This window comes from Nerophis lumbriciformis, linkage group LG09 (genome assembly GCF_033978685.3).
Source record: "Nerophis lumbriciformis linkage group LG09, RoL_Nlum_v2.1, whole genome shotgun sequence".
NCBI lineage: Eukaryota > Metazoa > Chordata > Actinopteri > Syngnathiformes > Syngnathidae > Nerophis > Nerophis lumbriciformis.
Window position 1 is genome coordinate 3,366,269 of NC_084556.2, and position 72,089 is coordinate 3,438,357.

Below are 72,089 nucleotides of genomic sequence, written 5' to 3' on the forward strand. Positions count from 1 at the left end.
CAATGAGGTGCTTTCGTCTTAATTCACTGAAAGTTTTAAAGCAACAAAATATTTCTGCACTGTCATTTTTTTATATACTGAATTTCAATACAAAACATACCTTTTGCTCACACATTTTTATTCAACGAACTTGTCAGCAAAGTTTGATGTAAAACAATTCGAACACATCAAATTCAGTTAAATAAATTAGCTTCAGTCTTAATTGATCAAAAGTGAGTCTTGAGTTCTGAAGCATTGATTATGCACTCGATTTTTATACACTGAATTTTCTGCACTTCATTTTTATAAAATTATTTTTTTTACACAAAATTTCAAACACTGTATTTTAAACACACACATTTTTTATTAAAAAAAAAAAAATTAATTCCAATTTGAAATTATCAGCATACTTTAATGTAAAATATTTAATTACATAAACTCAGTGTAAAAAAAAAAACGCTTTTGTAATAAAGACACATATTAACCTCCATACATTGGCTGCTTCTTTCTTCTTTCTTTTCTTTCTTTAGTTTATTTGGAACATGAACACACTTACATCATAATACATCACACAATTTCATATCATTTCATTTTACATCATGCCCGAAAAGGAGTAGGAAGAAGCAAAGCTTATTTAATCCTACCCCTTTCCCACTTCAAGCGTTTACAAATATACAGAATCATTTACTGACCTTTTTATATAATAAAATAACATCTATGAATTAGTATACAACAGTTTTGTAATATGTAATTAATTAATTAATTCAGTCATTATTAACATACTGAGATGAAGAATATCTTATTTTCAATAAGGTTGAAAGTATTTCTCATAATTCTTCTTTTTTGTACTCTGTAAGCACTATTATTTTGAACAACCTCTTAAACTGGATCATATCAGTACAATTCTTAACTTCTTTACTTAATCCATTCCATAATTTAATTCCACATACTGATATGCTAAAAGTTTTAAGTGTTGTACGTGCATATCAATCAATCTTTAATCAATCAATCTTTATTTATATAGCCCTAAATCACAAGTGTCTCAAAGGGCTGCACAAGCCACAACGACATCCTCGGTACAAAGCCCACATACGGGCAAGGAAAAACTCACCCCAGTGGGACGTCGATGTGAATGACTATGAGAAACCTTGGAGAGGACCGCATATGTGGGTAACCCCCCCCCCCCTCTAGGGGAGACCGAAAGCAATGGATGTCGAGTGGGTCTGACATAATATTGTGAGAGTCCAGTCCATAGTGGATCCAACATAATAGTAAGAGTCCAGTCCATAGTGGGGCCAGCAGGACACCATCCCGAGCGGAGACGGGTCAGCAGCGCAGAGATGTTCCCAGCCGATGCACAGGCGAGCGGTCCACCCCGGGTCCCGACTCTGGACAGCCAGCACTTCATCCATGGCCACCGGACCTGTGCCCCCCCCCTCAAGGAAAAGGGGAGCAGAGGAGAAAAGAAAAGAAACGGCAGATCAACTGGTCTAACAGGGGGGCTATTTAAAGGCTAGAGTATACAAATGAGTTTTAAGATGGGACTTAAATGCTTCTACTGAGGTAGCATCTCTAATTGTTACCGGGAGGGCATTCCATAGTACTGGAGCCCCAATAGAAAACGCTCTATAGCCCGCAGACTTTTTTTGGGCTCTGGGAATCACTAATAATATAAATGTTTTAAATTATTTTTTCCTCTAAGGTTATATTTCTCCTCTTTAGTTGAGAAGAATTGTTGTACATTCTTTGGTAGCAGGTTATAGTTTGCTTTGTACATCATTTTAGCTGTTTGCAATTTTACCAAATCACCAAACTTTAATATTTCTGACTTAATAAATAAAGGGTTTGTGTGTTCTCTATATCCAACATGATGTATTATTCTAACTGATCTTTTTTGTAACACGGTTATAGCGAATGTAGCTTCAATCTTGAGTACCGAAAAGTAAATTATGCACTGCTTTTTGACTGAATTTTAAAATAAATTACATAAGCTTAGTGTCCAAAACATATTCTGTATCCTCAATACTAACGAACTACTAAAAATATGAGCACTATTTTCAAAGTTAAGTTTGAAATCCGTTTGTCGTTTTTCCGACGGTCGCCGCGGGTCTTGAACGCACCTCTTCCCATTGACCAGGCATCCCTTCCGGTAGATGAGGTCAACTTTTCCCCCAGATCCGCCATTTCAGTCCCGGAGATTATTCTGGGATTCCGGCGTCATTTAATGACCAAAAACACTTGTCTATGAATGTTTGACTGGGCTACGACAACATAGAAACCCTCGGCGCCTCGACGTTGTTCGTGAAAAACCGCCTCAAGCCGATATATTACACTTTTTTTTTTTCATATATATTCGGGGGTTGGAAAGTCACCGACCCAAAGTTTTTGTATGAGTTGCGGCTAAGGAGAGGCCTCAAGCCTCGGGCGGGAATCGTTCAGCCATGGCGGGTCATTTTGACGCCGAGGACCGGGGGAGTTGGTTCTGGGGGAGGCTCCGCCGCCAGGAAGCCGTGTCTCTCCTACAAGGGCAGCGGCATGGCGTGTTCCTGGTGAGGGACTCGATCACCAGCCATGGGGACTACGTGCTGTCCGTGTCGGAGAACTCCAAAGTGTCCCATTACATCATCAACAGCATCGCTAATAATAATCGACTCTCCAACTCAGGTAATTACACGTCTTCTCCCCTAACACGTTTCCCTTTTATGCAAAGTAACACTTTTTAAAGAATGCCGTCCGACTTCCTTTGCTAAGGCTGAGTAACCCCCTCCCTGCTCCGCCTTCACCCTGTGCACAAAACCGCCATAGTGCAAAGTAGAATTCCACCCTTTAGGCAGCGTTTTCCCCACTTTAACTTTGCAACCCATCAGGTACTTGCATAAATCTGTTGTTGCAACTCTGGCACAGGTCATTTAGTACTTAACCTCAATGGAAAGTTGTAAGTGGTGCACCAGCTAGCGTGTGCACCATTCATGTAGCATGACAGCAAAAAACAGTGTTTACTACATTGATTGTAATATTTATATTCTTTAGCAACACCCCCGCACGCTTTAATCAAACTTTACACATGTTCAAGTTTTATTCACAATACCATATAACAAATACAATAGTAGTAAAATATCATCATTTAAAGATGTTGGTACGTGAAAGGGTCCCCCAAATAAGCTAGAAGAAGCTTTTGACAGGGGGTCCAGAGGATAGAATATACATGAAATGATGGAATATACATGGAATGATGGAACATGGTAGCAAGTACAACAACAAAACAAAAAACAACGCTATATGATTAACACAAGATAATAGTACTAAAGCAAGCATACACATTAGAGATGCGCGGATAGACAATTTATTTCATCCGCAACCGCGTCAGAAAGTCGTCAACCATCCGCCATCCACCCGATGTAACGTTTGATCAGAACTGCACCCGCCCGCCATCCGCCCGTTGTTATATATCTAATATTAATTAAAAAAAAAAAAAAAAAGGGTGAAAACTACGCGAATTGCACCTTGTGCAGACAAGATTTTTCGATCGGACACGGAGGAATTAGCGATGTAAAAGACCACGTTGGGACAAAAAAACACAAGTCTAATGCCGTTGCTAGCGGCGATACAAGTGGAAAACTTTCAACGTTTTTCGTCGCCCAAACAGATTCTTTGGATGTGATAAATGCCGAAGTTTTATTTACGGAGGCAATAATTGAGCATGGACTTCCAATCGCACTGGCTGATCACATGGGACAGTTAATAATGTAATGCAACCTTTAAAAATCATTACGCGGTGATCGCGATCCCAAAAATAAACTTTTCTTGCATGATAATGTCCAGAAAAATTTGCTTTATATTACTATAGAGTCCTTTTAACGAATGAGTTTGATGGTTTATCACAAACCTTAAATGAAATTCCATGGCCACCGTCCTGCTCTCTATATCAACCAGGGTGAGCCCCACCCCTTTCGTGAGCGCACTGCGAAAGCGGACGAGGCGGGGTGTCGGTGCGGTGGGCGCGGTAGTGACCCTGGACGTGCGTCGGGCCCTTCTCGCGGATCGCCTCAGCTACGGCTCCCGGTGGGGCCCTCTCGGGGGAAGGGGCCTCGGTCCCGGACCCCGGCGAGGCGTCCCTTCTCCGCTCCGTAAAAGTGTCCATCTCTTTTCTTTTTTTTTCTTCTGTTGTGGCATATGCTGCAGGTGCCTGCTCGTTTTTCGTATGTGGGTAACAACATTTAACTATGTATATATATTTCCCAATTGGTTTAACTGCCACCCGCAAAAAAAAAAAAAAAAAAAAAAAAATCTAATTAATCCGCCCGACCCGCGAGCGGATAAAATCTTATTGTTTTTAATTTCATCCGGCCGATCCGCGGATAATCCGCGGACTCCGCGGTTGTGTCCGCAAACCGCGCATCTCTAATACACATACATACATACATTCATTCAACCATGCAAAACCCAACAGTAGTCTACCCTACATGAGGCATTAAATATAGGTGGTTAATAGATATGTTTTTAGTTTATTTTTGAAGTTGGAGAATGGATACAGCATCTTGAGGTTCTCATTAAGCCGGTTCCAAATCTTTGGTCCCCTGCATACAACACTTCGAGCGGTACAATCCAGTAAACGATGTTTCCCTGATATCAAATCTAAGTTACGAGTGTTGTGGGCATGCTGGGGATGGTAGATAGGAACCAAGCTACAGAGCCTTAAATTCAGCCTGTAAATGACTTGATAGGTTAAACAAGCATTTTGATAAATATTGAACTCTGTCAGTCTTAAGAGATGATAATTATGGAATAGATGTCGAGTGGGGGCATTAAACTTGGACCATGACAGGGCCCGTATAATTTTCTTTTGCATAGATTCTAATTTGTGGAGGTAGGTAGGGAAGGTGTTACACCAGATGACATTACAGTAGTTTAGATGTGGTTCAAAGAGAGTTTTATATAGTGTGAGTAGAGCATAAAGAGGAAGATAATGACGAAGGTGAAAGAACAGGCCAACATATTTGGATAATTTGTTTAACAGATGGCTAATGTGACATTTGAAATTGAGGTATTCGTCAATGATGACCCCCAGGAATTTTGTGGAGTTCACTCTCTGTATTTCCTGCCCATTGATGTTGATATGGCAGTGCTCAGTATTTGTCCGGTTTTTATTAGAACGAAATAGAATAAAATTTGTTTTATTTACATTAAGTGAGAGCTTATTGCATTTGAACCAGGAATCTACTTTCACAAGCTCTGAATTGACAGTTACTTGTAGATGGTGTAGGCTCCTGTGTGAGGTAAACAAATTTGTATCGTCAGCAAAAATTATTTTATGAAAAGTTTCGAAGGAGTTTACAAAATCATTTATGTATAGGATAAAAAGGAGAGGCCCCAAGATGGATCCCTGGGGAACCCCATAATTTATGGTCATACAGGGTGAACTTAACTAACACGAGTCGTAAATAATTATGTTGGAATTATGTTTAGGTTTATGATCAAACTAAAGCAGGCGCTAAATTAAAACATTTCTAAATGGAGTTTGGTTAACAGCTTCCCCTACTACAATGTTTTTCAACCTTTTCTGAGCCAAGGCACATTTTTTTCATTGAAAAAATCCGAAGGACCACCAGCAAAAAACATAAACATTTTTAACTCAGCAGCCGATATTGACAGTAAAAAGTCGTTCTCGCAATTGTTGGATATGACTTTAAACCATAACCAACCATGCATCACTATAGCTCTTGTCTCAAAGTAGGTGTATTGTCACGCCGTAACTTATTTTGAGTATTTTGCTGTTTTCCTTTGTGTAGTGTTTTAGCTCTGGTCTCGCGCTCCTATTTTGGTGTTGATTGTCATGTACGGATGTACTTTGTGGACGCTGTCTGCTCCACGCGCTGTAAGTCTTTGCTGTCGTCCAGCATTCTGTTTTTGTTTACTTTGGAGCCAGTTCAGTTTTAGTTTCGTTTTGCATAGCCATCCTTAAGCTTCAATGCCTTTTCTTAGCGGCACTCGCCTTTTGTTTATGTTTGGTTTAAGCATTAGATACCTTTTTGTAGCATGACAGAAAAACGAGTGTTTACTACATTGATTGTAATATTTATATTCTTTAGTAACGCCCCCGCACGCTTTAATCAAACTTAACTAACTCGAGTCGTAAATAATTATGTTGGAATTATGTTTAGGTTTTTGATCAAGCTAAAGCAGGCGCTAAATTAAAACATTTCTGAATGGAGATTGGTTAACAGCTTCCCCTACTACAGTGTTTTTCAACCTTTTCTGAGCCAAGGCACTTTTTTTTTCACCACCAGCAGAAAACATAAAAAAAATTAAACTCAGCAGCCAATATTGACAGTAAAAAGTCGTTCTCGCAATTGTTGGATATGACTTTAAACCATAACCAACCATGCCTATAGCTCTTGTCTCAAAGTAGGTGTATTGTCACGCCGTAACTTATTTTGAGTATTTTGCTGTTTTCCTTTGTGTAGTGTTTTAGTTCTTGTCTCGCGCTCCTAATTTGGTGTTGATTGTCAAAAGGGAATAAGCGGTAGAAAATGGATGGATGGATGGATGTCATGTACGGATGTACTTTGTGGACGCCGTCTGCTCCACGCGCTGTAAGTCTTTGCTGTCGTTCAGCATTCTGTTTTTGTTTACTTTGCAACCAGTTCAGTTTTAGTTTCGTTTTGCATAGCCACCCTTAAGCTTCAATGCCTTTTCTTAGCGGCACTCGCCTTTTGTTTATTTTTGGTTTAAGCATTAGATACCTTTTTGTAGCATGACAGAAAAACGAGTGTTTACTACATTGATTGTAATATTTATATTCTTTAGTAACGCCCCGCACGCTTTAATTAAACTTAACTAATACGAGTCGTAAATAATTATGTTGGAATTATGTTTAGGTTTTTGATCAAGCTAAAGCAGGCGCTAAATTAAAACATTTCTGAATGGAGTTTGGTTAATGGCTTCCCCTACTACAGTGTTTTTCGACCTTTTCTGAGCCAAGGCACTTTTTTTTTCACCACCAGCAGAAAACATTAAAAATTTAAACTCAACAGCTGATATTGACAGGAAAAAGTCGTTCTCGCAATTGTTGGATATGACTTTAAACCATAACCAACCATGCATCACTATAGCTCTTGTCTCAATGTAGGTGTATTGTCACGCCGTAACTTATTTTGAGTATTTTGCTGTTTTCCTTTGTGTAGTGTTTTAGTTCTGGTCTCGCGCTCCTATTTTGGTGTTGATTGTCATGTACGGATGTACTTTGTGGACGCCGTCTGCTCCACGCGCTGTAAGTCTTTGCTGTCGTCCAGCATTCTGTTTTTGTTTACTTTGGAGCCAGTTCAGTTTTAGTTTCGTTTTGCATAGCCATCCTTAAGCTTCAATGCCTTTTCTTAGCGGCACTCGCCTTTTGTTTATGTTTGGTTTAAGCATTAGATACATTTTTGTAGCATGACAGAAAAACGAGTGTTTACTACATTGATTGTAATATTTATATTCTTTAGTAACGCCCCGCACGCTTTAATTAAACTTAAATAACACAAGTCGTAAATAATTATGTTGGAGATGTGTTTAGGTTTTGATCAAGCTAAAGCAGGCGCTAAATTAAAACATTTCTGAATGGAGTTTGGTTAATGGCTTCCCCTACTACAGTGTTTTTCGACCTTTTCTGAGCCAAGGCACTTTTTTTCCCACCACCAGCAGAAAACATTAAAAAATTAAACTCAGCAGCCGATATTGACAGCAAAAAGTAGTTCTCGCAATGGTTGGCTATGAATTCAAACCATAACCACCCATGCATCACTATAACTCTTGTCTCAAAGTAAGTCTACTGTCACCACCTGTCACATCAAGCCGTGACTTATTTTGAGTTTGTTGGTGTTTTCCTGTGTGTAGTGTTTTAGTTCTTGTCTCGCGCTCCTATTTTGGTGTTGATTGTCATGTACGGATGTACTTTGTGGACGTCGTCTGCTCCACGCGCTGTAAGTCTTTGCTGTCGTCCAGCATTCTGTTTTTGTTTATTTTGCACCAAGTTCAGTTTTAGTTTTGTTTTGTATAGCCATCCTTAAGCTTCAATGCCTTTTCTTAGCGGCACTCGCCTTTTGTTTATTTTTGGTTTAACATTAGATACCTTTTTTGTAGCATGACAGAAAAACGAGTGTTTACTACATGGATTGTAATATTTATATTCTTTAGTAGCGCCCCGCACGCTTTAATTAAACTTAAATAACACAAGTCGTAAATAATTATGTTGGAGATGTGTTTAGGTTTTGATCAAGCTAAAGCAGGCGCTAAATTAAAACATTTCTGAATGGAGTTTGGTTAATGGCTTCCCCTACTACAGTGTTTTTCGACCTTTTCTGAGCCAAGGCACTTTTTTTTTCACCACCAGCAGAAAACATTAAAAAATTAAACTCAGCAGCCGATATTGACAGCAAAAAGTAGTTCTCGCAATGGTTGGCTATGAATTCAAACCATAACCACCCATGCATCACTATAACTCTTGTCTCAAAGTAGGTCTACTGTCACCACCTGTCACATCAAGCCGTGACTTATTTTGAGTTTGTTGGTGTTTTCCTGTGTGTAGTGTTTTAGTTCTTGTCTCGCGCTCCTATTTTGGTGTTGATTGTCATGTACGGATGTACTTTGTGGACGTCGTCTGCTCCACGCGCTGTAAGTCTTTGCTGTCGTCCAGCATTCTGTTTTTGTTTATTTTGCACCCAGTTCAGTTTTAGTTTCGTTTTGCATAGCCATCCTTAAGCTTCAATGCCTTTTCTTCGCGGCACTCGCCTTGTGTTTATTTTTGGTTTAAGCATTAGATACCTTTTTTGTAGCATGACAGAAAAACGAGTTGATTGTTATATTTATATTCTTTAGTAACGCCCCGCACGCTTTAATTAAACTTAAATAACACAAGTCGTAAATAATCATTTTGGAGATGTGTTTAGGTTTTGATCAAGCTAAAGCAGGCGCTAAATTAAAACATTTCTGAATGGAGTTTGGTTAACGGTTTCCCCTACTAGCTCTAAACTAGTGGTTCTTAACCTTGTTGGAGGTACCGAACCCCACCAGTTTCATATGTGCATTCACCGAACCCTTCTTTAGTGAAAAATAAAATGTTTTTTTTTTTTTTCAAATTCAAGACGGTTATGTTTTTTACTGGTGCACAAAATGAACCGTGCATGAACATCACCTTGTTCAAAGAACAACACAAACACAGTGCCTGAACTCACAACAAATTACACACCTGCAAATCAGAGGGAAAATTGTTTGGGGGTATCCATAATACACCGATAGGGAGAAGTTTTTATTTACACGATGAGTTGGGTGTGTCTTGACCTCACCGGCGGAGGCTCCGCCAAACCCCTGAGGCCGACTCACCGAACCCCTAGTGTTCGATCGAACCCAGGTTAAGAACCACTGCCAGTGGTTCTTAACCTTGTTGGAGGTACCGAACCCCACCAGTTTCATATGTGCATTCACCGAACCCTTCTTTAGTGAAAAATAAAATGTTATTTTTTTTTTTCAAATTCAAGACAAAGTTATGTTTTTTTTTACTGGTGCACAAAAGGAACCGTGCATGAACCCCTGAGGCCGACTCACCGAACCCCTAGGGTTCGATCGTAAGAACCACTGCTCTAAACCTAAGCTGTTAACCAGACTTCATTAAGTTTTGCACAGATTTAAGTGAGTGAGTGTTTTCGGGATGGGGTTTACAGTGGTAGTGATGTGACATGGAATGACTGCTTGTTACTAATGGATGCTGCAGGCTTTTAAAAAAATGGAACCAGGCAGACTGCTGTCACAACCGGGGGATGACTGCACAGATTGGCCTCTGTGGAATGTCAGAACACTCACAGCCCTGCTTCCAGCTCTTCTACCAATATGCTTTTTTATTACAAAACCTTTGCCCTTCCTGGGGTGTGTCCTGTAGTAGCTTTACACAGCACCTAGTACTACGTTTTCCTAAAGGAAAAACACGGCTTTTATAGTGCCTATTTATCCAACGCACACTCAAATAAATCCCAATGTTAGCTAAAGCAAGTAGCCATGTCTCACCTACAGCCTCCAGTTTACTAAAGCGGGCCATTTTCATCCCACCCTCAGTCTCCTCAGATAAAATTGGTTTTGAAATTGATTGAGTTGTTTAAAACTCTGAAGGAAATCAAGCTTCCTCAAGAACATCCATGTTTATCTGGTTTTCTTCCGCTGTGTTCTATTTTAGCAGATTTCTACCACGTTTACGTATTGGATGCCCCTTTTTCCACACTGCTTGGCACATACTTGGTTTGACGCAACGCCATCTGCGATAATTTGTCGCTTTCCCGTCTGCAAAACAACAGTACAACAAGGTACTATTTTAGTACCTGTGTGTGTTAGACAAAGATAAACACATATGCTATTGTTAGCTAAAGCCCATTGCTGTGTCTTAGTTTCAGAGGCTGCATGGTTATGCTCCTCAGTCCCCAATTTATTGCTGCCGACTATTTTGATGGTTGATTAGTCATCATCTACTGTTTTTAGCAAATAGTTGACAAATCGGATTATGAAGCGTACATATATTCAACATTTAGCCATCCATTTTTAAATTGAGCATGTCATATTTTTAGGTAAGTCCTAACTAGCAATAAAGATGAACTTAATTCAGAAATATTTATGTATATTGTTTAGGGCTGCAACAACTAATCGATTAAAATCGATTATAAAAATAGTTGGCGATTAATTTAGTCATCGATTCGTTGGATCTATGCTATGCGCATGCGCAGAGGCTACTTTTTTTTTTTTTTAATTTATATATAATTATTTTTTTTATAAACCTTTATTTATAAACTGCAACATTTACAAACAGCTGAGAAACAATAATCAAAATAAGTATGGTGCCAGTAAGCTGTTTTTTTTCCAATAAAATACTGGAAAGGATAGAAATGTAGTTTGTCTCTTTTATCCGATTATTAATCGATTAATCGAAGTAATAATCGACAGATTAATCGATTATGAAATTAGTTGTTAGTTGCAGCCCTAATATTGTTATGTTGCTGCTCATTAGGTGGTACATACAGCACAGTATGGGTGATCTCGCCTGATTGAAGGTTGTTTTTTGTTTTTTTTCCAAATTATTGGTGTGACGATTTAAATAATGAAAAAATATCATGTTATCAATAATTGGGCCGGTCGTCGTCATGCACTCCTAGCATTTTTCGTGTATTTTCTGAGCAATGAGAACATGCATCTGAGAAGTAAGCGTTTCCCAGCATGCTTTGTTGTCGCTACAGTCACTTTTGACTGGTGTCAGGCATCTTTCATGTATTATTTTAGGGTTTAATAGATAGTGTCGTTTTCAGTCATGTGCACTAGGGTTGGGCGATATGACCTAAAATCTGCATCGCAATATGTATTGCAGCCTCCTACGATAAGGATATGTATCACAATATATTATTAGTATGTAAATGGTAATAGAAGCATTTCAAAATGGATCATTAGCAGGAACACATAATTTCCGGTATTATTTTCTCAAAACTATTACTAATCTACTTGCTAATTTACTGTTGAGATATGGTTACTTTCTGTTGGAAAATGGTTCTGTCTACACTTGCTTTAAATTGTACTAAGCACTTATTCTTCTGTTGTTTGGATACTTAACATTAGTTTTAGGCAATACTACAAATGTAATACCAAGTAGTTACAGGGGCAGTATTGGTCATACCAATGCTGTTACTTAAAATTTTCAAGATCATTGAATTACAACCGATTATAATCCGCTAAAAACACAGTATGGCGGCATAACACTATCAATACATTTTCATAATGTTGAACTACTGTTAGCTCTGCTTTAAATCCTTTTAAATTTGCCCTTAAAGTCGTCCTGTGTCCAGGGATTTATTTCCTTTGCAAAGAAATAACAAAAATGTCAAATGATTTTTTGATAATAAAAATATCAATCTAACCACTGTGGTATTGACCTGATACTATACTACTTCGTATCGTTACTGTCAGTATTTGTATCAATTCGCCCACCTTGTTTACATTCAAGAGCTCTCGCTTGCTGTTAGCGGTTAGCATATCCTCCTACGGTGTGTAGTGTAGCATGTTTAGCTATTCCTCATCCTACCGGAATGATACCTGTAAGAAACGTAGCTTATTTGCTGCCATGGCGACAAAGATTACTGACTTAGAAGTAGGTGTGTATATCGTTTGGATTTTATCGGTACAATACTCTTATCGATATCAATATTTATCATACTCTTATCGGTGTAAATAAAGCTGATAAAAAAATGCATTTTTATTACACATTTTATTGGCACAAGAGGTCGACATCATGTAACATCTCACAGCAGGGAAGTCTTTTATCAACACCTGCTTTTTGAGTCTTAAACAAGTCAAGGTGCAATGCAGTTATGTCATCATCTTGTAAAGACCACTCAGATCCATCACTTTGTTTCTATTGTGTGTTTTGATGCCACGCAAACGCGGCACAATGGGTTGCCGTCAGACGGTGAATAGAAACCTGTCAGCGGATGCTATCTTGCGTCTGAACAACTTCATGGATTATTATCTTACTTCAATTTTTCCCTTTTTTGAGTGGATTATTAATTGGCCTGTGGATTACTGGACCGTTAGACACTGGATTTTGAGGGTATTTTGCAGAGGATATTATTGTGTTACAAACTTTTGTGTGGTGTTGCTTCCTTATTTGTGATTATTCCAAGCTGATTATACGGTCCTTTAGAGCTGGGCGATATGGCAAAAAATTTGAAATCATCCGATCTCCATTAATATCACATTTTTTACATTGTTTTTAACCTGCCAGTTATAGGATCTGTGCTACAAACAAAATAGAGATTAGTACAAGGTTTTGTTAACTTTTTCAAGTGAATAAAAGAAGAAATTAAATTTAAAAAAGCACAATAACAATGTACCAATACATTTGAGTTTACATGTTTCCAAGTGAAAGAAAGACACATCACTTAGTATTTCAACACTGGTGCTCCAACTAAAGTATTAGAAGCTGTCACGTTATCAACTTACCAATGAAGATGTTTGTTAGCTGGTCGCGTCTACAACTGGCTCCAGTAGTAACAGGTGTTTTTTACACTGCTTTATAGTGTAAAATATGTACCGTATTTTTCGGATTATAAATTGCTCCGGAGTATAAATCGCACCGGCCGAAAATGCATAATAAAGAAGGAAAAAAACATATAAGTCGCTCTAGAGTATAAGTCGCATTTTTGGGGGAAACTTATTTGATAGAAACCAACACCAAGAATAGACATTTGAAAGGCAATTTAAAATAAATAAAGAATATTGAACAACAGGCTGAATAAGTGTACGTTATATGAGGCATAAATAACCAACTGGTATGTTAACGTAACATATTATGGTAAGAGTCATTCAAATAACTATAACATATAGAACATGCTATACGTTTACCAAACAATCTGTCACTCCTAATCGCTAAATCCCATGAAATCTTCTTCCTCGGTGTCGCTTCTGAACAACTCTGCCAACTCCAAAGGTAGACAATGCGCCGCTTCCTCTTCTATCGGTACATCGCTTACGTCAGCGTCATCGTCAGTTGCAGTTCCAATTATTCCAGCCTTTCTGAATCTGGACAGGATGGTTATCGGTTGTCACTGAAGCCCATGCTTTTTCGATCCGTCCAATGACATCCAGAAAAGTTGCAATATTATTTGATATTTTACGGTAATGTGTTAATAATTTCACACATAAGTCGTTCGCTCCAGAGTATAAATCGCACCCCCAAACTATGAAAAAAAACTGCGATTTATAATCCGAAAAAATACGCTAGTCATATTTGCAAAAGAAACATATCACCTGACACGTACAAGTCATTTGGGAAATGTTTGGCTCTGTATTTGAGTTAGTTTGGTAGTTTGAGGTGTCCCGTAGGCAGGCACAAAAAACGGCCCCAGAAGGGTGCACCTTGCAGGGCTTCCGTGTATAGAGAGCTGGCCCCTGGCTGGCACGACTCCATGGAGGTGAGTGTTTGTCAAGTGCATGGTAAACATGGTATCCCCCTTTCCTCTCAATAACAGCAATACGCCAATTTCCGCAACTTTCTGCTTTTAGATTTGTTTTTTAGCAAACATTGAATGTTGTCTGTCTATCTGTGTTGGCCCTGTGATGAGGTGGCGACTTATCCAGGGTGTACCCCCGCCTACCGCCCGAATGCAGCTGAGATAGGCTCCAGCGACCCCAAAAAAGGGACAAGCGGTAAAAAATGGATGGATGGTTGGAGTCAATCCGCGATTCCAATGATGCGTAAATCTGATTCTGCGTAAATCTGATTCTGTTTACTTTCTCGTACCATGTAACCGGAAGTGGGGCGTTGAAAGTTTGACTCCCGATTGGCTGTTCCGCCGTGTCTTTTTTTTATGCTTTGCAGTGGCACATGTATAAATTACGACGGTCAAATGTACCTATGGCAGTATCATTAGTCCAGAATTTTAACGGTCCGCTTGGACCGACCCAATTAGAAACCGGTACCTAAAAATACCGGTGCTTGATAAGGCTGGGCGATATATCGAGTTTGTAAGATATATCGATATATTTTTAAACAAGATATGAATTAAGAAAATATCGTAATATCGATATAATTTATTTCACGTTAAAATGACCAAACACCGCTTATTTCTTGTGTTCCTTGTTCTCCCCCGCTTCCCCTCCATGGGCTACTAAACACCTACCCTTCCTACTTCCAAGACGTGCTTGCACGTATAAGAATATCCATGATTGGTTGGTTGTTTACTATGATGAGTCACGATTGGTTAGGGACAGGCCAATCAGAGGTAAAATAGGGCGGGTCGTCGAACCAGGAAGGGAAATCACAAAGTGCCTGCCTACAAATGTATTTGTTTGGTACATTTTGTGTTATTTGCACAGCTATGTTATATTATTTTACGTAGAAATAATATTTTTCTGTTTTATTTATGTTATGTAATTCTATACTACTTAAACTGTTTTTTTTTTCTGTGCTGTTATTACCCACCTTGACCAACTGGGTTCATAAAAGTGCCACTGACTGTTTACAGTACAGTTGTCATTCATTTAAATTTCACTGAATCTCGCTCAAAAATTAATATCTTTATATGTATTCTTTCACCGAAAAATTTATCGAGATATACGTATATCGAGTTTAAGTAAAAATATATCGAGATGTACTTTTTCGTCCATATCACCCAGCCCTCGTGCTTGATATACATCCCTACTTAGAAGTGGCTTTGCACTGTGGAGGGACATTAGCCGCCAGTGAGGATGCTACGTTTGTTGCTAAATTTCCAGGACACCGCTAGAATATGTCATCGACATGCACTGTCATTAGGGATGTCCGATAATATCGGACTGTCGATATTATCGGCCGATAAATGCTTTAAAATGTAATATCGGAAATGATCGGTATCGGTTTCAAAATTATCGGTATCAAAAAGTCAAATTTATGACTGTTTAAAACGCCGCTGTGTACACGGACGTAGGGAGAAGTACAGAGCGCCAATAAACCTTAAAGGCACTTCCTTTGCATGCCGACCCAGTCACATAATATCTACGGCTTTTCACACACACAAGTGAATGCAAGGCCATACTTGGTCAACAGCCATACAGGTCACACTGAGGGTGTTCCTATAAACAACTTTAACACTTTTACAAATATGCGCCACACTGTGAACCCACACCAAACAAGAATGACAAACACATTTCGGGAGAACATCCGCACCGTAACACAACATAAACACAACAGAACAAATACCCAGAACCCCTTGCAGCACTAACTCTTCCGGGACGTTAAAATATGCACCCCCCCCCGCTACTCCCTACCCCCCCCCACCTCAACCCCGCCCACCTCAACCTCCTCATGCTCTCTCAGGGAGAGCATGTCCCAAATTCCAAGCTGCTGTTTTGAGGCATGTTAAAAAAAAAAAATGCACTTTGTGACTTCAATAATAAATATGGCAGTGCCATGTAGGCATTTTTTTCCATAACTTGAGTTGATTTATTTTGGAAAACCTTGTTACATTGTTTAATGCATCCAGCGGGGCATCACAACAAAATTAGGCATAATATTGTGTTAATTCCACGACTGTATATATCGGTATCGGTTGATATCGGAATCGGTAATTAAGAGTTGGACAATATCGGAATATCAGATATCGGCAAAAAAGCAATTATCGGACATCTCTAATTGTCATGATATAACGATTGTACTAAAAGCTCTATTGTCAGCCAAATGTATATTATTTATATCACGCGATCCTAGCGTACCCTTAAATTATTGCTTTTTTTAATATATATTTTTATTGCTTTTTTTTATATATATATATATATATATATTTCAACAACTGCGATTTTGTCACATGAAAAAAGCCACTTGGAAAGCAAAACAAAAAGTAGACGAGATGATTTATTGTCTTGTGATGACAGATCATTTAACAACAATTATCCAAACGTTTGCACTGGGCTTAATATTTCCTTTTCCAGGTTTGGCTTCTCCACGGTTTCGGATCGGGGATCAGGAGTTTGACGCCCTGCCGTCCCTGCTGGAGTTTTACAAGATCCACTACCTGGACACCACCACCCTCATAGAACCCATCAGCAAATGTAAGAACTCTGCATTCGTCAGTGCCTCCCCCGCCGGCGCACCTCAGCAGCCCGAGGAGGCGGAGTTTGTCCGGGCGCTCTTTGACTTCTTGGGCAACGACGACGAGGACCTGCCCTTCCGCAAGGGCGACATCCTGCGCGTGCTGGAAAAGCCAGAGGAGCAGTGGTGGAACGCCGCCAACCAGGAGGGCCGCGCCGGGATGATTCCCGTACCCTACGTGGAGAAGTACCGGCCCGCCTCGCCCACCGCCGCTGCCCTGTGTGCCTCTTTTGTAGGGATGGGACAAGGGGTTGTCGCTGCGGTGGCTAGCGCGGACGAAACGGGGGCCTCGCCAGGCAACGCTCTGGGTGACCCGGGCCAGTACGCCCAGCCCGTGGTCAGCACCCAGCTTCCCAACCTACAGAACGGGCCCGTTTACGCCCGGGCCGTACAGAAAAGAGTGCCCAACGCCTACGACAAGACGGCGCTCGCTCTGGAGGTAGTAGCACTTCCACTCCACACTTTTTTCACTGCCTCTGTCTCCTCCATTCTCTTCCTGTCCTTGTTGTTGTTGTGTCAGCTGGGATTGTGTTGCTTGTTAATGGCCGACTTGCGCGTGTGTGCACTCGCACAAAGTGCCTTTTTACAAATGTGAGCTGACAGCCACACACAGTAACCCACTGACCAGCACATAAGCTCACAAAAAGCAACACTCTGTACATTGTAGCCCGTTTTCAGTGACGGGAGTGTCTCATTGTGCAGCAGCAGTGCATTCTGGGAACGTAGGTTTTGTTCCTCGTTCTGGCCTTTTCCTCACACACTTTTACTTTAGTATGATACAGTATGTTGGTTTTGATACAGTCTTCTCTGTAGTCCTTTGCTCACATTGGCAGTGTTATAATACAACTAAACACTTATAAGCATGTACCGTATTTTCCGCACCATAAGGCGCCCCGGGTTAAAAGCCGCGCCTTCAATGAACGGCATATTTCAAAACTTTGTCCACCTATAAGCCGCCCGGTGTTGTAAGCCGCATCTAACTGCGCTAAAGGAATGTCCAAAAAACAGTCAGATAGGTCAGTCAAACTTTAATAATATATTAAAAACCAGCGTTCTAACAACTCTGTTCACTCCCAAAATGTACGCAAATGTGCAATCACAAACATAGTAAAATTCAAAATAGTGCAGAGCAATAGCAACATAATGTTGCTCGAACGTTAATGTCACAACACACAAAATAAACATAACGCTCACTTTCTGAAGTTATTCTTCATTCATAAATCCCTCGAATTATTCTCCTTCGTGTCCGAATTGAAAAGTTGGGCGAATGTGGGATCCAAAATGGCCGGCTCCGCCTCGTCGAAGTTATCGGAGTCAGTGTCGCTGTTGTCCAGCAGTTCTGTGAATCCTGCCTTCTGGAAAGCTTGGACCACAGTTGTGACCGAAATATCTGCCCAGGCATTTACGATCCACTGGCAGATGTTGGCGTCGTCTGGCGCTGTCTCCCTGTCTTAGTGAAGGTGATGTTGGCGTCGTCTGGCGCTGTCTCCCTGTCTTAGTGAAGGTGTGTTCGCCTTCTGTCATCCACTGTTCCCACGCAGTTAGTAGCCTAGCTTCGAATGCCCTGTTGACACCAATATGTAGCGGCTGGAGGTCTTTTGTCAATCCACCCGGAATGACGGCGAGTATTGAATTAAGCGCGTAAGCGTGTCTCTTAATGTGATGTTATGAGCTAGCAAATATAACAACTACACTACCCAGCATGCAACGATAGTGACGAGCATGCGCGGTAGCCCTGAGAAGCGTTGTTGTATGCTGGGAGTTAGAATGTGGTTATGAGCACGCTGTGAGTAACCGTTGAGAACTCAGTTAACACGCCTCGTCTGCATTATTTATAATTAGACAGACAACACACTTAATAGGAGCCATTTTGGGGTCTTTACATAAACACACAAATGGAAATGAAACGTCACATATCCCAGCATGCACCGCGCGCTTCTTCTACGGGGAAAAAAGATGGCGGCTGTTTACCGAAGTTGCGAGACCGAAACTTTATGAAAATGAATCTTAATATTTATCCATATATAAAGCGCACCGGGTTATAAGGCGCACTGTCAGCTTTTGAGAAAATTTGTGGTTTTTAGGTGCGCCTTATAGTGCGGAAAATACGGTAGCTATAAACACTTCTCCCATTATGACATGTAGATTTACTGCATCTTGCAGCTCAACAGACAAAGGCCTATTAGTAGCATATTATCCTTTAAGCAAATAATCTTGCAGCTAGGGATGCAACGATAAACAGTGTTAATGATAACCGTGGTAAAACTCATGACGATTAGTAATACCGTTTTAAATAAAAATGGTAGAAAAACCCTGTTTGATAACTACACTTGCACGGACTAGGAGACATTAACGTCTTTTCCCTTTAAGAAAAGACATACCATATTTTCCGGACCATAGGGCGCACTGGATTATAAAGCGCACTCCCAATGAATGGTCTATTTTTGATCTTTTTCCATATGTAAGGCGCACCGGATTATAGAGCGCATTAAAGGAGTCTTTTTTTTCCTTTTTTTTTCTAAATGTAAAACACTTCCTTGTGGTCTACATAACATGTCATGGTGGTTCTTTGGTCAAAATGTTTTACAGATCATCTTAAAGGGGAACATTATCACCAGACCTATGTAAGCGTCAATATATACCTTGATGTTGCAGAAAAAAGACCATATATTTTTCTAACCGATTTCCGAACTCCAAATGGGTGAATTTTGGCGAATTAAACGCCTTTCTATTATTCGCTCTCGGAGCGATGACGTCACATCGGGAAGCAATCCGCCATTTTCTCACTTTCGTCGGTGTGTTGTCGGAGGGTGTAACAACACGAACAGGGACGGATTCAAGTTGCACCAGTGGCCCAAAGATGCGAAAGTGGCAAGAAATTGGACGAAATTTGTTCAAAATACGAGGGTATGGGGAAAGCCGACGAAATGGTCAGTCGTTTGTTCCGCACACTTTACCGACGAAAGCTATGCTACGACAGAGATGGCAAGAATGTGTGGGTATCCTGCGACATTCAAAGCAGATGCTGACATCAACTCCAAAACTGGACAGATCAGCTTTCAGGAAAAGAGAGCGGATGAGGGTATGTCTACAGAATATGTTAATTGATGAAAACTTTATTCATTACTCGCGGTTTTACGTAAATTATTATACATAAACTGTGTTTACCAATAATTTAGCTTAAAAACATTTATTTTTTTCAATCATTCGAGTAGTCTTGTGTAATGCAGTATTTTGTGTCTATTTAGGTATGGTTAACCTGAGTGCTGAAATCGTGGAAAAATATATGTTCTTAGCACGCCTGAAATGGGCTGTCTGCACTCTCAAAGTGCATTTGTTGCCAAATGTATTTCATATGCTGTAAACCTAGTTCATAGTTGTTAGTTTCCTTTAATGCCAAACAAACACATACCAATCGTTGGTTAGAAGGCGATCGCCGAATTCGTCCTCGCTTTCTCCCGTGTCGCTGGCTGTCGTGTCGTTTTCGTCGGTTTCGCTTGCATACGGTTCAAACGGATATGGCTCAATAGCTTCAGTTTCTTCTTCAATTTCGTTTTCGCTACCTGCCTCCACACTACAACCATCCGTTTCAATACATGCGTAATCTGTTGAATCGCTTAAGCCGCTGAAATCCGAGTCTGAATTTGAGCTAATGTCGCTATATCTTGCTGTTCTATACGCCATGTTTGTTTGTATTGGCATCACTATGTGACGTCACAGGAAAATGGACGGGTGTATATAACGATGGTTAAAATCAGGCACTTTGAAGCTTTTTTTAGGGATATTGCGTGATGGGTAAAATTTTGAAAAAAATAAAATAAGCCACTGGGAACTGATTTTTAATGGTTTTAACCCTTCTGAAATTGTGATAATGTTCCACTTTAAAGCCGCTTTCTGACAGTCTTTTCCGGATGCGCCGTTTTGTGTTCGGTCTTATTTACGCGGCTCACCTTCGGCAGCGTCTTCTCCCCGTCATCTTTGTTGTAGCGGTGTAGCGTGCAAGGACGGGAGTGGAAGGAGTGTCAAAAGAAGGAGCTAACTGTTTTAATGACATTCAGACTTCACTTAAATCAATAACGGAGCAGCAACTCCTCATCCGGAAACAACTCCGGAAATGTGTTCCGTGAAAAACCGTCCGACCGGAACTCTCTAATAACTAAAGTTCCTTGGGTGAATGAAGGTAAACTCACTACACCGGTATGTTTTAGCGCTTTCATGGCGAGTTTACTGACGAATATAAGTAAGAACTTTACACTACTTTATATTAGAAATGGCAACAGCGGAGGATGAATGTCCCATAATAAGAAGATAGAGAAAAAGACTACAAAGGCGGACTCAAGCAATTTTTCAGGATTTAGGCAGATCCCAAATACAGATCAGCAGGTACCAGAAGGTAAGAAAAGTTGCTTTTGCATAATATTGCAAAACAAAACGGCAGATAATGTCTTACCTTATACACACACTATAATAATACTCCTATGTTGAAGCACATCAATCGGTGTGGCTTCATAGCTTACCAAAGTCGTACTAAAACATTTTGATAGATTTTTGAGCGCCGTGTGTAATGTTCTTTATTTTCAATGGAACATATAAAATGTTGGTGTTGTTTACTTTAATCATATTGCTATCATAGTGCAGCCTACACTTATCTCTTATGTTTGACTGCCGTCCACTGGTCACACTTATCATTACACCATGTACCAAATAAAATAGATTTGAGGTGGGTAAGCTCAACCAAACTTATTCCTCACATTATAAGGTTATAAGGCGCACTGTCGAGTTTTGAGAGAAAAAACGATTTTAAGTGCGCCTTATAGTACGGAAAATACGGTACCTCAATACAAACTTACATAAACACATATTGCTGTGCGAGCAACTGTGATATTAAATTGTGCACATTGAAGCTACAAGCCTATCTTTCTTAGAAACGAGTGATCGTTCTATCCTGAGAGGAATACGAGACTGAGGTGTTTTTACGATGATTTCAAGGACCGCTGAACAGAGTGGGACACCATAACGCCCACCAGAAATGATAAATACAGTATTTTCAGGGCTGTGGATGCCGCATCCACCAAATTTTAGAATGCATTTATATTTTTACATATATTAGCCGCACCGGACTATGACGCAGATACGAAATATTTTGTAAAAGTTTATTTACATACCTTGAAGGTGCTGTTTGCAACTCCCTCAGAGTAAGGTTTTTTTAAAGCAAAAAAATACTTTTCTTGGCAGAGGAAACATGAAATATTGATTTGGCTTTTTAAGAGCCATTTTATTAGTGCTTCCAAATGATACAGGCAAAACGGCGTGCCTCACTTCCTGTTGGTGACACGTCCGTGTACGAATTTTCCACTTTGTTCTAGGAGAGCACAGCCCATACTTCGGTGTGTGCAATTGAATAGCTTAGTTCAGGAGTGTCCAAAGTGCAGCCCGGGCGCAATTTTCGGCCCGCAACTAGTTTTTCTTTTGGCCCATGACATGTAATGACAATGTAAGAATTATAATGAGGTACATTAGTTATAACACTACAAACTAGCTACAGTACAAAAGCCAAGATAATGTTTTTTTCTCAAATAGTTTAGAATATACTAGTGTTGTTGTGCTCCAGCGCCCCCCGCGACCCCAAAGGGAATAAGCGGTAGAAAATGGATGGATGGATACTAGTGTTGTCCCGATTGTAGCTGAGATAGGCTCCAGCGCCCCCCGCGACCCCGAAGGGAATAAGCGGTAGAAAATGGATGAATGGATGGATGTCCCGTTACCAATATTTTGGTACCGGTACCAAAATTATTTTGATACTTTTTGGTACTTTTCTAAGTAAAGGGGACCACAAAAAATAGCATCATTGGTTTTATTTTAACAAAAAAATCTTACTTCTTGCAGGTTTGTCCTTAAATAAAATAGTGAACATACAAGACAACTTGTCTTTTAGTAGTAAGTAAACAAACAAAGACTCCTAATTAGTCTGCTGACTTATGCAGTAACATATTGTGTCATTTTCCATTCTATTATTTTGTCAACATTATTAAGGACAAGTGGTAGAAAATGAATTATTAATCTACTTGTTCATTTACTATTAATATCTGGTTACTTTCTCTTTTAACATGTTCTATCTACACTTCTGTTAAAATGTAATAATCACTTATTCTTCTGTTGTTTGATCCTTTACATTAGTTTTGGATGATACCACAAATGTGGGTATCAATCCGATACCAAGTTGTTACAGGATCATACATTGATCATATTCAAAGTCCTCATGTGTCCAGGGACGTATTTCCTGAGTTTATAAACGTAATATAAATTTGGCGGATCGGTACTTTTCAGAGGCGGTATAGTACCGAATATGATTTATTAGTACCGCGGTACTATAGTAATACCGGTATACCGTACAACCCTAGAATATACTGATATACTTTGAATTGGTTCTCGCATCTGTAATATACAAAATGTATCAATAGCTGGGTTGCATATGACGTCATAGTTAACCAGCTTGAACATAGCATTAAAAAAAAGTGAGAATGAGTGTAGAGTTTGAGCAGAAAATGTCATATTGCTGTTCTGTTTTTGGGTGTTCCAGTTGTTTAAACGTAGAGATAGGAAAGAGCTTTCATAGAGTCCTGAAAGAAGTTAGTGAAAAACCATATTGCCGACTTTTTGCAGTGTAAACAACGGATGGCCCTTTGACTACATTTCCTGGCATAAATAATTCTCAAGTATTTTGTTATTTCTGGTAACATTTGCTAAACTTCCTGTTGCTGGAGTCATGTTTTTCTTCAGTTGTAAAAACTGGTTGGGACAAATCAACAGCGCCTCTGCTGGTTTCAACAAGTAGTGCACTTCATTTTGCCTCAGTTGCTCAGTCAACCAATAATGAGTGTATTATTATGGTTGTCCTTGGTGTTAACTCCCATCAGTTCATTTTCTTAAGGCTGAAATATTCTCTTGCGTGACTGACACCGGTTTGCTCCTCACCGCCGAAGCGTCCGGACCAGAGAGCTGTGCTTGGTCGGCATCATCTCATTCAGGGGTCGCACATCCCGACTTAGCGAACGTCTTCTCTGGTTGTGATAGCAATATGGACAATTAAAGTGACCGTTGTTGCAGCTCCAACAACAATGTGGATGTTGTTTCAGAGGTCATTGTTTACAACTACAGTCGTCCCTTGTTTATCACTTCTAATTGGTTCAAGACATGATAAGTGGATTTCCGCAAAGTAGTAATCATTGATTGTAAATCAAAGCATAAAAAACCTGTTTACCAACAACAAAATAACATTATTTAGTCACCTTTACACTATTTTAATCCAATATAGAAATGCTTCCTGAGGCTGAACCAATGAGTGGCCACGATACTGAACGGGGTGCTCTGATTGGTTTGGTTTCCTCTAGTGGCCAATGCTACTGTAGTACTGATATTTTTACTTAATTTAGTAGAGGTGGGAATATTTGGGCACCTCACGATTCGATTCCGATTCTTGGGTGTCGATTCGATTCTTGATCAAACACGATTCTTGTAATATATTATTTAGTATATAAATTATAAGAAAATATTTTCAAAAAGAGGTTACTAGACTCCGCTTGGCTGCTGATGTATGACTTCTATGTGCAGTGTTGGCTTAAAGACGTCTATTTTAAAGATGTATTTTATTTTATTATTATTTTTTTGTCCTGTTGATGTAGATGCCCATATCGGCTGTTCAGATTTACTTTACAAAAGAGAAGTGTAGGATACTTCTCTTGTTGCCTTATTTGTATTTGACTGTATTAAATGTATTTACATTATCATTTGATGCAGCCGGGCCGGAGCAGGAGGGGATAGAAAGAGCAAAAAAGGAAGACAGAGGGGGAAATTGTGGGGATAAGAGGGGGATTAGACAGAGAGACAAAAACAACAACAATAGAGCAACATCAACAAATACGACATGTACAAATATGATGGTAAAAGTGATAGCAAAGAAGCAGTTAGCGAAATAAATAATAATACAGAAATGACAATGAGCATTATTACACTACAAATGGAGCAATACAAATACCAATAGAAATAACGCTATTGATAATGAACAATGCCAATAATTTACCTCTATTATCAACAATATTTACCTATAAAAGAAAAAGAAAAAAAATATGTATTTTAAAGTTTTTATTGGCAAAAATCACAGAATGTTATTCTATCTAATAAACGACAATAGCGCAGTTCCAACCCAATCCCAGCCGTACAATACTTAGGATAGAAATGTAATTGAGAAGCAATTAATGAGACCTACAAATACAATACTAAATAAAGGAAAATCCAAAATTAATAGAAGCGTCAGTATTAGTAAAAATATCAAATGTAGTTGTTGAATGTTATAAGAAAAATTTTAGAAAGAAAATCTGAGGCAATCAAGAGGATACAGATTAAAACGCCTTTATTAGTGCTTGGCTAGTCTAATAAAAAAATGTATCCACCTGAAAGGCCAACAATTTAATGTTTTTTTTTGTTTAAATTGTTTGTTAAAAAAATAAAGAAAAATTAGCTGAAATGTTTTTTAAAGTTGATTGGCAACACTAAATTGGCCCTAGTGTGTGGATGTGAGTGTGAATATTGTCTGTCTATCTGTGTTGGCCCTGCGATGAGGTGGCGACTTGTCCAGGGTGTACCCCGCCTTCCGCCCGATTGTAGCTGAGATAGGCTCCAGCGACCCCAAAGAGAATAAGCGGTAGAAAATGGATGGATGGATGGATAGAATCTGAATAAATAAAAATTGTGGTTTTGATGTGAATCGATTTTGAGCACACTCTTTATTTAGTCATTTAATGCTTAAAAATGCATAATTTTTTTTATTTATTTATTTTTTAAAAAATGCTTCAAAAAAGAAATGATTCCTCAAAAAAATCTGCGTTGTGGTGAATATTTAAAGCGCCATGGGGCGAGGGAAGACTAATGAGTTGTGGTTGCTCACTCAGGAAAACATTGCCCTCTAGCGTTTTGTAAGATAATTACAAGTTACGCGTCAGCCCTGCAGAAAACGCTATAAACCAATCAAGACGCCCTCAGAAGGGCCGCACACTATCTGACACATGAGCATACTTCAGCTTTTACCCTAGATCCAAGTGTTAATTATAAATCTATATTTGTTTGTTTGCACGTCTCGTATCTAATTTGTATTTTATTGTACAGGTGGGCGACATGGTGAAAGTGACCAAGATCAACGTGAACGGCCAGTGGGAGGGCGAGTGCAAGGGCAAGCGAGGCCACTTCCCCTTCACTCACGTCCGACTGTTGGAACAGCACCACCCCGACGACGAGAGCTGAGAGACGCTTTCACGAGTCGCGGTGGGTTCGGTGGAGAAAGAGCAAAACAGGAATCTCCGGAAGCACACACACAACACACAACTACAAAGCAAATCTACAAGCTAAACTTGTCCTGGACCCCCTGGGGGCCGAGGCAAAGGCATGTCGAAAGAGTTTAAATTACATTTTATGATGGACGCCGGACTTGAGCTACTCCAGAAGAGAAATCAGGAAAATATTCAGTCAGTCAAACCCAAATAAGACAATAACATTACTTTTTGTACGTGTTTTTATTGATAAGGTATATAATGACTTTTTTCCCTTTGGTTTTTCAGGTTTTTAGTTAGTTTTTTTTTTTTTTTAATCCCGCGACATTAATCCAAAAGTACTGTAGGGAAGGGATTCATATAGCTCCATTCCTGGGGGGGGGGGTATTCATTTTGCAATGAAGTCTGCTGAAAATGATGGAAAGCGCCACTTTACCTAGCAACGGATGCTGTGGTCAAAGTTGGAATTGCCACAGAACACGTTTTAAGATATTAAACACCCCACTGCCATCTGGCGGTTGAAGTGGATAGTGCAACCCCACCCCAGTTCGTCACGTTTCATGTGTCAGGTAAACCGCGACGACTGGGGCCGTATGAATCCCCTTGCTACTGTAAATGTTTACACCTTTGGCTTAAAGATGGGCACAATAGTTGATTAATTGGTCGGAAAGAATTCCGTTAATTGTGTGGAAATGATTGATAAGGCAGTTGGAATGGAGTGCACTGCCTGGCTTTAACCAGCAGGGGCACCATGGAGCCACCTAAACAGCCTCTCCTTTGGAAAAATGTTGACTTTTTGCGTCATAATGTTTGAAAGTGCAACGTCAACGGACCGCAACCTTGGCGTCTCGAACATTTTACAAGAAATTGGTGACTTTCCTTCCAGTTCAAATGCTAGTTTACGAGTCTGGTGAGCCCATATTTGAAGGGCCACACTACAAAAACTATTTTGGTCCCCCGTGCCATACTCATCGTATTAAATTGTTGAAACAAACAGCATTTTTTAAATTATTATTAAGTGTTCGGCCGGACTGCTACTGCATTAAGACAACATCTTTTCGACTTGTCCTAAGAGTAGCTAACTTCTTATGAACTGAAGTCACGGTCTGACCACAACAAAAGTAAAGGTTCTGCTTCGCAAATGGTTTCAAAACGTCGACAAGTTGGATTCTGTGTGTAATGCAGCTGGAACGGGTTTGTCAGCATGTCTAGCATTGCTTGCAGTGAAACATTTGCATAAGACTACAACTGACTAGCCAGGCTGTGTTGCTTTAAAATCTTTTCATTTTTATTTCAGTGAACGTTGAGCCAAATTTATCCCATCGCACCTTTTTAAAGGGGAACATTATCACCAGACCTATGTAAGCGTCAATATATACCTTGATGTTGCAGAAAACAGACCATATATTTTTTTAACCGATTTCCGAACTCTAAATGGGTGAAATTTGGCGAATTAAACGCCTTTCTAATATTCACTCTCGTAGCGATGACGTCACAATGTGACGTCGCATCGGGAAGCAATCCGCCATTTTCTCAAACACCGAGTCAAATCAGCTCTGTTATTTTCCGTTTTTTCGACTGTTTTCCGTACCTTGGAGACATCATGCCTCGTCGGTGTGTTGTCGGAGGGTGTAACAACACGAACAGGGACGGATTCAAGTTGCACCAGTGGCCCAAAGATGCGAAAGTGGCAAGAAATTGGACGTTTGTTCCGCACACTTTACCGACGAAAGCTATGCTACGACAGAGATGGCAAGAATGTGTGGATATCCTGCGACACTCAAAGCAGATGCATTTCCAACGATAAAGTCAAAGAAATCTGCCGCCAGACCCCCATTGAATCTGCCGGAGTGTGTGAGCAATTCAGAGACAAAGGACCTCGGTAGCACGGCAAGCAATGGTGGCAGTTTGTTACCGCAGACGAGCGAGCTAAACCCCCCTGGATGTCTTGGCTCACACCGTCCCGAAGATGATCAAGAGAAGAATATCGACCCTAGTTTCCCTGGCCTGCTGACATGAGGGTATGTCTACAGAATATATCAATTGATGAAAATTGGGCTGTCTGCACTCTCAAAGTGCATGTTGTTGCCAAATGTATTTCATATGCTGTAAACCTAGTTCATAGTTGTTAGTTTCCTTTAATGCCAAACAAACACATACCAATCGTTGGTTAGAAGGCGATCGCCAAATTCGTCCTCGCTTTCTCCCGTGTCGCTGGCTGTCGTGTCGTTTTCGTCGGTTTCGCTTGCATACGGTTCAAACCGATATGGCTCAATAGCTTCAGTTTCTTCTTCAATTTTGTTTTCGCTACCTGCCTCCACACTACAACCATCCGTTTCAATACATGCGTAATCTGTTGAATCGCTTAAGCCGCTGAAATCCGAGTCTGAATCCGAGCTAATGTCGCTATAGCTTGCTGTTCTATGCGCCATGTTTGTTTGTGTTGACTTCACTATGTGACGTCACAGGAAAATGGACGGGTGTATATAACGATGGTTAAAATCAGGCACTTTGAAGCTTTTTTTAGGGATATTGCGTGATGGGTAAAATTTTGAAAAAAACTTCGAAAAATATAACAAGCCACTGGGAACTGATTTTTAATGGTTTTAACAATTCTGAAATTGTGATAATGTTCCCCTTTAATGTCCAATCTGCTTGGTGCCAATCACCAGAACGATGCTTATTATCATGCTCTAATTGCTATTAGCTTGAACTACACATGGATTCATGTTAATTCCTCAACATTTCATGTTACTCCAAGTCGGAGTATTTGTTTGAAGGGGTCTTACGGCCGCACTGGAAGAAAAGAAAATCACAATATTGCAAGTATAAAGTCATAAGTACAAGATACATTTTGTAAGCAATATTATTGCATGACAATAAAGTTGCAGGTTTTTTTTTACAATAACATTGTAATTTTACAAAGAAAAAAATCTTTGATTTTGCAGTCATGTTCAAAATATAATGAATTTTTTTTTGTTGTTGTAGTTTTATGACTTGTGTGACGAGATAATGTTACTGTTAAAAAAAACAGGATGATAATATAATGTAAATTTTTGAGGATATGGGCTACCATAGGGATGTACCGTATTTTTCGGACTATAAGTCGCTCCGGAGTATAAGTCGCACCGGCCGAAAATGCACGATAAAGAAGGAAAAAAAACATAAGTCGCACTGGAGTATAAGTCGCATTTTTTGAGGAAATGTATTTGATAAAACCAACACCAAGAATAGACATTTTAAAGGCAATTTAAAATAAAGAATAGTGAACAACAGGCTGAATAAGTGTACGTTATATGAGGCATAAATAACCAACTGGTATGTTAACGTAACATATTATGGTAAGAGTCATTCAAATAACTATAACATATAGAACATGCTATACGTTTACCAAACAATCTGTCACTCCTAATCGCTAAATCCCATGAAATCTTATACGTCTAGTCCAGGGGTCGGCAACCTTTACCAGTCAAAGAGCCATTTTGACCAGTTTCACAAATTATAGAAAACAATGGGAGCCGCAAAATTTTTTGAAATTTTAAATGAAATAACACTGCATACAAAGTTTTTTTTTGTTGCTTTGTGCTATGTATTAACCAGGGGTCTCAGACACGATGCCCACACCTTTTTATGGAATTTTTAAGCTGGTGCGGCACGCGGGTTGTAAATGAATAGCGCTTGTCACCGTCATGCGTGCCGTGATGGTACAGCATATAGCGCCCACTACAATTAGTGTGCCTGATCAGCCGCATGTTGAATGGGGCTTCCACTTGCTCACGTAAGTGACAGCAAGGCATACTTGGTCAACAACCACACAGGTTACACTGACGGTCGCGGTATAAAAAAAACTTTAACACTCTTACTAATAATGCGCCACACTGTGAACCCACACCAAACAAGAATGACAAACACATTTCGGGAGAACATCTGCACCGTAACACAACATAAACACAACAGGACAAATACCCAGAATCCCATGCAACCCTAACTCTTCCGGGATACATTATACACCAAACCCCGCCCACCTCAACCGACACACAGAGAGGGGGGGGGGGGTTGATGTGTGAGGGAGCAGGCTTGGGGTGGGGGCGGGGTTTGGTGGTAGCAGGGGTGTATAATGTAGCCCGGAAGAGTCAGGGCTGCATGGGATTCTGGGTGTTTCTTCTGTTGTGTTTATGTTGTGTTAAGGTGCAGATGTTCTCCCGAAATGTGTTTGTCATTCTTGTTTGGTTTTGGTTCAAAGTGTGGCGCATTATTAGTAAGAGTGTTAAAGTTGTTTTATATGACCACCGTCAGTGTAACCTGTGTGGCTGTTGACCAAGTATGCCTTGCTGTCACGTACGTGCGCAAGCAGAAAATGTATAATGTTTAACAAGTGTTAGGCTGGCACGTTGTTAATATAGATTGTAGAGGGCGCCAAATGTTGTACCATCATGGCACGCCCTTATTATAGCTGTAAGGGTGAAAATCGGTGAATATTAATCCCGGGAGTTTTCTGCGAGAGGCACTGAAATCCGGAAGTCTCACGGGAAAATTGGGGGGTTCAGCAAGTAAGCTGCTGAGCCACATCAGAGTGATCAAAGAGCCACATGCGCCTCCGGAGCCGCGGGTTGCCGACCCCTGGTCTAGTCTCTTACGTGAATGAGCTAAATAATATTATTTGATATTTTACGGTAATGTGTTAATAATTTCACACATAAGTCGCTCCTGAGTATAAGTCGCACCCCCGGCCAAACTATGGAAAAAAACTGGGACTTATAGTCCGAAAAATACGGTAACGATACAAGAATTTCATACCACGGTGATTGTGACCAGAATTATAGGATAGAATAGGAGGCTTTATTTATCCGAATGTGGGGAAATAATGTGGTTGCAGCGAAGATGCAAAAACACATGAAACAAGAGGGAAAAGACATTAAAACAGCACAGAGCTGATGCAGCTCGCTGCCATTTTAACATACAGGTAAAAGCCAGTAAATTAGAATATTTTGAAAAACTTGATTTATTTCAGTAATTGCATTCAAAAGGTGTAACTTGTACATTATATTTATTCATTGCACACAGACTGATGCATTCAAATGTTTATTTCATTTAATTTTGATGATTTGAAGTGGCAACAAATGAAAATCCAAAATTCCGTGTGTCACAAAATTAGAATATTACTTAAGGCTAATACAAAAAAGGGATTTTTAGAAATGTTGGCCAACTGAAAAGTATGAAAATGAAAAATATGAGCATGTACAATACTCAATACTTGGTTGGAGCTCCTTTTGCCTCAATTACTGCGTTAATGCGGCGTGGCATGGAGTCGATGAGTTTCTGGCACTGCTCAGGTGTTATGAGAGCCCAGGTTGCTCTGATAGTGGCCTTCAACTCTTCTGCGTTTTTGGGTCTGGCATTCTGCATCTTCCTTTTCACAATACCCCACAGATTTTCTATGGGGCTAAGGTCAGGGGAGTTGGCGGGCCAATTTAGAACAGAAATACCATGGTCCGTAAACCAGGCACGGGTAGATTTTGCGCTGTGTGCAGGCGCCAAGTCCTGTTGGAACTTGAAATCTCCATCTCCATAGAGCAGGTCAGCAGCAGGAAGCATGAAGTGCTCTAAAACTTGCTGGTAGACGGCTGCGTTGACCCTGGATCTCAGGAAACAGAGTGGACCGACACCAGCAGATGACATGGCACCCCAAACCATCACCCAACCATGCAAATTTTGCATTTCCTTTGGAAATCGAGGTCCCAGAGTCTGGAGGAAGACAGGAGAGGCACAGGATCCACGTTGCCTGAAGTCTAGTGTAAAGTTTCCACCATCAGTGATGGTTTGGGGTGCCATGTCATCTGCTGGTGTCGGTCCACTCTGTTTCCTGAGATCCAGGGTCAACGCAGCCGTCTACCAGCAAGTTTTAGAGCACTTCATGCTTCCTGCTGCTGACCTGCTCTATGGAGATGGAGATTTCAAGTTCCAACAGGACTTGGCGCCTGCACACAGCGCAAAATCTACCCGTGCCTGGTTTACGGACCATGGTATTTCTGTTCTAAATTGGCCCGCCAACTCCCCTGACCTTAGCCCCATAGAAAATCTGTGGGGTATTGTGAAAAGGAAGATGCAGAATGCCAGACCCAAAAACGCAGAAGAGTTGAAGGCCACTATCAGAGCAACCTGGGCTCTCATAACACCTGAGCAGTGCCAGAAACTCATCGACTCCATGCCACGCCGCATTAACGCAGTAATTGAGGCAAAAGGAGCTCCAACCAAGTATTGAGTATTGTACATGCTCATATTTTTCATTTTCATACTTTTCAGTTGGCCAACATTTCTAAAAATCCCTTTTTTGTATTAGCCTTAAGTAATATTCTAATTTTGTGACACACGGAATTTTGGATTTTCATTTGTTGCCACTTCAAATCATCAAAATTAAATGAAATAAACATTTGAATGCATCAGTCTGTGTGCAATGAATAAATATAATGTACAAGTTACACCTTTTGAATGCAATTATGAAATAAATCAAGTTTTTCAAAATATTCTAATTTACTGGCTTTTACCTGTACAGCTACAGAACAGAACAAAACATTGCGTTTTAAATGTATTGTGTAACTTTACAAAGGAAAAACATGAGATCAATTTCTTTTAGACACAAAAATGTAGTTGCGTCATTTCTTGTACTATCACAACTTTTTTCTCGTATGATTAAGGTTTGTTTCTTTATTACTATAAATACTACTTTTTTGTCATGTTTTTATAAAAAATAAAGAAGACAACCATACAACTCTTTTTTGATTACTTTATACCCCTATGGCCTAAGTTGATTTCCTTTTTCCAGTGTGGCTCCAACACTCCTTTGAAAGTTGGATGGTATTGTGCTGCTAAATGTGGAGCTTAATGTGATCAAGTAAGTTGGGTTTTTTTGGCCAAGTGAATGCTTTAAAAAAACATTTGATTCCTTCAGGGGGCTTTTAATGAGGGATTGCAGTAAACTCTTGGTAAAGAAGATTTTCCACAATTAAATGGCATTATTGCAACTACCGTATTTTCCGCACCATAAGCCGCCCTGGGTTATAAGCCGCGCCTTCAATGAACGGCATATTTCAAAACTTTGTCCACCTATAAGCCGCCCCGTGTTATAAGCCGCATCTAACTGCGCTAAAGGGAATGTCAAAAAAAACAGTCAGATAGGTCAGTCAAACTTTAATAATATATTAAAAACCAGCGTTCTAACAACTCTGTTCACTCCCAAAATGTACGGTAATGTGCAAATGTGCAATCACAAACATAGTAAAATTCAAAATAGTGCAGAGCAATAAGCATCAATAACTTAATGTTGCTCGAACGTTAATGTCACAACACACAAAATAAACATAACGCTCACTTTCTGAAGTTATTCTTCATTCATAAATCCCTCGAATTCTTCTCCTTCGGTGTCCGAATTAAAAAGTTGGGCGAATACGGGATCCAAAATGGCCGGCTCCGTCTCGTCGAAGTCATTGCCTTCCGGAAAGCTCGGACCACAGTTGTGACCGAAATATCCGCCCAGGCATTTACGATCCACTGGCAGATGTTGGCGTATGTCGTCCGGCGCTGTCTCCCTGTCTTAGTGAAGGTGTGTTCGCCTTCGGTCATCCATTGTTCCCACGCCGTTCGCAGTCGTGCTTTAAATGCCCTGTTGACACCAATATCGAGCGGTTGGAGTTCTTTGGTTAATCCACCCGGAATGACGGCGAGTGTTGTATTTGTGTGCTTCACTTGTTTTTTGACACCATCTGTGATGTGGGCGCGCATGGAGTCGTATATCAACATGGAACACACAAAGGAAATGAAACGTAATACCCGCGCGCTTCTTCTTCTATGGGGGCGGGTGGTTGCTTACCGTAGAAGAAGAAGCGCTTCCTCTTCTACGGGGGCGGGTGCTTACCTTGGCAGTTGCTTACCATAGAAGAAGAAGCGCTTCCTCTTCTACGGGGAAAAAAGATGGCGGCTGTTTACCGTAGTTGCGAGACCGAAACTTTATGAAAATAAATATTTATATTAATCCATATATAAGGCGCACCGGGTTATAAGCCGCACTGTCAGCTTTTGTGAAAATTTTTGGTTTTTAGGTGCGGCTTATAGTGCGGAAAATACGGTAAATGCTAAAGAAACCACTTTTAGGTAAGTATGATCTGTTAACATGCACCTTAGTTCCCATACTAGTTGAAAAAGTCTTTATGCCAAAAACAAAGTATTTTTCCTGCAGAGAGCAAATTTTTTCAAACCACCGTTTCATTAAGAGGACCAGAAACATGCAAAAATGTTTTTTTTTGTTTTTTTTTGTACATTATGTTAAAGCGTTATGAAAATATATTATTTCAAGGTTTAAAAGAAATACCTTCTTTATTTTTCTGTATCGTGTAATGTGTCAATGATATACTTAGTCAATAAAAATGTACCAACTTGACAGTTTGGTGTCATTTTTGGTCAAGATTTCCATTGTTTTTTTTGACTTAACTTTTTTTTTTTTGCCATTTTACTCTTTAAAAATTTTATTTTATTTTATTTACCCATAAAAGAAGAAAAAATAATACCAGCGCTGACTGGATAAATACAAAAAAAAATGACTTTTTTAATATGGCAGAAATTTTTAAAAGTGCTTTTTTTGTTTGCTTCTTCAGTCAGCAAACTATATAAGACCAACTCAACAGTGCCTCTGCTGGTTGCTGCCAGGTAGTGCACCTCATTTTTGCCTAACGAGAGGGACACACTGTCAGGTTCAAAGACTGATGACATCTATTAAACAGACAAGAAGCAAGGAATCATGCAGAGACAGAGTTACATTTTACTCAGGAGAGACGTATTGGGCTGTATACTTAGTTACAGTTCCAATCTACGCTCTAAGGCACAGCCCACGTGCTCCACTATTTATTCGGGAGGTCCCTGGTTACATCACTGTGGCTGCTTCTGAAGGAAGAGAGGTCATTTCAGCAGCCCCAGTTAGCCACAATAAATGATTATTCAGAAATGGAAATGTGCTGACACTCGTGATATCGCCCTGTCTCTGCTTTGTCTGCGTCAAGGTACTCGATGTTCGCCTTTGGCAGTCAGCAGGCCGGGTCTGGACACAAACACTGATACGAGACGACTCGCAATCCAAGGTTGCAAGTTGTCCCTTTGCACAGATAGAAAAGTACAACTTCAGCACAATTGATGATAACTATAGCAACGGCCTTTAAGCATAAGAGTTGTGTGATAACTTATAAATAATTATTCTAACACACGCGGTAGAAAATGGATGGATAGTTAACAATAATATAAAAAAACAATTCTGCAGTCCGTAGCACATAATCATAATTGACTATTTAAAAAAACAAAAAGACAGTTTTTACTACATTCATATTTACAGTACATCTTGATTGACTATGGGGAGTTTTATCAATCACTTAAATTTGTTATAGCTTGTTCATCTTTATTTTAAGGTCAAAGAAAAAGCTGATTTTTTTTCTTGGTGTTAATACTTTTATGTAGTCAATAAAAAATATAACAATTTGACAGTTTGACGTCATTGTTTGGATTATTATTTTAATTCACTTCGTGACGTCATACCTTTTTTCCCCGAGAGAAAGATACGTTGATCCTGCTTCCTCGGTTTATGAATGATCATATTTCTTTAACTCTAAAAAGGAAAATAAATCTCTTAAACATGAATGCATTTTAATGACCAACTTTACGTCTGGTGTCTGTGTTTAAAAAAAAGCGAAACGATTGGCGTTGAACTACAACTCGAGTATTATTCGATTTTGAATTTTATTTACCTATAAAAGAAAAAAAAATTACACCAGCGCTGACTGGATAAATAAAAAAAATGACTTTTTTTAATATGCCAGAAAATTTAAAAAGCGCTTTTTTGTTTGCTTTTTTCGTCAGCAAACTATTCAAGACCAACTCAACAGTGCCTCTGCTGGTTGCTGCCGGGTAGTGCACCTCATTTTTGCCTAACGAGAGGGACAAGCGGTAGAAAATGGATGGATGGATGGATGGATAGTAAACAATAATATAAAAAAACAAATTAATAGTCGGTAGCCCAAAATCATAATAGATTTTATTTTTTTTAAATTGACAGTTTTACTATATTTTTTGACTACATTTGTGTTTACAGTACATCTTCAGAATCAGAAATACTTTAATAATCCCCGAGGGGTAATTAAGATTTTTAGCACAATCCCATCCAAGAGCAGACAAACATTACAGGGAAACAGAACAGGATTGCTGACGGGTCTGCCAACTTCCGGCACCCCATACAAAAGAGGTGAGAAACAGGTAAATGCTGGGGGGTGAGAAGAAAAAAAATTCCGTCTGGGCCCCTGGAGAGGGGGTCCAGACTGAGGCCAAGGAAGAACAAAAAAACTCACAGCCATAGCACACATAAACGTGTGTAAGAGGGTCATAGTCCATAGTCAATCACTTAAATCTTTATTTTAAGGCCAAAGAAAAAGCGTTAAACTACAACTCGAGTATTATTGGATTTGTAATTTTATTTACCTATAAAAGCAAAAAAATTACACCAGCGCTGACCGGATAAATACAAAAAAATGACTTTTTTAATATGCCAGAAAATTTTAAAAAGCGCTCTTTTGTTTGCATTTTCAGTCAGCAAACTATTCAAGACCATCTGCGTTCAAAGAACTCCGGCTTATTAGTGATTCCCAGAGCCCAAAAAAAGTCTGCGGGCTATAGAGCGTTTTCTATTCGGGCTCCAGTACTATGGAATGCCCTCCCGGTAACAATTAGAGATGCTACCTCAGTAGAAGCATTTAAGTCCCATCTTAAAACTCATTTGTATACTCTAGCCTTTAAATAGCCCCCCTGTTAGACCAGTTGATCTGCCGTTTCTTTTCTTTTCTCCTCTGCTCCCCTTTTCCTTGAGGGGGGGGGGGGGCACAGGTCCGGTGGCCATGGATGAAGTGCTGGCTGTCCAGAGTCGGGACCCGGGGTGGACCGCTCGCCTGTGCATCGGCTGGGAACATCTCTACGCTGCTGACCCGTCTCCGCTCGGGATGGTGTCCTGCTGGCCCCACTATGGACTGGACTCTTACTATTATGTTGGATCCACTATGGACTGGACTCTCACAATATTATGTCAGACCCACTCGACATCCATTGCTTTCGGTCTCCCCTAGAGGGGGGGGGTTACCCACATATGCGGTCCTCTCCAAGGTTTCTCATAGTCATTCACATCGACGTCCCACTGGGGTGAGTTTTTCCTTGCCCGTATGTGGGCTTTGTACCGAGGATGTCGTTGTGGCTTGTGCAGCCCTTTGAGACACTTGTGATTTAGGGCTATATAAATAAAGATTGATTGATTGATTGAGGTGGTTCGGGCATCTGGTCAGTATGCCACCCGAACGCCTCCCTAGGGAGGTGTTTAGGGCACATCCGACCGGTAGGAGGCCGCGGGGAAGACCCAGGACACGTTGGGAAGACTATGTCTCCCGGCTGGCCTGGGAACGCCTCGGGGTCCCACAGGAAGAGCTGGACGAAGTGGCTGGTGAGAGGGAAGTCTGGGCTTCCCTGCTTAGGCTGCTGCCCCCGCGACCCGACCTCGGATAAGCAGAAGAAGATGGATGGATGGACGGACAATGTGAGAATCGCGATTCGAATTCGAATCGATTTTTTCCCACACCCCTAATTATTAGTAGTCTTTTTTTCAGATCCAGGGGATCCATAAGTTTTTAACGATATCCTCCTGTCCACTGATTCTGGTAAATATGTTGTCCTGGTGCTTTTAGATCTGTCTGCTGCGTTCGACACCGTCGACCACGCCACCTTAATCACTCGTCTTGAGAACTGTGTGGGCATTAAGGGCGCCGCCCTCAACTGGTTCCGGTCGTACCTAACCGACAGGAGTTTTTGTGTAAAAGTAGACAGTTTTATGTCGTCCACAGCTCCTTTACCACATGGGGTCCCCCAGGGCTCAATCCTTGCCCCAATTTTATTTGCGCTTTACCTTCTCCCCCTTGGTTCTATTTTTAGGAAGTACAGTATTGCATTTCATTTTTATGCCGATGATTGCCAGATTTATTTTCCCATGGCACAAAATAACACGGTTCAACGTCTTATTGACTGCCTGCACGACATCAAAGTCTGGCTTTCAGCTAACTTCCTGAGCCTAAATGAAGATAAAACAGAAGTTATGTTGTTCGGTCCAAGTCGCTCTCCCTCCCCCAACGTTGACCTCGGCACTCTGACCCCGTATCTCAGCGACTCTGTCACAAACCTGGGGGTAAAGTTTGACTCAGATTTTAAATTCGAAAAACAAATCAGCAGCGTCGTTCAAAAAAGCTTTTATCAATTACGCCAAATAGCGAAAGTGAAACCGCTTCTATCAAGACATGATCTTGAGAAATTAATCCACGCTTTTATCTCGACTCGTCTTGATTATTGTAATGCCCTGTATGTTGGCATTAGCCAGGCCTCCCTCGCCCGCCTGCAGCTCGTGCAGAACTCTGCTGCTCGTCTGCTAACACAGACCCGCAGACGTGAGCACATCACCCCTATTTTAGCGTCCCTTCACTGGCTCCCTGTGCGTTACCGAATACATTTTAAACTCCTTTTATTTGTTTTTAAATGTCTAAACAACCTCGCGCCAACCTATCTCTCCGACCTCCTTCAGCCTTACTGCCCCACCCGATCCTTAAGATCAGCCGATCAGCTGCTGTTGACGGTCCCTGACACAAGGCTGAAGCTTAGAGGTGACAGAGCTTTCGCCGTTGCTGCTCCCAAGCTCTGGAACGACCTACCCCTGAGTGTTAGACAAGCCTCCTCTCTTCCTGTTTTTAAATCTCTCTTAAAAACATACTTTTATTCCATGGCTTTTAACACTGAGTGATATCCATCCTGCAATGGCGCCCCATAATACACCTGCTGTGATCCTGTTTTTATGTTTTTATTAATTCTATTTTAATTATTTATTTTTTATCGTGTTCTGTTTGTGTTGTGTTGTGTTTGCTCGGTACTCGTTTTATCTTTTAACCTGCTCATTGTACAGCACTTTGGCTACCCCTGTGGTAAATTTTAAATGTGCTCTATAAATAAAGTTGATATGATTTGATTTGATTTGATATCTAGGAAAAAGAAACCGTACAACGATAAAACCCAAATAAAAGAAATACAAGCAAAAAAAAAAAAAAAGTATTTGATTATTATTAGATTAGATTATTTATTAGATTTACGATTAAACTATTGTTTTTAAAGGACGGATGATCGCCGAATTGTAAGTATGTTCTGAATGTATAGGGATATGTTTTTATTAATACATAACATCAACATGGAGACATTTGCTGCTTGATTTTTTATTTTTTTAAACGAAGTCTGGCGGGCTCATCTGTGCGAAGGGTAAGGGGGGCGGGGGGGGGTCGCACTTGTTGCATTGCGTCAACGAGGGTGGGGACGCGGCGTCAGGTTCCCGGATGCTGCGTCGACGCCATATTTATGCCAGCGCTGCCGTGGTGGCTTGTTGTGTAGTGCTGCTGCTGTAAGATCCACCATCAGTGTGGCCGACACAGTCCTCCCTTTCTCTCTCTCTCTCTCTCTCTTCTCCCCCACTGTTAGTCGAGCACCATGGCGGAACGAGACGACGCAGTCTACCAAGCGAAGCTTGCCGAACAAGCGGAAAGATACGACGGTAGGTTTGAGGGAGCCGGGTAACGTAACGTTGCGATGCGCCAAGGCCGGCTACCACCTTCCCTCCCCCGGGTTCCCCCGCGCAGGTAACACGGTTCACATGGATCTTGTTGCTTCTCGATGGAAACAAAATGGCGGAGGACTGTTTGCTGGGATAAAATATTAAATATCCGAGTGAGTCATGGTTTGCCTTTTTAAATAGAACGCGGACACTCTCATTTAAACGCCCAACTGTCTCGCTACGTTTGTAGAATATTTGGATAATGATTAAAATTGTCAGCTAGCCAGCTAACTTGGCTAGCGAGCTAACTAGCTGGCTAACTAGCCTTTCATCCTCGTCACGCCGAACTTTGCCACACTAACACTGTTTAGTTCACACATCCACACCCGTTTGAACAGCACATGCTCCCCAAAACATAGTAATGACCAATTTAATCCGCAAAAAATAGTTTTTAGTAGGCGAAACAACGCCGTTGACGTGCCGCTCCTCATCAAGTGGTTTCTCGGGGTGGGGGATGAAATGAGAAAATCGTCAAATTTCATAATATTTTCGCAATATGTACTTGCTTTTTAATTAATGTTTAAAAGCAACTGCGGATAAAGTTCTGAAAAGGTTGCTTGTGTTAACAACTAAAATGACTAGCCTAGTTAGCATGCTAGTCATTTGCCTGAGGGGTTTGGGTATTTGATGCACACTTGCTTTTAATTTAAAGTTAAAGTTAAAGTACCAATGATTGTCACACAGACACTAGGTGTGGCGAAATTATTCTCTGCATTTGACCCATCACCCTTGATCACCCCCTGGGAGGTGAGGGGAGCAGTGGGCAGCAGCGGTGGCTGCGCCCGGGAATCATTTTGGTGATTTAACCCCCAATTCCAACCCTTGATGCTGAGTGCCAAGCAGGGAGGTAATGGGTCCCATTTTTATAGTCTTTGGTATGACTCGGCCGGGATTTGAACTCCCAACCTACCGATCTCAGGACGGACACTCTAACCACTAGGCCACTGAGTTGTCTTACTTCCCTGCAGGGTTCAGATATAAAACAAATCAGTACATGTTTACCATAGGTGTACAGCTCTGGTAATGGGTACACCCACCTGCACAAATGTACTTCAAAATGTAACAATCAAAATAAATATGACTTTTTTTGTTTTGTTTACTAAGGCATGCATATATAATATGCATTAGTTTGACCATTTAAAATCAACGATAATAAAAAGGAGATGCTTGGAAATAGCATAAAAATGCCCCCAAAACTTGGAAAACCGCGATTCATAGCCTTACTTTTTGGTGTAACCATCATGAGCGTTCTCTTCAGGTATATTTCTTTTATATTTTGATAAATCATCATAAATAGGTATTGATCAATCTTTAAGCTGTGTGTATTTGATTTCAGTTTGTTTTTGACATCTTATTTAGAAGTGTAGTTGAAACTTTTACAACCTTGTGTTGCGCTCATGATGGCGTAACCAAACTAGATTATTTTGAATATTTATTCCCTTTTTTACATTTAGTAAATTTAAATATACTGTGTTTTATGCTTTTTTCTTTTTGGAACATGTACTATACATATAATACAATAAAGTCCCATATAAAATTGTGTTTCTAGCAATACTTTAATTTTGCCTTTTGAAAGTAACACTCCAATGTCCATTAGTGAAGCTGTATACATATACTAGGGCTTGTTATAATAAGCCCCAATGCTGCATGGCTAATAAATGGTCATGCTAACTTGGTTTTGCAATTCTAACCTAGAGTAGGTTCAAAGCAATAAACCCCCTGGAACTAGGACTAGAAAGTTTTGTTTTTTATTTGTTAAGGGTTGACTATCTACTAGGAATGGAGCGATATCAAAATCTCACGATATTGAGGCCACGGTATGATATTATCGTTTGGTTTGTTTATTTCGAACATGCATACGATACAATGTAATGCATCACACAATTCCAGTCGTTTCATTACAGCACATCCGAAAAGGAGTAGGAAGAAGCAGAGCTTATTCAATCCTACCCTTTTTCATACCATAGCAATTGTATCCAATTTCCTTGTTCTCTGTAACAGAACAGTGAACAAATAAATAATAAAATATTAAAAATGTCAGAGTAAGTCATAATTTACCCTTAAATAGATTGCGGACACTCTTATTCAAACGCCCAACTGTCTCGCTATGTTTGTAGAATATTTAGATGATTAAAATTGTCAGCTAGCTGGCTAACTAGCCTTTCATCCTCGTCACGCCGAACTTTGCCACACTAACACTGTTTAGTTCACACATCCACACCCGTTTGAACAGCACATGCTCCCCAAAACATAGTAATGACCAATTTAATCCGCAAAAAATAGTTTTTAGTAGGCGAAACAACGCCGTTGACGTGCCGCTCCTCATCAAGTGGTTTCTCGGGGTGGGGGATGAAATTAGAAAATCGTCAAATTTCATAATATTTTCGCAATATGTACTTGCTTTTTAATTAATGTTTAAAAGCAACTGCGGATAAAGTTCTGAAAAGGTTGCTTGTGTTAAAAAAACCCTAAAATGACTAGCCTAGTTAGCATGCTAGTCATTTGCCTGAGGGGTTTGGGTATTTGATGCACACTTGCTTTTAATTTGTTGTCTTACTTCCCTGCAGGGTTCAGATATAAAACAAATCAGTACATGTTTACCATAGGTGTACAGCTCTGGTAATGGGTACACCCACCTGCACAAATGTACTTCAAAATGTAACAATCAAAATTAATATGACTTTTTTGTTTTGTTTACTAGGGCATGCATATATAATATGCATTAGTTTGACCATTTAAAATCAACGATAATAAAAAGGAGATGCTTGGAAATAGCATAAAAATGCCCCCAAAACTTGGAAAACCGCGATTCATAGTGTTACGTTTTGGTGTAACCATCATGAGCGTTCTGTTCAGGTATATTTCTTTTATATTTTGATAAATCATCATACATTATGTATTGATCAATCTTTAAGCTGTGTATTTGATTTCAGTTTGCTTTTGACATCTTATTTAGAATTGTAGTTGAAACTTTTACAACCTTGTGTTGCGCTCATGATGGCGTAACCAAACTAGATTATTTTGAATATTTATTCCCTTTTTTACATTTAGTACATTTAAATATACTGTCTTTTATGCGTTTTTCTTTTTGGAACATGTACTATACATATAATACAATAAAGTCCCATATAAAATTGTGTTTCTAGCAATACTTTAATTTTGCCTTTTGAAAGTAACACTCCAATGTCCATTAGTGGAGCTGTATACATATACTAGGGCTTGTTATAATAAGCCCCAATGCTGCATGGCTAATAAATGGTCATGCTAACTTGGTTTTGCAATTCTAACCTAGAGTAGGTTCAAAGCAATAAACCCCCTGGAACTAGGACTAGAAAGTTTTGTTTTTTATTTGTTAAGGGTTGACTATCTACTAGGAATGGAGCGATATCAAAATCTCACGATATTGAGGCCACGGTATGATATTATCGTTCAGTTCGGTTTGTTTATTTCGAACATGCATACGATACAATGTAATGCATCACACAATTCCAGTCGTTTCATTACAGCACATCCGAAAAGGAGTAGGAAGAAGCAGAGCTTATTCAATCCTACCCTTTTTCATACCATAGCAATTGTATCCAATTTCCTTGTTCTCTGTAACAGAACAGTGAACAAATAAATAATAAAATATTAAAAATGTCAGAGTAAGTCATAATTTACCCTTAAATAGATTGCGGACACTCTTATTCAAATGCCCAACTGTCTCGCTATGTTTGTAGAATATTTAGATGATTAAAATTGTCAGCTAGCTGGCTAACTAGCCTTTCATCCTCGTCACGCCGAACTTTGCCACACTAACACTGTTTAGTGCACACTTTCACACCCGTTTAAACAGCATATGCTCACCAAAACATAGTAATGACCAATTTAATCCGCAAAAAATATTTTTTAGTATGCGAAACAACGCCGTTGACGTGCCGCTCCTCATCAAGTGGTTTCTCGGGGTGGGGGATGAAATTAGAAAATCGTCAAATTTCATAATATTTTCGTAATATGTACTTGCTTTTTGATTAATGTTTAAAAGCAACTGCGGATAAAGTTCTGAAAAGGTTGCTTGTGTTAAAAAAACCCTAAAATGACTAGCCTAGTTAGCATGCTAGTCATTTGCCTGAGGGGTTTGGGTATTTGATGCACACTTGCTTTTAATTTAAAGTTAAAGTACCAATGATTGTCACACACACACTAGGTGTGGCGAAATTATTCTCTGCATTTGACCCATCACCCTTGATCACCCCCTGGGAGGTGAGGGGAGCAGTGGGCAGCAGCGGTGGCTGCGCCCGGGAATCATTTTGGTGATTTAACCCCCAATTCCAACCCTTGATGCTGAGTGCCAAGCAGGGAGGTAATGGGTCCCATTTTTATAGTCTTTGGTATGACTCGGCCGGGATTTGAACTCCCAACCTACCGATCTCAGGACGGACACTCTAACCACTAGGCCACTGAGTTGTCTTACTTCCCTGCAGGGTTCAGATATAAAACAAATCAGTACATGTTTACCATAGGTGTACAGCTCTGGTAATGGGTACACCCACCTGCACAAATGTACTTCAAAATGTAACAATCAAAATAAATATGACTTTTTTTGTTTTGTTTACTAAGGCATGCATATATAATATGCATTAGTTTGACCATTTAAAATCAACGATAATAAAAAGGAGATGCTTGGAAATAGCATAAAAATGCCCCAAAAACTTGGAAAACCGCGATTCATAGCGTTACTTTTTGGTGTAACCATCATGAGCGTTCTGTTCAGGTATATTTCTTTTATATTTTGATAAATCATCATACATTATGTATTGATCAATCTTTAAGCTGTGTATTTGATTTCAGTTTGCTTTTGACATCTTATTTAGAATTGTAGTTGAAACTTTTACAACCTTGTGTTGCGCTCATGATGGCGTAACCAAACTAGATTATTTTGAATATTTATTCCCTTTTTTACATTTAGTAAATTTAAATATACTGTGTTTTATGCTTTTTTCTTTTTGGAACATGTACTATACATATAATACAATAAAGTCCCATATAAAATTGTGTTTCTAGCAATACTTTAATTTTGCCTTTTGAAAGTAACACTCCAATGTCCATTAGTGAAGCTGTATACATATACTAGGGCTTGTTATAATAAGCCCCAATGCTGCATGGCTAATAAATGGTCATGCTAACTTGGTTTTGCAATTCTAACCTAGAGTACCGGTAGGTTCAAAGCAATAAACCCCCTGGAACTAGGACTAGAAAGTTTTGTTTTTTTATTTGTTAAGGGTTGACTATCTACTAGGAATGGAGCGATATCAAAATCTCACGATATTGAGGCCACGGTATGATATTATCGTTCAGTTCGGTTTGTTTATTTCGAACATGCATACGATACAATGTAATGCATCACACAATTCCAGTCGTTTCATTACAGCACATCCGAAAAGGAGTAGGAAGAAGCAGAGCTTATTCAATCCTACCCTTTTTCATACCATAGCAATTGTATCCAATTTCCTTGTTCTCTGTAACAGAACAGTGAACAAATAAATAATAAAATATTAAAAATGTCAGAGTAAGTCATAATTTACCCTTAAATAGATTGCGGACACTTATTCAAACGCCCAACTGTCTCGCTATGTTTGTAGAATATTTAGATGATTAAAATTGTCAGCTAGCTGGCTAACTAGCCTTTCATCCTCGTCACGCCGAACTTTGCCACACTAGCACTGTTTAGTGCACACATCCACACCCGTTTGATCAGCATATGCTCCCCAAAACATAGTAATTACCAATTTGATCCGCAAAAAATAGTTTTTAGTATGCGAAACAACGCCGTTGACGTGCCGCTCCTCATCAAGTGGTTTCTCGGGGTGGAGGATGAAATTAGAAAATCGTCAAATTTCATAATATTTTCGCAATATGTACTTGCTTTATAATTAATGTTTAAAATCAACTGTGGATAAAGGTCTAGAAAGGTTGCTTGTGTTTTAAAAAACAAAACAAAACGTAGCAGCTCTACATGCCTTCAGCTAGCCGAGTTAGCCAGCGAGTCATTTGCCTGAGGGGTTTGGGTATTTGATGCACACTTGCTTTTAATTTGTCTTACTTCCCTTTAGGGTTCAAATATAAAACAAATCAGTACATTTTTACCATATACTAGTGCTTGTTATAGTAAGCCCCAATGCTGCATTGCTAATAAATGGGCACGCTAACTTTGTTTTGCAATTCTAACCTAAAGAGAAGGTTCAAAGCAATAAACCCCCTGAAACTAGGACTAGAAAGTATTGTTTCTATTTGTTGAGGGTTGACTATCTACTAGGAATGGAGGGATATCAAAATCTCACGGTGCGATTTTGTCACAGTATTGAGACCACGGTATGATATTATTGTTCAGTTTGTTTATTTCGAACATGCATACGATACGATGTAATGCATCACACAATTCCAGTCGTTTCATTACAGCACGTCCGAAAAGGAGTAGGAAGAAGCAGAGCTTATTTAATCCTACCCCTTTTCATACCATAGCAATTTTATCCAATTTCCTTGTTCTCTGTAACAGAACAGTGAACAAATTAATAATAAATAAATAATATACCAGGGGTTGGGGGTCCCCACATCTGCGGTCCTCTCCAAGGTTTCTCATTGTCCCATTGGGTTCAGTTTTTCCTTGCCCTGATGTGGAATCTGAGCCGAGGATGTCGTTGTGGCTTGTGCAGCCCTTTGAGACACTCGTGATTTAGGGCTATTTAAGTAAACATTGATTGATTGATTGATAGTAAGCAAACAAATATTAAATACATAAATAATCTTTGTCTCAATTAAATAAAATAAAAAAGGAATTGTTTCAAAATGGTGGAATTGTTTCAAAAAAAGACTTGGTAAAAATGCTGTAGTGTGTAAAATGAAGTGGCAGGAATGTTTAGGATAAACACACTGTAATTACTGTAATCAAACACAAACATAATTCTCAAATGTTCTAATCATATTAATTAGTGCAAAGTATTGTTCAGAAACATCCACTGTTTCAAGCGGATATTAACAAAAAAAACCTTACAGTTGAGCATCTTTAAAGTGACCATGTAAACAAGTGTTAAACTATGTTTAAGGTTACCGTGTTTTTCGGAGTACAAGTCGCTCCGGAGTATAAGTTGCACCGGCCGATAATGCATAATAAAGAAGGAAAGGAAAAAAACATATAAGTCGCACTGGAGTATAAGTCACATTTTTGGGGGAAATTTATTTGATAAATCCCAACACCAAGAATATACATTTGAAAGGCAATTTAAAAATAAATAAAGAATAGTGAACAACAGGCTGAATAAGTGTACGTTATATAACGCGTAAATAACCAACTGAGAACGTGCCTGGTATGTTAACGTAACATATTATGGTAAAAGTCATTCAAATAACTATAACATATAGAACATGCTATACGTTTACCAAACAATCTGTCACTCCTAATCGCTAAATCCCATGAAATCTTATACGCCTAGTCTCTTACGTGAACGAGCGAAATAATATTTGATATTTTACGGTAATGTGTTAATAATTTCACACATAAGTCGCTCCTGAGTATAAGTCGTACCCCTGGCCAAACTATGGGAAAAAAACTGCGACTTATAGTCCGAAAAATACGTTAACTTTCTGAGAAGCTTTGTCCTCTGCTGTGGACATTTTTTTTAAATACATTTTCAAAAGTGCTATTTGTCTGAAAAATTAACAGACAATTTAACTTTTAATAATGTCAATATCTCAAAAAATTATGTTTAGCTTCGCTGGCTTCAAATATGTTTTCTGGGTAATGGTTTATCAAGCTTCTCAAATTTCCCAAGGTGTGAAATGTTTGCGCTCCAACTGGATGCTTTACCTCTGCGGCGGTGCTCTGTCGGCTTGGAAATTTTCGTTTGTCTGTTTGTTAGCAACATGTTTTTTTTTAATGGACATTTCCAGAACATGTTATCAAATTCCATCCAAAAACAATTCCCCTTATCTAATAAGGACACACTTCTACCGCATGCTTTCTCCTTTTCTCCCCTTTTCAGTGTTTCGTGCCCCCACCTTGCCGGTCCCGCGCTGTGCAGAGGATTTTCGGAAATGTATTTTATTTTCAGACCAGCCAATGCAAAAGCGCCAGAAAAAAACTACTCTCACACTGCATTATTGTGAGGCTTTTTATACCGCGGTATCTACAATACCGTTAAATCCCTACTGTCTACTAATGGTAATAGCTCGTTACTGTGGTAAGAGCACAAAGCACCGTTTAACTTTTGGAGATATTAATGTCTTTTGTTATCGTGTTAGCTGGTGCCACTTAGTCGGTGACTTAATCAAAGTGCAGTTATCAATCACAGTTTTTGAACATTTTTGTTTAAAACAGTAATACTAACCTTCGTGAGTTGTACTGCGGTTATCATTAATACCGTTTGTTACATCCCTAGCTGCAAGATAATTTTCTTGAGGATTCAAATTCATCTGGTGCGTACGCTACCTGCTACAAATAGGCCTTTGTCTATTGAGCTGCAAGATGCAGTAAATCTACTTGTCATAATGGTGTCCTTTCACCACTCGATAAATGTTTATAGCAGCATGCTTATCAGTGTTGAGTTTCATTATTACACTGCATTGTTGGCTACGGACTACAAAGGTGGTTGTATGCAAAGCCGGCATATGCATAGAATACTAGTGGTTAGAGTGTCCGCCCTGAGATCGGTAGGTTGTGAGTTCAAACCCCGGCCGAGTCATACCAAAGACTATAAAAATGGGACCCATTGCCTCCCTGCTTGGCACTCAGCGTCAGGGGTTGGAATTGGGAGTTAAATCACCAAAAATGATTCTCGGGCGCAGCCCCCACTTCTGCTCATTGCTCCCCTCACCTCCCAGGAGGTGATCAAGGGTGATGGGTCAAATGCAGAGAATAATTTCGCTACACCTAGTGTGTGTGTGTGACAATCATTGGTACTTGAACTTTACTTTAATAGTGACTGAAAATGTGTGGCCAAAAGGCCAAAACTACGTAATAAAACCTGTTTCCAGAATCAATAGTTTTTTAAATTTGAAGCACTAATACTAACTGCAGTTATCATTGATACTGTTTATTGTTACATCCCTATGTTAAGCGCAGCGTGTTTTTCTTGTTTGTCTTGTCTTGGTAGTGGTCCGTGTCGCAAATCCAGTCTTAGACAAGTAATTGGTCGTGATTGGCAACGTCTTCGATGCCATTGTGGGAAGTTGTGAATAGTTCCTTTGAACTTCAACCTAACAATGATGGAACAGTTTGTACCTCCACACACCGGATACGGTACATTACCATGACCAGAAGCAACACATCCCTATTTTAAGTAGCTGATGTCTTATTCTCAGTTGAGTTTGGCTTTCTTGTCTCATTATCCTCACTGATCTGGGAAGGTTTTTTTTTCCAGTAACCCCTGTGAGAAAGCTTGTTGATATAGTTTTGTCTCTTCATGTTCTCGCCCACGGCCCAGTATTGGCATCCCCCGACCTAAATAACTTTTTGAATGTGTTATCAAAAGGGAGAAAAACACTAATGAGATGTGGTTTTCATTGCTCTTAATCTCTCAATTCTTCCCATCACATTGCAGTGAATCACCTTGAAAACATGAAAGATAAAATCCGGGCCTGGCTCACTTCCCAGCATCATCCCGACTTTTAGACCTTGTCTGTAGATGGCCAGAATTTGGGCAGCGTACCAAGCCCTCCATTAATGAAATGTTGACGTTGACAAAAATGTTGAACACCTTCGGCACTTTTCAAGATCAGTGATGCGTGTAGAATGTGCGTTCCACCAGTGATTAGTCATATAGCAATCCATGCTAATTTTTTTTTTTTTTACCTCATTCACCAAAGAACTAAAAGAGATTATGATTTTTTAATCTACATTTACAACACGTCTGTTTAAATATTTACACTTTGCACTCATTTCTTACACATTTTTAGGCGTTTCTTGTGTATTCCTTTATTTTTTCACTTTCATTTTAAGAGGTTAATGTTAGGTGTTCAATGGGATTTTAGAATGTTGTTTACATTGAGTGTTTTCCATGGTTGTGTTCACATTTTCTTTCCTTTTTGCTACGTCTGGGCAGTATATCGAGTTTATTGATATACCGTATTTTTCGGAGTATAAGTCGCACCTGCCGAAAATGCGTAATAAAAAAAGAAAAAACATATATAAGTCGCACTGGAGCCCGTCCAAACTATGAAAAATACTGCTACTTATAGTCCGAAAAATACGGTATACGAGTTTTTGTTGCAGACTATTTAAAAGATAATCAATCTTTTTTTCTCCTCTCACCCCGGCATACTTTTTGTCCCCATAAACTTCGGTAGCCCTCGCCCGCCCCCTTACTTTCTTGGCGGAGATTCAAAACATGGCTAATGCTAACGCTGGCAAGAGCGAGACGTTTGTTCCAAAGAAAAGGAAAGTGTTTGGTTTTTGTGGCAACAGTCGTGGAACAAATGACTGCACAGTGCAAAGTTTAAATAAAACTCTACGAGCCGAACAACAAACAAAATCCAGTTATAATACATCTTAATCTGGCCAAATTATTAACACAACTATATGTATGATATCATCCATGTATGATGAGGAAGAAGCACAATGCACAGAGCGATCACTAAAGCAGTCACTCCTCACAAGATGTGTAAATAATAAAAGCCTACCTTTATCCGTCTACTAAAACTATTATATAGTCTTATCAACGTTTTACTTTATTTGCATGCAATATATAAAACTATATTTTTATTCAGAAGTATTTTTATTCAATACATAAGTTTTAAGTTTTCACTTTATTAATCTCAATGTTGGAGATTGTTTTTGGATGCAATGTGCAATGCTATATTTTTGTTAACAGAAGTATTTTTAAAAAAAATTCAAGACAGAAGCATTGTTTCCCAGACACAGCTTTTAATTTAGTTCTCTGAAAATTATTCCATAAAAAGTAAAAATGTATATCTATTCTCAAAAGAACATTGTTCGAATTAGAATTTGCTAAACATAAGATGCAGTGTATGTAGTGTCATTTCAAACTACTAGTTTTTAAGCAAATAAAATAAACTTGTTTAGAATTTTCTCGGTCATTTGTATTCATTGGTTTCTTTAAAAAGTAGGGGGGAAAAATCATAAATCATATTTTTGAAAATTAAATTTTTTAGGCCATATCGCCCAGGCTCACTTTCTGCCTTGATAGATTACATAATTATATGGATTATAATTAGGGATGGGAATTGGTAAGATTTTTCCGTTTACGATTCCACTTCCAATTCTGTTTAACAATTCAACTATCGGTTCACTTATTGATTCTTATCTGGGAAAAAAAGATGGCAAAAAGGTGGATTTGCATCAATCTTGTTTAATTAAATTTACATGACCTTACAAATCCTACAGTGAGGTCTAGAGCAGTGGTCCCCAACCACCGGGCCGTGGATTGATTGGTACCAAACCGCACAAGAAATTAAAAAAAAAAAGTATTTATTTTTTATTAATTAAATCAACATAAAAACACAAGATACACTTACAATTAGTGCACCAACCCAAAAAACCTCCCTCCCACTCATTCACACTCATTCGCACAAAAGGGTTGTTTCTTTCTGTTAATTAATATTTCTGGTTATTATATATCAATATAGATCAATACAGTCTGCAGGGATACAGTCCGTAAGCACACATGATTGTATTTTTTTATGACAAAAAAAAATAGACCAAACCCCCTCCCCTAATAATATTTTGTTGATCAATTACAGCCTCAAATTTTTTTGAATACGATGCCACAAGTTGGGCGCACCTATCTTTGGGTAGTTTCGCCCATTCCTCTTTGCTGCACTTCTCAAGCTCCATCAGGTTGGATGGGATATGTTGGTGCACAGCCATTTTTAAATATTTCCAGAGATGTTCAATGGGATTCAAGTCTGGGCTATGGCTTGGCCATTGAAGGACAATTACTGGGCCATTACAAAGTTGTCCTGAAGCCATTCCTTTGGTGTCTTTGCTGTGTGCTTAGGGTCATTGTCTTGCTGAAACATATACCGACGCCCCAGTCTGAGTTCAAGAGCATTCTGGAGCAGGTTTTCATCCAGAATGTCTCTGTACATTGCAGCATTCATCTTTCCCTCTTTCCTGACGGGTCTCCCAGTTCCTGTCGCTGAAAACCATCCCCACAGCATGATGCTGCCACCGCCATGCTTCATTGCAGGGGTGGTATTGGCCTGGAGATGAGCAGTTCCTGGTTTCCTCCAAACATGACGCCTGGCATTCTTGCCAAAGAATTCAATCTTTATCTCATCTGACCATATAATTTTTTTTCCTCATGATCCGAGTCATTAAGGTGCATTTTGGCAAACTTCAGGCGCGGCCTGCTGTTAACTTTTTTCCTTTTTTTTTTTGTTTTAAACTAAGGAATAGTTTCTGTCTGGCCACTCTACCATACAGGTCTGATTGGTGGATTGCTACAGAGGTTGTCCTTCTGGAAGGTTCTCTCCTCTCCACAGAGGAATGCAGTAGCTCTGACAGTGACCATCGGGTTCTTGGTCACATCCCTGACTACGACCTTTCTCCCCCCGATCGCTCAGTTTAGACAGCTGGCCAGCTCTAGAATGAGTCCTATTAAATGCAATTTTTTTCCATTTATGGATGGATGGAGGTCACTGCTCATTGGGAGCTTCAAGACAGCAAATCTCTTTCTGTGCCCATCCTAGGGATGTAAATCTTTTTGTGATAGACTATTCGATTCTTATCTTGATACATGGGTTTCGATGTGATTTCAAAAATGATTTTAATATAAAACGGAACGATTCAATTCGATTTAGTGTAAGAGCTAGTCGATACGATTTTATTTATTATATGAACAATTCAATAAGATTACAGTGTATGTTCGATTCTATGGATAACATTTGTTGACACATTATTTTTTACACCACAAAAGAACATAAACATTCCTTCCGTGCGTACACTCATTATAAAAGATTAATAGTTAGGACCTTGTCACCAAGCGCTTAGACTAGCTCTGCCCAGGCTAAGTCTATGAGCATGAACTAAAACTACTCGGATGAGAGGTCAAATGTCATGTAAGACTATTCATCAGTTAAATGCCATGGGAATACAAATAACCTAATAAATAAAACACCCAGAGACACATTTATCATAAAGCACATTCTATAAAAGTGACATGCTTCCAGTATTTTCTAATTTTTAAAACACAACATGTATCCCCAAAGTTGTTAAAGTAAAAAGGCAAACGTGTCACATGTCAAATATTTATTTTCCACGAGTTCAGTCAGTGTTGTCAGCCAATGGATTGATTGGGGGACAGGACTTCCGGAACATGAATGTGAAGTGACGTGTGTTGTGGAGTTTAAGGGTTATGCTAAGTTTCCGGAAAAGGGCGCACGATACGGAGATTGAGTCTGTTGTACAAGAACGTTTCATTTTGTGAAATAAAATAAAAAAAGACAAACTGGGAAGCTGTCTAAGCAGCCATTACTTGGGATGTTACAATATCGACGGACGGCACAGCATGGAGACGGTCCCCAGTGTTGACGTTGCGTATCTTGTGGTTAATTATTTGGCGGGCGTCTGTGACTCCCGCGTTGTTTTTAAGATAAACTGTCTGGATGCTCGTCTCGCGCGACACACGGACCATGTATCTACGTCTACTCTCGGCTCCAGTCACATAACAAGCACGGGAATCTTTACAGGCACCCCTGACTCGTCTTGTTTTAAAAAAAATAAAATAAAAAAAATCGTCAACAGATTTGTAGTTTGGCGCGGTAATCGGTTTATGTGTTCATACTCGGTTAAACTAAAGATTAACAACTGAACCTTATCAATTGAGGGGGCTGTAACCAGCATAGCTGAACTGGTCACTTTTGGACCGGATATCTGGTTGCATTGGTTTATCGTAAACAACCCTAACCCTTCCACAGATTTGGGCCTCAAGACAATCCTGTCTCGCAGGTCTACACAAAATTTCTCCGACTTTATTCTTGGTTTGTGCTCTGCCATGCGTGTGCCTTTCCAAATCATGTCCAATCTACTGAATTTACCACATGGGGGCTCCAATTAAACTGTAGGAACATTTCAAGGCTGATCATTTGAAACAGGATGCACCTAATCTAATGTTTTAGCTTCAATGCAAATGTTGTGAATACTTATGTACATGTGATTTCTTAGTTGTTTATTTTTAATCAATTTCAAAAAGCTCTTAAACACTTTCACATTGTCATTATTGGGTATTGTGTGTGTAATTTTGAGGACAAAAATATATTTATTCAATTTTGGAATAAGGCTATAACATATGTGGAAAAAGTGAAGCGCTGTCAGTACTTTGCAGATGCACTGAATCCGACTAGATACCTTGACATCAAGCAAACAATTCTGGCAAAATGTTAGAGCTAGCATTACAGCTCCGATACGACTGTTTGAATCCTTTCTGAATGCACTGTAATTAGCTGAAAGATCCGTGGGTGATGGGACAGTGACAATTGCTTTCAACACATCACGTTGGCAGAATATTGCTAGAACTAAGAGTGACCTGGAAATAAGCTACAAGTAACTTATTAGGCTAACCAAATTGTCCCTTGTCTGACCCTCCCCTTATTCTTCCAGAAATGGTGGAGTCGATGAAGAAAGTGGCGAGTCTGGACTTGGAGCTGTCCGTGGAGGAGAGGAACCTTCTGTCAGTGGCGTACAAGAACGTGATCGGCGCACGGCGAGCCTCCTGGAGGATAATCAGCAGCCTGGAACAGAAGGAAGAAAGCAAAGCGGGCGAAGAAAAGCTGACGATGTACAGAGATTACCGGAAGCTGGTCAGACCAGAGTTTTAAGATTCTCCTCCGTTGAGGTTCACTTTTGCACGGACAAAGTTACTTTTTGTAAACCTTGCTCAAAAATTCGCTGGATAATGCATCCATAAGTGGGCACCATAGCACTTTGTCACTGACTTTCTGTTTTTGTGTGTCTGCAGGTGGAGAACGAGCTGAAATCAATTTGCAGCGACATTCTGGATGTGCTGGACAATCACCTCATCGCATCCTCAACCACGGGAGAGTCCAAGGTTTTCTACTACAAAATGTAAGTTTATTTTCTTGAATCAACTCGTGTGAGCAGACACTGCTGGAATAACCCAACTGTCGATCAAGTTGTACGCAAATGTGTAAAATAAACACTGTAGGGATGTAACAACATCCATCCATCCATTTTCTACCGCTTATTCCCTTCGGGGTCGCGGGGGGCGCTGGAGCCTATCTCAGCTACAATCGGGCGGAAGGCGGGGTACACCCTGGACAAGTCGCCACCTCATCGCAGGATGTAACATGAACATTTCATATCACGGTTATTGTGACCAAAATTATCACGGTTATTGCGGTACTGTGCTTATACATACACTGAAAACTTATGGTTTAGAAAAGAAAAAAAAGAAATACAAATTATACTTTCTTGGCAGAACAAACATAAAATATTGTGTTCTGGCTTCTTAAGAGCCAGATTATTTTTGAGTGTTTAAATAATTCTACCATTATTTGTAAAGGTTGAAGTATTTTTTATTTATTTTTTTCAAAGGCAAAATGGATGTTGTGTGCTTTACTTCTGGTTTTTGTGACATCACATGAGTCCTCTACCTGTGTGAAGTTGGGCCCCCTTTATCATACCAAATATTAGAATGACATTGACATTCGTTTTTGCTGCTTTGTGTTTCGGTTTTTTAGGTTATTCTAAAATACGATTTCTGAGTAGTGATGTCATCCAGACCCCCCACCATGTCAAAATGTGTCTCTTTTTCTCTGTCCGTCTGTCTCGTCTCTCACTCTGTCTATTTCTCATTTTTACAGCACAAAAGTTTGGGGAGATTTTGACAAGTTGTGGAGGCTGTATGAATAAAAAACGCCAACATTAAAACTATAATAGACAAGAAATGTTTTACAGTATAAACGTTTGGGAGCTTTTGACAAGGTCGGTGTGCTACAAATGAATAACACGTTAACATTCAGGCATGTGAAATGTCCGCGAAAACACAGAAATCGAGTTTTTAAACATTCATTTTCGCGTCAAAGTATCACTTTTAATAAAAATACAGTAGCGTGTAAGGATGGGAATTGGAGTGTCAAAAGATGGAGCCAATTGTTTTAATGACCTTCAGACTTTTTCTTATCAGCAAACGATCAGTATCTATACATCCGTGGCTTATTGGAAACGTGTCTAACGAAAAGTAATGTTTCGTGGCTAAATTATGAAAAACAACTAATTTAAAAAAAAAAATAGGATAACACAAAATTTGTTGAACGCTCGCCTCATTCGCATGTACTCGCTGAATTGCAGCATGTTGGGGCGGCAGAAACAAGCTTGTTATTTAGCATAGTTGGTATCATGTAGTCAGCTTACCGTATTTTCCGCACTATAAGCCGCCCCGGGTTATTAGCCGCACCTTCAATGAATGGCATATTTCATAACTTTGTCCACCTATAAGCCGCCCCGGACTATAAGCCGCGCCTACGCTGCGCTAAAGGGAATGTCAAAAAAACAGTCAGATAGGTCAGTCAAACTTTAATAATATATTAAAAACCAGCGTTCTAACAACTCTGTTCACTCCCAAAATGTACGCAAATGTGCAATCACAAACATAGTAAAATTCAAAATAGTGCAGAGCAATAGCAACATAATGTTGCTCGAACGTTAATGTCACAACACACAAAATAAACATAGCGCTCACTTTCTGAAGTTATTCTTCATTCGTAAATCCTTCGAATTCTTCGTCTTCGGTGTCCGAATTGAAAAGTGTGTGTATAAGGTAAGACATATTATCTGGCACTTTGTTTCGCAATATTATGCAAACACAACTTTTCTTACCTTCTGGTACCTGCTGATCTGTATTTGGGATCTCTATAAATCCTGAAAAATTGTGCGAGTCCGCCTTTGTAGTCCGTGACGACACCGTAGTCTATAAGCGTCTTTTCATGAACCGGAAACACCAAGAAGCACCACCTTTAAAATCATCCAGGTGAAGTTCGCTTGCTAGCGTTGTTGCCTTCATTCGAATAGTGATGGTGCTGACACTTCTGCTTGCTGCTCTCTGCTCAACAACCCACTGTTCGAGTTTGTCCTCCAACAGTTGCCATCTTGCTTTGTTCCCTCGGAAACTCTGTTTTGTCTTCTTTACCTGGCGCAGGTCATCTTCTTGCTTCCTCCACCTACGCACCATTGATTCATTTATGTTATATTCTCTTGCTGCTGCTCTATTTCCGTGTTCTTCGGCATGACTTATTGCCTTAAGTTTAAATTCTGCGTTATACGCGTGTCGCTTAGTAGGAGCCATTTTGTGGTCTGGTCTTTACAGATGTAAACACACAAAGGAAATGAAACGAAAATCCGCGCGCTTCTTCTTCTTCCGGGGGCGGGTGGTTGCTTACAGTAGAAGAAGAAACGCTTCCTGTTCTATGGGGGCGGGTGCTTACCTTGGCGGTTGCTTGCGTAGAAGAAGAAGCGCTTCCTGTTCTACCGGGAAAAAAGATGGCGGCTGTTTACCGAAGTTGCGAGACCTAAACTTTATGAAAATGAATCTTAATATTTATCCATATATAAAGCGCACCGGGTTAAAAGCCACACTGTCAGCTTTTGGGTAAATTTGTGGTTTTTAGGTGCGGCTAATGGTGCGGAAAATACGGTACTTGTTGTCGCCTGCGTTCACCCTCCGAGCCACACTGTTGACGGCTTTCTACTTTGCTGCTAATCATAATTGGATGATAAAAAAACGGAACACTGTTTGTTCCAAACCAGATGTAGCTCTAGAACAGTGGTCCCCAACCACCGGTCCGTGGACCGATTGGTACCGGGCCGTACAAGAAATTTAAAATGTATTTTTTATTTTTTTATCAAATCTACATAAAAAACACAATATATACATTATATATCATTATAGATCAATACAGTCTGCAGGGATACAGTCCGTAAGCACACATGATTGTATTTCTTTATGTCCGTGGGACAAATTTTCAAGCGTTGACCGGTCCGCAGCTACAAAAAGGTTGGGGACCACTGCTCTAGAGTATTTATTTGTAGCCAGGGAGAATGTATATTTTTGACCAGATTTTAAACAGAGGTCACGACACATAGTATATTACCTAAGGGGACGTGGCTATAGGATAGAATTGCCAAATGGTAAATGTTTTCTGAGTTTTTTGTATGCATGTTAGAAAAGTTTATATTACATTTTCAATGATAATAATGTTAGTACATTTTCTATTTGAAAACAAAAAATTATGTGGTGCATTACGTGGGATATGTAAGTTCAGAAAGACAGCCAAAAGAGGTTGGTAGGTGAGAATAAATCTAAAGGTAAAATATTGTGTAGAAATGCACCCAGCTGCAGGAAATGTAGTCTTAATTTTCAAAATTTTCTTTGGGATTACATGGTGCGAATAGAAGTTGACTTCCTTTTTTCGTCAGTTTTCCTCCTTTTTTTCCTCTCCTCGGATGCTCACATGCCTGAACATTAAAACTATAATAGACAAAAATATTTTACAGCATAAATGTAACACCAACATTTGGGACAAGTTTGGGGAGATTTTGACAAGCTGGGGTGGGGTGCGGGGCTGGATGACGTCACTAGTCAGAGAATGTATTTTAAGAATAATTTAAAAACCTTAATGGCATAAAGGAAAATGTTTACGACACAAACGAATGGCAGTGTCATTTTGAAATGTGCAATAAGGGGGCCAACATCACTGGTGAGTGCACTTCCTGTTGTAGACGCCTGTCACATTCCTCTCAGTATAGATTGATCACTCTGCTGAGAGCTCAGCCTTTAGTTCATTGTGCAAAACTTTGTATCTTTGTTTTCAGAGAGCGATCTGTTTATATCAGTTTGGATTGGAGTTTGTTGTCTCTTGATGGGGAAATATGTTAATGTCTGTCAGTATTTCAGTTTTACTGCGGTTTATCATTAATAGCGTTTGTTGCATCCTTTTTTTGCTCTGCGTGTTTAACGCAATGAGTACAAGGAGGTGCGGGCCATTGTAAAACTGACCAAGCTGTGACGTTGACATCTATGCAGGAAGGGAGACTACCACAGGTACCTTGCAGAGTTCGCCACAGGCAACGACAGAAAGGAAGCAGCAGAGAACAGCCTTGTGGCGTACAAGGCAGCCAGCGACATCGCCGTGAACGATCTCCCGCCCACGCACCCCATCCGCCTCGGGCTGGCCCTCAACTTCTCAGTTTTCTACTATGAAATCCTCAACTCGCCGGACCGCGCCTGCAGGTAACGCACTCACTCCCCACCACCTAATTCCTTTTCTTCGTAGACGCCGTGTTTGACTGCATGTTGCGATGCAGGTTGGCGAAGGAAGCCTTCGACAGCGCCATCGCCGAGCTGGACACACTGAGCGAGGAGAGCTACAAGGACTCCACCCTCATCATGCAGCTGCTACGTGACAACTTGACACTTTGGACCTCAGACGTGCAAGGAGACGGTAACATGCTCTTCTTCTCCTACTTTACTCTCCTGCAGCTCTGGACTTCTTCCTGTCTTTCTTCAAAGCTCTCTTCCCCTTCTAACCTTTCATATTTTCCTTATAGATTCTTAAAAGGACACATCTCCTCATTCTTGCTCCCTCCTTAATAAAATCTTGTCTTGTAAGTCTGTCCTTTCCTCTTTGTACACAACCTGCAAGCCTTTCCTCACCTCCTTACTGCCTTCCCTCACCTCTTTGCTACCTTCACTAATCTGTGCTTCCCCCTGCCTTGTTGAATGTTTAAAGGTGCTCTTGGTGTCTTTTAAACATGTTTTTATTGTCACATGCAGCGCCAATCACTGTGACTCACACATCACAAGTGTTTTTGCTCAGATTAGTTGGTAAACTAAGAAAGGGGTGCTAGCGTAGGAGTGGCATGCATGCCGTTAACAAGCTTAATGCAATGCTTTCTATTGGAATTCTGCTGGACTCACACGTCTTAATTATAACTTTAACGTCCTTCGGGGATTAATGAAGTGTTTCTGTTTCTGATGTCACGTCACCATGGCAACCTTCCACCAGTAACATTGAAGTACAAAATGAAAAAGTAAAAAGCAGCTTATGATCAGTATTGAACAATTTACCTCTTTATGGAAATAGAAATAGTCATCAGAATTGTGTTTTTTTGTTTATCCAAGTTTAGGTCTGATATGCTGAAAATGTGGGGAGAAACACTTAAAATATTTTAGAATGTTATGTGGGCTTTAGTGACTTCAAAGTGAAAAGTAAAAAAAACAAATTTGCTAAAAGAAAATATAATGCACCAAAATCAAGGTTTTTAAGAATTACTGACCAACTAACCGCTGTAATTACCCCAATAATCCTACTTTTATAGCTAATTTGTTGACGCCTTTACATCATTTCATTTTGCCAATCTAATTTGATCAGCGGTTTTTATGGCAAAAAGAATACAATTAAAATTGGTTATGACTGAAGTTGAAAAGGTTTAATGTGGTGAAAGTCTAGAAAACAATATTGTCTCTTTGTTTCACTTTCAATTATTACGGGTGTAAAAGGTATAACTCAAGTGTTCATTTTCTAGGGGTGCATGATAAATATCAGACACAATTATTGTACGTAAAAGTAAAAATCTCTGATACCGATATATAAAAATAAAAAAAAAGGCTCCAATGAGGGGAGAATACTGTGCTGTAGGTTGGTTTAAGCTGGGGTCCCCAACCTTTTTTGCACTAGGGGACCGGTTTAATGTAGACATTATTTTCATAAACCGGCCTTACATGTGTGGCAGATAAATACAGCAAAAATAAGTGCACGACAAATACAACTTTTTTTATTTTATTTTTTTTCAAATAAAATTTTTCAAATTAAAACGCTTCGTGGGAGCCCTGAGCTTGTTTCTTTGCGAAGAGATGATCCCTGGGAGGTTATATACTAACTGTACTCTATACAATCAACCTGCCGGGGACTGCAGATGGAAATAATCCCTTGGCTACAATCTAGCACATTTACATTTTATATGTTCATAATGTGCTTTGTCCCATGTAAAAAAAATTGGCAAAGTCCTATCAGGAGTTTTATTATACAGTAGAATCTCCATTTACAAACTTAATTACTTCTTGAACAGGGTTCGTAAATCAAAGTTTGTATAGTGAAGCAAATTTCGCCATAAGAAACAATGTAAATACCGGTATGAACAATGGGTTCCAGCCCCGAGAAAAGGTTTGAACACTTTGAACACAACATAAATTGCTATACAGTACTGTATATCAAACAAACATACCAAGGAGCTGATGGGTCAACTGTCTTTTTATTAACAAGCCAAAACAACTGCAAGCTGAACTGTCCTGTAATCGCTTTTCTGCCAACACCACACACACACAAATTCCTTTTGGTGCCCTCACAAATAATCAAAAATCACAAATTCTTAAATGTAACAACCATTTTGCTACACTAAAGATTGTAAAAAGTTAAATCCACTGAGAGTACATTAAAATTGGTGAGAGAAAATAAATGAGCAGACAGAAAGAGAGAAGTGGGGAGGAGGGGCCGTGTGTTTTCTCAGAAGAGGTGCTGCTGAACAAAAGGTAGTCTTGTTCTCCGCTGTGAATTAAGTCCGCATTGGCATATTTTTTCAGAAAAGTATTTTCATCACAATTAAAAACTTGCCGTGGTACAAAGCGGACGTCCTTAATCGCTTCAATAGGATCAAGCACAAAATGGCTGCCAGCGGGACACTGAATGAATGAAGCATTTGTACACAGAGGCATATTTGGTATAATGTTAAAGTTTGTAAACCAAAAAGTTTGCAAACAAAGGGGTTCGTAAATTGAGGTTCCATTGTAAATCTAATAACAAACGTACTAGTGAGTCTAGTGGAACAGTAATTTAAGCTTGTTTCTGTGTGGCCTGATAGCAAATGCATTAGGACCGCTACTTGGGCACCACTCATTTAATAATGCACAAATAAAGCACTTCTTTATAGTATGCTGACTTCTGCGCTTTTGTAGGTAAATAAACGGTAGCCATATTGAATGCACCAAAGTCTGACCCGGAAGTGTTTGTAGGTCACGTGGCTGCAACCCAGCAATTAGTATGTTGACAATGTTTTCATGAGACTAAGGTGTGACTGTCGTCTGTTCTTGCCAGTTGACGAACAGAACACAGACGCCCCCCCGCCGGAAGTGGAGGACGAGGCCAAGTGAGACCTGAACGCCTCGTCACGATCTCTTCCCTCCTCCCTCTCGTCTCCTCACACTTTCCATTCTTCTTCTACTACTTTCTCTTCCATTTCTCCCCTTTCCTCGTATGCACACCATCTCACACCCTGCCATCTCATTTTCCAAGACTTTTTTTGCAAGATTGTGCCCTTTTTAAAAAATCTATATATATAAAAAATAAAATAAAAAAAATCCCGTTTTCTTTTGACACTTTCTGCTTCATGTTGCCAAGTCCGCTCGCCTGTTTCTGCCACTCACACGCTGTGCTACATTAGTGTGTGTGAGTCTTTAAACGCTTCGTTATGTTACGTGGAGAAAAGGGAAGCGTGGAAGCTTTTTAGGAACAACTCAAGTGCCCTCTTTATAAATCCAACAGGTCTTCTCGCTACTATTGTTTGATATTGTTTGGTTGTAAAACGACAAACTGCAGAATGTCGCCGCTCTCTGACCTCTGCTCTTTTCATCCGAACTCTTGTGCTAATTAATGGCTAACGGCGGCAGATAGCTAGCTAGCGTGTTAATAAGGTTGTGTTTGTGTGAGTGTGTGTGTGTGTGTGTGAGCGTGTGTGATTTTTGATTGTAACATAATGCAGTTTTTGCATGGGCACGAACGGTGTTAAAAAAAAAAAAAAAAACACAAAAAACTGTTTGGGAAATGGAGTATTCCTACTTAACCAACCCCTCCCCTCCACCCTACCCTTCCCGGTGTCATCATCTTCTCTTTCGCCTACTCGTCATCTCCTCTTCTTCCTCCCCCTGGTCGGTGTGTGTTACGTGAATCTGATTTGTACTACTGGATATTGTCATCGGAGCCACAAGTACCATCTGTATTCTTCTTACTGAAAACACAGCATGGAATTAACATTAAAAACTTCAAACTGAAACAATGTGCGTGTGGTCACTAGGGGGCGATATTGCTATGCATTGGAGTGAGGACTCCACACTCCCAAGTGATTCAAGCATGGCCATTGACGGTGTATTTATTTGTATGCTCACCACTTTCCACAAGAAGTGACATTTTTTATGTTGCACTGTTCCTTTTGTTAACATTACATATGAATATAACTCTTCAATGGCCAGTTTTGAAACATTTTGAGTCTGCGTGTCAATCCTAATAATTAACAATGTTTGTGATGTCTGAGCCCTTTTTAGGCGTCTTTCACCTTTATGTACAGCCAGCGTGACTCCCTCCTAAAAAATCTGAATAAAAATACAAGCGGAAAGGCTCCGGAGGTAATTCATGGGAGTTCCTGTTTTGAATCCCACTTTCCCCAGCCGGTCAGTGCTGTTGTGTCCTGGCTGAAACACTAATCCCACTTTTCCTCCAGGGTCGCTTACGCATGGATACTTCCTGACCAAGACGGCCCACTCCTCAAGAGGAAGGGTTCAATATCTGAATACAGCGACCACATTTGATCCCTCCTGCTATGTCTTTATTCTCCGGTGTGTGAGTTGCATTAAGATAGACGCGCCGAAAGGTACCACTTCCCTTCCCTACTTTACGGAAGGTTTGTCCTTAATGTAGGCATGTTATTTATTTCATTAACAGGAGTGTCAATAATTTTGATCAAGGGCGACATCTATTACGACTGCTCTCAATGGCCCACTTCTAACTGTGAAACCATATAAATGCATAATCGTCAAATAATAATACATAATTGTACCTTTCACTTGATTATCATATTGTATGCCAACAAACTGCTGGGAACATTTATTGGCAAGCAGATATTAAAGTTAAGCTATTGTAGAATTCATTTAAAAAAAAGGTTTTAGTGACAAAATTCTTGCAATAGCTTTTTGCAGCACCTAAGAACTGCAGTTGCATGCGGTAACAGAAATTTACAACAATTGAAACACATTTAGCAAACATTTTCAAATGCCTTATTCATATGGAGTGTTAAATAGGAAAAATTATAAAAATACATCTTGAAATTAATGTCATTTAAATATAATTGGTATATCATGGTTTAGTTAGTCATTCCACAATGTAATTAATAGCCCAGTGGTTAGAGTGTCCGCCCTGAGGTCTGTATGTTGTGAGTTTACAAAGACTACAAATGGGACCCATTACCTCTCTGCTTGGCACTCAGCATCAAGGGTTGGAATTTGGGGTTAAATCACCTAAAATGATTCCCGGGCACAGCCACCGCTGCTGCTCACTGCTCCCCTCACCTCCAAGGGGGTGATCAAGGGTGATGGGTCAAATGCAGAGAATAATTTCGCCACATCTAGTGTGTGTGAGACAGTCATGGGTACTTAACTTTAACTTTATTGATTTAATTTTTGATTTAATTATGGAAACATCCATCCGTTTTCTACCGCTTGTCCCTTTTGGGGTCGCGGGGGGTGCTGGAGCCTATCTCAGCTGCATTCGGGCGGGAGGCGGGGTACACCCTGGACAAGTCGCCACCTCATCGCAGGGTCATTATGGAAACATTTAACTAATTAAAGATATATTTACTTTTATCCTATTTGGCCCTCCATTTGACACATTTCAAGGTTTTTGCAGGCCACATAAAATCAAACAGTTCACCGAAGTTACCACTGATAACCTGAAGTTATCAACATACAGCTATAGGAGTAAATCAATTAAAAAAAAAAAAAAAAAAGCAATAAATATTACCTGTTGCGCAAATACGATCACACCATGCATAGACAAAACATTTCAACACCCACATACACTGCGGTGCTCCACGCCATCGTCTGCCGGGCGTTGGGGGGGCAGAGACCGGAACCGACCCATAAAGCCACCAAGAGTGCCGACCCTATCCTAGGCTGCCCACTAGCTCTTGGATTGTACGATATAAATGATACACATTTGAGCTTTTAATACTATCGTTTTATTGTGATAATGCATATTGACGACACATTTTAGCTGTGTCTGCAAATTTGACAGCGACACGATAACGAACGCACGGTGGAAGAGGGGTTAGTGCATCTGCCTCACAATACGAAGGTCCTGAGTAGTCTTGGGTTCAATCCCGGGCTCGGGATCTTTCTGTGTGGGGTTTGCATGTTCTCCCGTGACTGTGTGGGTTCCCTCCGGGTACTCTGGCTTCCTCCCACCTCCAAAGACATGCACCTGGGGATAGGTTGATTGGCAACACTAAATTGGCCCTAGTGTGTGAATGTGAGTGTGAATGTTGTCTGTCTATCTGTGTTGGCCCTGCGATGAGGTGGCGACTTGTCCAGGGTGTACCCCGCCTTCCGTAGCTGTGAGAGGCTCCAGCGACCCCAAAAGGGACAAGCGGTAAAAAATGGATGGATAACGAACGCGTCCTCGCTATCTGCTAATGTCCCTCCACAGTGCCAAACGAACCACTTCTAAGTCAGAAATCCTTGCCACCGTGGCGGCAAAATTGGTTTCTTACAAGCATCATCCCAGGAGGACGAGGAATAGCTAAACATGCTACACTACACACCGTAGGAGGATAAGCTAATCGCAAGCTAAACAAAGGTGATACACATATCGACAGTGACGATACCAAGGAAATTATCAGTAACAGTCATTACATTGATACTTTTTAACAACCCACAATATTTCTGTTTACAAACTCGGGAAATTAATAAAAGAGAGCCGAATGAACAAAAAACCGAAGATTTAATAATTTCATTGAATTGGTATTGGTACTCCGGCTTCCTCCCACCTCCAAAGACATGCACCTGGGGATAGGTTGATTGACAACACTAAATGGTCCCTAGTGTGTGAATGTGAGTGTGAATGTTGTCTGTGTCAGCCCAGCGATGAGGTGGCGACTTGTCCCAGGGTGTACCCCGCCTTCCGCCCGAGTGCAGCTGAGATAGGCTCCAGCACCCCCCGCCACCCTGAGAGGGATAAGTGGTAGGAAATGTTTGGATGGATGTTACTCTGCCATCCTGGGTTTCTTTTTGATTATAGTTGTAAAGAAAAATGTAATGATTCAATGAGCTTTAAAACATACATGACCAATACTGCCCCTGGAATTTGTAAAGTATCCAAACAGCATAAACATAACTCCTTATTACATTTTAAGTGTAGATGGGACGTGTTACTACAGAATGTAAGCAGATCTTAAAGGGCTGTTTGCAACAGTATAGTTGCCGAGACCGCGCCCACTTTCCAATGTATTTTCCACAGTATTACCCCACCCTCTTACAGCTTCTCTTACGCACTGACGTAAATACTTTGCAACTTCCTCCCAGTAACATTTTTCAAACGGCACTGTTAGCAGTAATATAGAACGTAGATTAATAATAGATTTGACAAAATAATACTGTAAATGACACAATTTTTTCCCCGTGTTCCTCAGAAGCCATATTGGAAACATTGGTAACCTATTTTCAAAGGTTTGTATCATTTACATACCAAATAATAGATTGTGATATACATACAATAGAGGCCACAAGTTTGGACACACCTTCTCATTCAATGCGTTTTCTTTATTTTCATGACTATTTACATTGTAGATTGTCACTGAAGGCATCAAAACTATGAATGAACACATGTGAAGTTATGCACTTGACAAAAAAAGGTGAAATAACTGAAAACATGTTTTGTATTCTAGTTTCTTCAAAATAGCCACCCTTTGCTCTGATTACTGCTTTGCACACTCTTGGCATTCTCTCGATGAGCTTCAAGCACACCTGTGAAGTGACAAGCGTTTTAGGTTACTACCTGTTGAAGCTCATCGAGAGAATGCCAAGAGTGTGCAAAAATGTGGAAAATGCCATACAGCGTGGCCTACTTGTTTAAATACATTTTCATAAGTTATGTTTTCTTCTTTTCAGCCATGAAATAAGAGTGTGCATGTTCCTTAAAGGCCTACTGAAACCCACTACTACCGACCACGCAGTCTGATAGTTTATATATCAGTGATGAAATCTTAACATTGCAACACATGTCAATACGGCCGGGTTAGCTTACTAAAGTGCAATTTTAAATTTCGCGCGAAATATCCTGCTGAAAACGTCTCGGTGTGATGACGTCAGCGCGTGACATCACGGATTGTAGAGGACATTTTGGGACAGCATGGTGGCCAGCTATTAAGTCGTCTGTTTTCGTCGCAAAATTCCACAGTATTCTGGACATCTGTGTTGGTGAATCTTTTGCAATTTGTTCAATGAACAAGGGAGACAGCAGAGAAGAAAGCTGTAGGAGGGAAGCGGTGTATTGCGGCCGACTGCAGCAACACAAACACAGCCGGTGTTTCATTGTTTACATTCCCGGAAGATGACAGTCAAGCTTTACCATTGGCCTGTGGAGAACTGGGACAACAGAGACTCTTACCAGGAGGACTTTGAGTTGGATGCGCAGACGCGGTACCGTGAGTACGCATGCAGCTGCGGCTTCCAAACATTTGATCGCTTGCCCGTTCGTGCGTGCCGTTTTGTGCATGTCACGTACGTAACTTTGGGGAAATATATGTGCCGTATGAACTTTGGGGAGGTGAACGGTACCGGTACTTTGGGCTGTGGGATTGAGTGTGTTGTGCAGGTGTTTGAGCTTTACAGATGCCATGTCTGATGATCTTCTTTTGCACAGGCTCCACAAAATACTCGAGGCGACTCAGAGACCTTGATGAGAGCCGACGTTTGGCCGACTTCAAAGAGTACCTGAGGAAGGCGGGATATTGCTGCGTTTCCATACAACAACACGGTAACCCTCGATCTAGCTTGGTCATGTGATGTATAAAATACGTGTCTCGGACAGCGACAATCGTTTTCGATGTAGTGTTACGCCTCTGTTATTGTTCAATATATGGAAAAGTGCTTGGTGGACTTTAAAAAATATATATTCTCGTCTGGTGTCCAAACTGTTTCCACTGAGGGCCGCTCACTAATACGATCTATAGTTTTTGGGCTTTTTTTTTTACCTGTTGGGCTTCCCTTAAGTTTGGTCCCATTGACCCGGAAGGGTCTTAGTCATAAAAATGTTAAAACCTGATATTATTTTTTTTTTTCGATGTTTAAATCTGTAGATTAACTTTAGATTTATCGAAAAAGTTGTATTTATTTTTATTTTTTTATGCCATTTTTGTTTAGTTTTTTTGTGGCAAACAAAATATTCAACAAATCTATGTGGAATATTTGATGTGAAGTACAGTATTATCCGGACTATAAGGCACACTTATAGTCGACAGTGCGCTTTACTGACTTAAATAGTCATGAAAATAAAGCCTAATGTAAGGAATAATTCTGGTTTTGCTTACTGACCTCAAAGCTATTTTATTTGGTAGATGGTTTGACCAGTAGATGGCATTCACACACAAGAGATACGTGTAGACTGCAATATGACTCAAGTAAACGACACCAACATTTTATATGTTCCACTGAAAATGTACAATATTACACACGGCGCTCAAAAATCTTATCAAAATGTTTTAGTACGACTTTGTTAAACTATGAAGCCGCACCGCTTGATGGATTGTACTGTGCTTCAACATACGAGTATTATTAGGGTGTGTGTATAAGGTAAGACATATTATCTGCCGTTTTGTTTCGCAATATTATGCAAAAGCAACTTTTCTTACCTTCTGGTACCTGCTGATCTGTATTTGGGATCTGCATAAGTCCTGAAAAATTGCGCGCCTTCGTAGTGCGTGTCTACGCCGTCGTCGATAAGCTTCTTCTTTTTCTCTACCTTCTTGTTATGGGACATTCATCCTCCGCTATTGCCATTTCTAATATGAAGTAGTGTAAAGTTCTTACTTATATCTGCCATGATAGCCCTAAAACATACCGGTGCATAATTCACCCAAGGGACTTTAGTTATTAGAGAGTTGGGCGGTTTTTCACGGGACACATTTCCGGCGGATGTGGATATTTAATCAAAACATCTGGTTTCGGTGAGCAAAGTCTATTTTCCACGGCCAAAATTTTTGGTGCATGACTAGTCAGTAGTGTGCTAATAATAGGCTAAATATGTAATATATTTTGATTCCGAAGAAATAGCGATTGTTGAAGATTAGAACCCTCCCAAATATATTACTTTATATAAAGAATATATATCCATTTTATGCATTATATTTCATTAAATTATGTTCCTGTAAAAAACCCCAACATATTTTTAAGGTGTGGCGTCTTTTATTTTATTTTGTAGTAGTTGTAGCGACTTTCTATGTTCATTTCCGGAATCCGGTCAAATGCCTTTGTTTTCACTTTATCGAACTACGTGTGCAAGTGACGTCGAGGCCACATTGGGGGCTGTGCGCGTGTATACTGGACTCTGATAAAGATCACATTTTACTTGCAGTGTAAACAGTCATCAGATTTGGAAAAAATCTGATTTGGGCCTTTCTGGCCTGCAGTGTAAACCTAGTCACTGATTTTGAGTCATTATTATTTTTGTTTAAAAAAAAAAAAGAAAAAAAAAAGTCCCACTTAAATTTTCAGTAATCAAAAATTGGCCCCCCTCATTAAAGTGTTAAAAATGCTCTATCCATCAATTATGAATTTTTTGTCAAAAAAAAATTCTTTATGGCAAACAATCAAAATATTCAATATTTCCCCCCCAAATATTTCAAAGTGTAATAATTGATGTGCAGTAATTGGAGCCTTGAATAAGTCAATAATTCATAACATTGATTTTGGTTCATTATATTTTGAGCAAGGAGTTGTATTTGAGTCAACATAGCAACTTTTTCTTGCTACATTTCACCTGTTTAATTTTTTATTCCACTTTTTTTGGGGTAACTTTTAGAATGTGCGGCTGCCCGTAAAAAAAAAAAAAAAAAAAAAAATCAATTGCGGGCCACAATTTAGACACCCCAGGTTTACATAGAACAGCAACACGGTAAAGACAGTAGTGCAGCTAAACGATCTTATATTGATTTGTTTTAGCATCTTTATTGTACAAAAGTATTTCAAAGGGACTCCACTAAAACATAAAGGATGGTGTTTGAAGTAGGATGGAAACTGTTGAAACAACATTGTTTACCTGCTAGTGCGAGAAGCTTCCTGGTCCAGAAAATCTAGTAAAGACAAGACAATGTACTTTGAATGATTTTTTTTTTTTTTTTACTTAAAAAAAAAAAGTTCTAAATAAAAATGTACAATTTTGAACTCTTAGTGGTACTTTATAATTTAGAAGATGGACAAAAAAAAGGCCAAGAACGCCATCGCCGCTCTTAAAGTGTCTTTTCTTTTCTTTTTTTTTTTACTTCCGGGACATTCCGAGTGGAGCGACGAGGGCGTGTCCACAGTGTTCCCGCGTAAAGACAAGAGTTTTGACACACACAAAAAACGTACAGAAATATTCTGACAACATTGAAGAGAAAATGGCCGATGTTTGCATTCACATACAAACTAAAAGATCTACGCTGTTAATATTTATCTTCTGTAGAAAAAATAGACCAAAGAATGAAAAAAATAGTTCTATTCGGACCACTTTTTTTTTTAAACACAGTGTGGGTTCTGGAGGGGCCGGGGGGTGGCGGAGCCTGTTGACATTCATGGTAGAAATGGAATCGATTAGTTTGTACGAGGCTGCTACATTTGGAAATGTTCCTCAGTCTTAGAATGTTATTGCCGTTAGAAAACCCAACAAGTGGCCACTACACAATCTTTGTTTAAAAATGAGCAAGCACAGTCGTCCTTATGTACAGCTACTCAATATACATATGTACGTATGTCTGTATATATAGACTTTCTAGTATGGATACAAATGTTCTCATCCCACTTGTTGATATCGAAGAGTACGTGGAACGTCTCCTGGGAACCATCCGAAAGCAGTTTATCGGTGTTCGTGTCATATATGATTGTAAATGATGATATTCTCCTCGTGGTGCTTCCGCACATCTCGTTGAGTCGTTCTTTAAAAACAAAACAGAAAAACCCTCGAGACGGTGGTCCCGCCTCGCCAGCTGGTCAGGTAGGGGGTCGCCAAGCCTGCTGCTCTGTTTACCGGTTTTTGCGCTCGGAATAAGGCACTTGAGAGGTTTTTGGCTTTCACGGCAGCTCGGAGGAGACCAGGGCGAGGCCCGAGCTCTGGCGGAGGGGTGGCCCCGCGTGCACGGCCTTGGGGCAGTCGGGCGTCAGCACGCGTCCATTCTCGCCCACGCTGCCCGTGATGGACAGGCGGGCTTTGTTCCTCATGGCTTCCGTAAACGTCATCTTGAAAAAAAAGACAGAGGAAGAGAGGTTTCAGTTTAGAAGTGGTTCAAAGAAAAGCAATAATGCAGATTGGTGTTTTAGACTTTTACTTTAGCCAGCAGCTAAAAATGTCTCGACTAAGTGTACGCACGCGATAACGTTTCAAAATAGCCCCCCCAAAAATAGTTTGACGCAACATGACGACTTATAGTCGACAGAAATTTACGTAAAAAACTGGCAGTTTATTTATTTTTTTACAGTAATATGCTTTATATTTGGGTGGATATCTTGCTTTGAAATAATTTCATGCAGTACATATATTTTTCTGTAGAAATTAATACATTTATTATTGAAAAGATAAGGCACTTATTATTTCCAGGTGTTCAGGGCCCATATGAAATGTGGCAGGTCAGATTTGGCCCCCTTGCCTTGAGTTTGACACCTGTGACCTAATTGGAAACACATGGGCAAATGTTGCATTTATTGTAGACCAGAAATATTTCCACACAACTGGTCTTAAGGATTTACTATTTCTCAAGTTTAGTTGGAAATGTTTAAACAAGAAACATTTCTATCCAGTTTACATTTTTAACACATGATTTGGGTCATAAAACAATGTATTCTTAACAGCCCATTGTTTCAAAATTGGTTTCTTTTTACACACAAAAATACGTATATTTAAGTAGTGTTTATAGAGGTTTTAACATTAGTTTAAAAAAAATTGTTGTCATGACTAAAGTTGACCAACAGGGGGCAGCATATCACCATTATAGCCGCCGAGAGGCTTCATGCAGCAAAATAAAAACCTAATACAGGGGTGTCAAAACGTTGACATGGGGGCCGCACTGGATTAAAAAAATAACTCCACATGTGTTCATTCATAGTTTTGATGCCTTCAGTGACAATCTACAATGTAAATAGTCATGAAAATAAAGAAAACGCATTGAATGAGAAGGTGTGTCCAAACTTTTGGCCTGTACTGTATACACACACACACACACACACACATATATATATATATACATATATATATATATATATATATACACACACAGGTGTACATATTATATTAATATAATGGATATATAATTTATAGTTCAACTCCTACCTTGTATTACCTCCCTGACAACCTCTTTAAAGTTTTGTAATCAATTAGCAATATCGAGCAGCTAAAATGCGCCAAAAATGTGTAGAGAGAGTGT

The 72,089-nt window shown here is 39.7% G+C and overlaps 3 protein-coding genes across 7 annotated transcripts in view; 2 read left to right on the plus strand and 1 right to left on the minus strand.

The window, feature by feature from the left end:
- The first annotated feature begins 2,182 nt into the window (after positions 1-2,182).
- On the plus strand, positions 2,183-27,365 carry LOC133607806 (adapter molecule crk-like). Its single transcript, XM_061962769.2, has 3 exons — positions 2,183-2,643; positions 16,450-17,048; positions 25,772-27,365. The coding sequence occupies exons 1-3, from the start codon at positions 2,421-2,423 to the stop codon at positions 25,904-25,906; spliced, it is 957 nt and encodes a 318-aa protein (XP_061818753.2). The 5' UTR covers positions 2,183-2,420; the 3' UTR covers positions 25,907-27,365.
- A 12,012-nt stretch (positions 27,366-39,377) lies between these two features.
- Positions 39,378-62,705, plus strand: LOC133607804 (14-3-3 protein epsilon-like). Its single transcript, XM_061962768.2, has 6 exons — positions 39,378-39,586; positions 54,240-54,439; positions 54,598-54,704; positions 58,681-58,887; positions 58,962-59,098; positions 61,748-62,705. The coding sequence occupies exons 1-6, from the start codon at positions 39,523-39,525 to the stop codon at positions 61,801-61,803; spliced, it is 771 nt and encodes a 256-aa protein (XP_061818752.1). The 5' UTR covers positions 39,378-39,522; the 3' UTR covers positions 61,804-62,705.
- Positions 62,706-69,157: 6,452 nt separating this feature from the next.
- Positions 69,158-72,089, minus strand: part of LOC133607808 (glutamate receptor 4) — a 549,530-nt gene continuing 546,598 nt past the window's right edge. For all 5 annotated transcript variants that reach the window (XM_072913769.1, XM_061962781.2, XM_061962780.2 and 2 more), the window contains one exon: positions 69,158-70,908. In XM_072913769.1, coding sequence (XP_072769870.1) covers positions 70,744-70,908 — 165 coding nt within the window. In that variant the 3' untranslated portion in view covers positions 69,158-70,743. The remainder of the gene's footprint in view (positions 70,909-72,089) is intronic.

What these genes read in the sequence shown, in the direction of transcription:
- LOC133607804 (XM_061962768.2), top strand. Translation starts at nt 39,523, where the DNA reads ATGGCGGAACGAGACGACGCAGTCTACCAAGCGAAGCTTGCCGAACAA. An exon ending in ACAGAGATTACCGGAAGCTG is followed by an intron (nt 54,440 to 54,597) that starts GTCAGACCAGAG and finishes GTGTGTCTGCAG; the next exon opens with GTGGAGAACGAGCTGAAATC. An exon ending in TCGCCGGACCGCGCCTGCAG is followed by an intron (nt 58,888 to 58,961) that starts GTAACGCACTCA and finishes GTTGCGATGCAG; the next exon opens with GTTGGCGAAGGAAGCCTTCG.
- LOC133607806 (XM_061962769.2), top strand. Translation starts at nt 2,421, where the DNA reads ATGGCGGGTCATTTTGACGCCGAGGACCGGGGGAGTTGGTTCTGGGGG. An exon ending in TAATCGACTCTCCAACTCAG is followed by an intron (nt 2,644 to 16,449) that starts GTAATTACACGT and finishes TTCCTTTTCCAG; the next exon opens with GTTTGGCTTCTCCACGGTTT. An exon ending in AGACGGCGCTCGCTCTGGAG is followed by an intron (nt 17,049 to 25,771) that starts GTAGTAGCACTT and finishes TTTATTGTACAG; the next exon opens with GTGGGCGACATGGTGAAAGT.